This window comes from Loxodonta africana, chromosome X, assembly GCF_030014295.1.
Source record: "Loxodonta africana isolate mLoxAfr1 chromosome X, mLoxAfr1.hap2, whole genome shotgun sequence".
In the NCBI taxonomy this organism is placed as follows: domain Eukaryota; kingdom Metazoa; phylum Chordata; class Mammalia; order Proboscidea; family Elephantidae; genus Loxodonta; species Loxodonta africana.
In genome coordinates, this window is record NC_087369.1 from 53,268,461 (window position 1) to 53,340,549 (window position 72,089).

General features: G+C 39.2%; 1 pseudogene; it reads left to right on the top strand.

Annotated features, from left to right (window-relative positions):
- Positions 1-9,647: 9,647 nt before the first annotated feature.
- On the top strand, positions 9,648-39,845 carry LOC135228937 (uncharacterized; annotated as a pseudogene).
- The last annotated feature ends 32,244 nt before the right edge of the window (positions 39,846-72,089 follow it).

A 72,089-nucleotide genomic window follows, 5' to 3' on the forward strand; every position in this document is an offset into this window, starting at 1 on the left:
CCTGAATGTAAATGGAGTCAATGCACCAATAAAGAGACAGAGCGTAGCAGAATGGATTAAAAAACAAGATCCATCTGTATGCTGCCTACAAGAGACACACCTTAGACTTAGAGACACAAACAAACTAAAACTCAAAGGATGGAAAAAAATATATCAAACAAGCAACAATCAAAAAAGAGCAGGAGTGGCAATATTAATTTCTGACAAAATAGACTTTAAAGTTAAATCCATCAAAAAGGGTAAGGAAGGACACTGTACAAGGATTAAATGGACAATACACCAAGAAGATATAACCATATTAAATATTTATGCACCCAATGACAGGGCTGCAAGATACATAAAACAATCTCTATCAGCATTGAAAAGTGAGATAGACAGCTCCACAATAATAGTAGGAGACTTCAACACACCACTTTCACTGAAAGACAGGACATCCAGAAAGAAGCTGAATAAAGACACAGAAGATCTAAATGCCACAATCAACCAACTTGACCTCGCAGACATATACAGAACACTGCACCCAACAGCAACCAAGTATACTTTCTTTTCTAGTGCACACGGAATATTTTCTAGAATAGACCACATATTAGGTCATAAAGCAAGCCTTGGCAGAATCCAAAACATTGAAATATTACAAAGCATCTTCTCTGACCAGAAGGCTATAAAAGTGGAAACTAATAACAAGAAAAACACAGAAAAAAATCAAACACTTGGAAACTGAACAATACCCTGCTCAAAAAAGACTGGATTATAGAAGACATTAAGTATGGAATAAAGAAGTTCATAGAATCCAATGTGAATGAAAACCCTTCCTATCAGAACCTTTGGGACACAGCAAAAGTGGTGCTCAGAGGCCAATTTTTATCAATAAATGCACACATCCAAAAAGAAGAAAGGGCCAAAATCAAAGAACTATCCCTACAACTTGAACAAATAGACAGAGAGCAACAAAAGAAACCCACAGGCACCAGAAGAAAACAAATAATAAAAATTAGAGCTGAACTAAATGAAATAGAAAACAGAAAAACAATTGAAAGAATTAACAAGACTGAAAGCAGATTTTTTGAAAAACTCAAGAAAATTGATAAATCACTTGCCAAACTGACAAAAGAAAAACAGGAGAGGAAGCAAATAACCTGAATAAGAAATGAGATGGGCGATATTACAACAGACCCAACTGAACTTAAAAGAATCATATCAGATTACTATGAAAAACTATACTTAAACAAATTTGAAAACCTAGAAGAAATAGGTGAATTCCTAGAAACACACTACCTACCTAAACTAACACAAACAGAGGTAGAACAACTTAATAGACCCATAACAAAAGAAGAGATTGAAAAGGTAATCAAAAAACTCCTAACAAAAAAAGGCCTGGTCCAGAGAGCTTCACTGCAGAGTTCTACCAAACTTTCAGAGAAGAGTTAACACCACTACTACTAAAGCTATCTCAGAGCATAGAAAAGGATGGAATACTACCAAATTCATTCTATGAAGCCACCATATCCCTGATACCAAAACCAGGTAAAGACACCACAAGAAAAGAAAATTATAGATCTATATCCCTTAGATGAAAAAATCCTCAGCAAAATTCTAGCCAATAGAATTCAAGAACATATCGAAAAAATAATTCACCATGACCAAGTGGGATTCATACCAGGTATGCAGGGGTGGTTCAACATTAGAAAAACAATTAATGTAATCCACCACATAAATAAAACAAAAGATAAGAATCTCATGATTTTATCAGTTGATGCAGAAAAGGGATTTGACAAAGTTCAACACTCATTCATGATAAAAACTCTCAACAAATTAGGAATAGAAGGAAAATTTCTCAACATGACAAAGGGCATTTATACAAGCCCAACAGCCAACATCACCCTAAATGGAGAGAGCCTGAAAACATTCCCATTGCGATCGGGAACCAGACAAGATTGCCCTTTATCACCACTCTTATTCAACATTGTGCTGGAAGTCCTAGCTACAGCAATCAGGCTAGATAAAGAAATAAAGGGCATCCAGATAGGCAAGGAAGAAGTCAAATTGTCTATTTGCAGATGACATGATCTTATACACAGAAAACCCTAAGGAATCCTCCAGAAAACTACTGAAACTAATAGAAGAGTTCAGCAGAGTATCAGGATACAAGAAAAACATACAAAAATCAGTTGGATTCCTCTACACCAACGAAAAGAACATCGAAGAGGGAATCACCAAATCAATGCCATTTACAGTAGCCCCCAAGAAGATAAAATACTTAGGAATAAATCTTACAAGAGATGTAAAAGACTTATATAAAGAAAACTACAGTACACTTCTGCAAGAAACCAAAAGACACTTACATAAGTGGAAGAACATACCTTGTTCGTGGATAGGAAGACTTAACATTATAAAAATGTCTATTCTACCAAAAGTGATCTATACATTTAATGCAATTCCGATCAAAATTCCAAGGACATTCTTCAATGAGATGGAGAAACAAATCACCAAATTCATATGGAAGGGAAAGAGGCCCTGGATAAATAAGGCATTACTGAAAAAGAAGAACAAAGTGGGAGGCCTTACTTTACCTGATTTTAGAACCTATTATACCGCCACTGTAGTCAAAACAGCCTGGTACTGGTACAACCACAGATACATGGACCAATGGAACAGAATTGAGAATCCAGACATAAATCCATCCACATATGAGCGGTTGATATTTGACAAAGGCCCCAAAACAGTTAAATGGGGAAAAGACAGTCTTTTTAACAAATGGTGCTGGCATAACTGGATATCCATCTACAAAAAAATGAAACTAGACCCATACCTCACTCCATGCACAAAAACTAACTCAAAATGGATCAAAGACCTAAATATAAAATCTAAAACAATAAAGATCATCGAAGAAAAAATAGGGGGCCCTAATGCATGGCATAAACAATATACAAAACATTATAAAGAATGTAGGAGAAAAACTAGATAACTGGGAGCTCCTAAAAATCAAACACCTATGTTCATCCAAAGACCACCAAAAGAGTAAAAAGACTACCTACAGACTGGGAAAAAGTTTTTAGCTATGACATTTCTGATCAGCGCCTGATCTCTAAAATCTACACGATACTGCAAAAACTCAACTGCAAAAAGACAAATAACCCAATTAAAAAATGAGCAAAAGATATGAATAGACACTTTTCTAAAGAAGACATTCAGGTAGCTAACAGATATATGAGGAAATGGTCACCATCATTAGCCATTAGAGAAATGCAGATCAAAACTACAATGAGATTTCATCTCACTCCAACAAGGCTGGCATTAATCCAAAACACACAAAATAATAAATGTTGGAGAGGCTGTGGAGAGATTGGAACACTTCTACACTGCTGGTGGGAATGTAAAATGGTACAACCACTTTGGAAATCAATGTGGCGCTTCCTTGAAAAGCTAGAAATAGAACTACCATAGGATACAGCATTTCCACTCCTTGGAATATATCCTAGAGAAAAAAGAGCCTTTACACGAACAGATATATGCACACCCATGTTTATTGCAAAAAGATGGAAGCAACCAAGGTGCCCATCAATGGATGAATGGATAAATAAATTATGGTATATTCACACAATGGAATACTATGCGTCAATAAAGAACAGTGAGGAATCTGTGAAACATTTCATAACATGGAGGAACCTGGAAGGCATTATGCTGAGTGAAATGAGTTGCAAAAGGACAAATATTGTATAAGACCACTAGTATAAGAACTTGAGAAATAGTTTATACTTAGAAGAAAACATTCTTTTGTGGTTATGAGGGGGGCAGGGAGGGAGGGTGGGAGAGGGGCATTCACTAATTAGTAGATAAGAACTACTTTAGGTGAAGGGAAAGACAGCACACAATACAGGGGAGGTCAGCACAATTGGAGTAAACCAAAAGCAAAGAAGTTTCCTGAATAAACTGAATGCTTCAAAGGCAAGCATGGCAGGGGCATGGGTCTGCGGACCATGGTTTCAGGGGACATCTAAGTCAGTTGGCTTAATAAAATCTATTAGGAGAACATTCTGCATCCCACTTTGAAGAGTGGCATCTGAGGTCTTAAACGCTAGCAAGCAGCCATCTAAGATGCATCAATTGGTCTCAACCCACCTGGATCAAAAGAGAATGAAAAACACCAAGGACACAAGGTGATTATGCGCCCAAGAGACAGAAGGGGCCACATGAGCCAGCGACTACATCATCCGGAGACCAGAAGAACTAGATGGTGCCTGGCTACAACCGATGACTGCCCTGACAGGGAACACAACAGAGAACCCCTGAGGGAGCAGGAGAACAGTGGGATGCAGACCCCAAATTCTCATAAGACCAGACTTAATGGTCTGACTGAGACTGGAAGACCCCAGTGGTCATGGCCCCCAGACCTTCTGTTAGCCCAGGACAGGACCCATTCCCGAAGCCAACTCTTCAGACATGGATTGGACTGGACAATGGTTTGGAGAGGGATGCTTGTGAGGAGTAAGCTTCTTGGATCAGGTGGACACTTGAGACTACGTTGGCATCTCCTGCCTGGAGGGGAGATGAGAGGGTGGAGGGGGTTAGAAGCTGGAGAAGTGGACATGAAAAGAGAGAGTGGAGGGAGAGAGCAGGCTGTCTCATTAGGGGGAAAGTAATTGGGAGTGTGTAGCAAGGTGTATATGGGTTTTTGTGTGAGAGACCGACTTGATTTGTAAACTTTCGCATAAAGCACAATAAAAATTATTTAAAAAAAAAGATTCAGCAGAATAAAAATTTTGTGTTAAATGGATTCTACTAATACACTTAATTCATCTTGTATCAGTTGGGATTGTGGCAAGTAACCATATTCAACAAGATAGATCAAATAAATTAATGACTCAGTACAGAGATATGGAATTGGTTAAGAAAACCAACAAAGGATGCTGAGGCACTCAGATAGATGTCAGTGGAAAATTATTACCATCCATAGGCCTAAAGGGGCAATCAGAGGAAACCATGTTACTGGAGCCATGGAATGGGACAGTGGGAACAGCTTTCCAGCATGAGTTGTAGTTACATAGGGACATTGCTGCTGGCAGAAATGTGGCACTGATGTATGGAGAAAGCAGGAGAAGAAATACCCCATCCCCTCTCCCCTTCTACACTTCGATCCCCCACGAATGCCTCCATAGACATAACCTAACCAGAAGTCAGATGGCAAGGAGACTTGTGTAATGCAATCTGTAGGGTCCTCCTAGGACACAGAGAAGAGCAAGAAAGGACAGAGGATGTGCATGATGGGGGTGAAAATGGAGAATAACCAGTCCATAGCCTTTGCCCTCTTCTAAATCTAAGCTGCTGTGTTAGTTAATTACTTAATTATTGTAAGTAACCAACTACAGTAAATAAGAATAATAATTGAACCAAGTTATCATTATGCTATGTTTTATCTTTATTATCCACAGAGACTAAAAAAAAACAATATTTTTTGATGAATCCACGAAACATTTCATAACATGGAGGAATCTGGAAAGCATTATGCTGAGTGAAATTAGTTAGTTGCAAAAGGACAAATATTGTATAAGACCACTATTAAAAGAACTTGAGAAATAGTTTAAACAGAGAAGAAAATAGTCTTTGATGGTTACGAGAGCGGGGAGGGAGGGAGAGGAGTTTTCACTAATTAGATAGTAGATAAGAACTATTTTAGGTGAAGGGAAAGACAACACAAGATACGGGAGATGTGAGCACAACTGGCCTAAACAAAAAGCAGTGAAGTTTCCTGAATAAACTGAACACTTCAAAGACCAGCATAGCAGGGGCAGGGGTTTGGGGACCATGGTTTCAGGGGACATCTAAGTCAATTGACATAATAAAATCTATTAAGAAAACATTCTGCATCCCACTTTGGAGAGCAGCATCTGGTCTTAAACGCTAGCAAGCAGCCATCTAAGATGCATCAATTGGTCTCAACCCACCTGGAGCAAAGGAGAATGAAGAACACCAAAGACACAAGGTAATTATGAGCCCAAGAGACAGGAAGGGCCACATAAACCAGAGACTACATCAACCTGAAACCAGAAGAGGTTGATGGCGCACAGCTACAACCGATGACTGCCCTGACAGGGAACACAGCAGAGAACCCCTGACGGAGCAGGAGAGCAGTTGGATGCAGACCCCAAATTCTTGTAAAAGGACCAGACTTAAAGGTCTGAGACTAGAAGGACCCCGGTGGTCATGGTCCCCAGACCTTCTGTTAGCCCAAGACAGGAAGCATTCCTAAAGCCAGCTCTTCAGACAGGGATTGGACTGGACAATGGGTAGAAAATGATACTGGTGAAGAGTGAGCTTCTTGGATCAAGTAGACTCATGAGACTATGTTGGCATCTCCTTTCTCTTGGGGAGATGGGAGGGCAGAGGGGCTCAGAAGCTGGCCGAGTGGACACATAAAGAGAGAGTAGAGGGAAGGAGTGTGCTGTCTCATTAGGGGGAGAGCAATTAGGAATATATAGCAAGGTGTGTATAAATTTTTGTATAAGAGACTGACTTGATTTGTAAACTTTCACTTAAAACACAATAAAAATTAAAAAAAAAATTTAAACACCAACTAAGTTGTTTGGGATGCTGTTTTAAAACTCTTATTGGATTGTTCAAGGTTTTAATTGGCACTGATATAAAAGAGTTTTCCAATGAATTCTGTGAGACACACATATCTCTATTTTAAAAGGGTCAATGTGGTGGTGTGGAATGAGTCAAAACTGACTGATCACTGGAATTTTAACTTTTTTTAATGCTCAGAAAACAAGATTTCTGAGTACTCTTGTTGGTCGGGGCTGTGTTTTTTAAAATACTTCCTCAGAGCACCACAGTTATGTGTAGGATGTATCATACGGTCTGCTGCTGGCTTAAGAAAATTTGAAGGAGGCAATCCAAGAGGGCACATAGCCAGAAGCCTCATAACGTCCCTTTTACAACAAAGACCCAAGAAAACAAGTTAATTGGATATAAATGATAACTTTGGAACCCTGAGCATCAAAGGCAAGGCTGAAGAATCAGACTGAGTGCCAAGTGAAGGAGAGACACAGAGAATTATGGCTTGTTTTATGACCTAATATGTGGTGTATTCTGGAGAATGTTCCACGTGCGTTGGAAAATAAAAGTATACTTGGCTGCTGTTGGGTGGAGTATTCTGTATATGTCTATGAGGTCAAATTGGCTGATTGTGGCATTTAGATCTTCCATGTCTTTATTGAGCTTCTTTCTGGATGTTCTGTCCTTCACCAAAAGTGGCGTCTTGAAGTCTCCTACTATTGTGGAGCTGTCTGTCTCTCTCTTCAATATTGTTAGAGTTTGTTTTATGTATTTTGGAGCCCTGTCATTGGGTGCATAAACATTTATTATTGTTATATCCTGGTATATTGACCATTTAATCATTATATAGTGTCCTTCCTTATCCTTTATGATGGATTTAACTTTAAAGCCTGTTTTGTCAGAAATTAATATTGCCACTCCTGCTCTTTTTTGGTTGTTGTTTTCTTGATATATTTTTTCCATTCTTTGAGTTTTAGTTTGTTTGTGTCTTGAAGTCTAAGGTGTGTCACTTGTTGGCAGCATATAAATGGATCATGTTTTTTTTATCCATTCTGCCACTCTGTCTCTTTATTGCTGCATTTAGTCCATTTACATTCAGCAAAATTATTGATAGGTGTGAGTTTAGTGCTGTCATTTTGATGTATTTTTTTGAGTGTTGTTGACAGTTTCTTTTTTCCACTTAATTTTATGTGCTGAGTAGTTTTTCTTTATATATTGTCTTTTCTACTTTTTCATTGTTGTTGCTTTTGTATCTGCTGAGTCTTTTTTTCCTTGTTTTTTATTTTGATGTGTAGGATTGTTAGTTTCCTTTGTAGTTACCTTAATATTTACCCCTATTTTTCTAAGTTTAAACCAAATTTTTATTTCTTTATGTTGCCTTGACTTCCTCTCCATATGAAAGGTATATGACTACATTTTTTAGTCCCTCTTTTTTTATTTAGTGTTGTCATCTTTTACATAATGATGTCTCTGTTTCCCTGTTTTGAGCATTTTATCTTTGATTTATTTTTGTGATTTCCCTACCTGGGTTGATATCTGCTTGCTCTCTCCTGTATTCTAGTCTTGGATTGATATCTGATATTATTGATTTTCTAACCAGAGGACTCCCTTTAGTACTTCTTGTAATTTTGGTTTTGTTTTTGCAAATTCCCTAAACTTCTGTTTATCTGGAAATGCCCTAATTTTACCTTCATATTTAAGTTTTGCTGGGTATATAATTCTTGGCTGGCAATTTATCTCCTTCAAGGCTTTCTATGTGCCATCCCATTGCCTTCTTGCCTGCGTGGTTTCTGCTGAGTAGTCCAAGTTAGCCTTATTGACTGTCCTTAGTAAGTGACTTTTCATTTATCCCTAAAGCTGGTCCTAAAATTCTCTCTTTATCTTTGGTTTTGGCAAGTTTGATTATAATATATCTTGGTGACTTTCTTTTGGGATCTACCTTTTGTGAGGTTCAGTGAGCATCTTGCATAGATATCTTCTCATGTTTCACAATATCAGGAAAGTTTTCTGCCAACAAATCTTCAACAGTTCCCTCTGTATTTTCTCTTATCCCCCTCCCCACCCCATTCTTGTACCCCAGTCACTTGTAGGCTATTTCTCTTGATAGAATCCCACATGATTCTTAGAGTTTCTTCATTTTTCTATTCTTTTATCTAATTTCTCTTCAAATATGTTGGTGTCAAGTGCCTTATCTTCAATCTCACTAATTCTGACTTTCATTGCCTCAATTCTGCTCCTATGACTTTCTACTGAGTTGTCTGATTTTGAAATTTTATGATTAATCTTCTGAATTTCTGTTTGCTGTCTCTCTATGGAGTCTTGCAGCCTATTAAATTTATCATTATGCTCTTCTCTAATCTTTGTAAGTTCCTCTAATGCTATGTCTGTGTGTTCCTTGGCTTGTTCTGCATTTTGCATGATCTCTTGAAGAGTTCTGTATATTAATTTTTTGTATTCTACCTCCAGTTGTTCCAGAAAGTTCTCTTCTTCCAGAAGATTTCTTGTTTCTTTGGTTTGAGAGCTTGCTGAAGCCATCATGGTCTGCCTCTTTATGGGATTTGATATTGACCGTTGTCTCTGAGCCATCAATAAGTTATTATATTTATTTATTTTATGTTTGCCACTGTGTCCTAGTTTCTTGTTTTGACATGCCTAAATAGGCTGCTCGAGTGAGCTAGTTTGATTATTGGCACCTTTGAAGCTCTAATGTCCTGTCACCAGGTGGTTAGAGCTGTTACTAGGTATGCGAGTCCAGGAGTCCACTTACTTTTCTTGTATGGATTCAGCTCAGGTGTCCAGGTTTTCAGTCATCAAGTGTGTGGTGCAGGTTCTCACCTACAAGACACAGAGAGTTATGGATCATCAGCACCCTTCCAGCCAAACCTGCACAGCATGGCCATATTGAGACAAAGCAAGCAGTATGCCCAGTCAAAGCCCCCATCACTTGGTGCAGCCAAGAAGGAGTGACTCTGCATCCATCTCTGGAGCCAGGCAGGAGTGCTCCCTGCCCTGAAAAAGTTAAGTGTGCTCAACTCACCCACTGAGCCCTCCCAACCCCCTGTGCCAGAGGCCCACAAACTTGTGCTGCCCCCATGCCTCTCATCCATCCGTTCCTGCACACGATCATGGTCTGGCAGCACCCATCACCACCCCACCCTCTGAACCAGGGGCCCATGGACCAGCGGGGCCCACCCCTTCCCTCAACCACTTGTACCAGAGTCCTGTGGACTAGTGGTACCTGCCTGCACCTGGCAACCAGCAGCAGGGCCCCATCAACTAGTGGCACCCCCTCTTCCACCCACCCACACACATTGTTCCTAAGCCCAGCCACCCAAACCAGGGCCCACAGACTGCTGGTGTCCACTTCCCAACCTGGCTGCCATCACAGGGGCCCTGGGACCTGCGGCGCCCAATCTTCCACCAAGCCAACTGCAGCAGGGGTCAAAGTATCAGCAGTGCCCACTTCTGGGCCAGCTGCCCACACTGGTGCCCCATGGTCTGGTGACACATGCTGCTCAGTCCAGCCATCAGTGCTGGGAGCCCATGAACTGGAGGCACTTGCTTCTATACCCCACACATGCCAGGGGCCCACAAACCAGTAGCATCTCCTACTCCCTTCAGCCATCTGCTCTGGGGCCTGATGACCAGCAGCACACCCTCTCCTGTGTCACACTGTAGCAGACAGGGAAACACCTTCCTAGCAGGTAACAATGGACTGGCAGTATCCACCCTTTCTCTCCTCCCACACCCCCCTGCAAATAGAGGCTTGTGCCTGCTCTGACTACCCCTGTGCAGTTCTGCCCACCTGGGACCTTCAGTGAGAGTTTCAGTTTCTGTACCCACCCACTCAGTGACCAATGACCTGGGCACCCTCCTCCCACCACGTGGAAACCAGCATTGTGTACATACAACACTCAACCCAGTGGTCAGTGAGAATGATCCACATACCCATGCTCAGATGACCTCACCAGCAACGCCAGCTACATCCTCAGCCACCCCGCAAGACCAGTGAGCAGAAGCCCACACTCACACACCCAGCCACTGCCCCACCCACCTGAAACAGGAAATGAGAGTTTCAATGTAGCCAGACTAGTGAGTAGAATAGCAGCACAGCCCACATACTCAGATATATCAAAACAAACAATCAGGGCATAGCAAACATACAATAAATAAATATAATAAAACCTTAATGCCATGGAGACAACAAACAATATGAAATCACAAAAAGAAGCAGGACAAGAGGGCTCCAGCATGTGACCAAAAGAAAAAACCAGAAAACCTTCTAGAGGAAGAAATGGTAATGGAAATACTTGATCAGAAACTCAAAAGACTAATACATAGGATTCTCCAAAAGATCAAGGAAAACACCAGGCAAAACCAAGAAAAACACAGGAGAAAAGGAAAATACAGACAAAGAAATAGAAGAATTCAAACAATACAATAACAAAAGGACCAAATAAATAGACAATCGTAAACCATATAAAAACCAACTAGAAATCCAAAAGATTAACAATAAAATTTCAGAAATAGACAACTCACTAGAAGGACATAGGAGCAGAATTAAATCAATGGAAGACAGAATCAAGGAAATAGAGGACAAATCCCTTGACACCAGTTTGTTTGAGGAGAAATCAAGAGGAAAAATTTACACATAGTTGGAATTCCAGAACAGGAGGAGGCAAAAAAAAAAAGAAAATTGTTGAAGATTTGCTGGCAGAAAACTTCCCTAACGTCATGATAGATGAAAAGCTGACCATCCAAAAAGCTCAATGAAACCCACACAGGGTAAATCCCAAAAGAAAGTCACCAAGACATATCATAATCACACTCACCAAAACCAAAGACAAAGAATCCTGAGAGCAGCTTGGAAAAAATGAAAAGTCATTTACAAAGGGGAACCAATAAGACTAAGGTCTGATTACTTGGTAGAAACCATGCAGGCAAGAAGGCAATGAAATACCATATATAAAGCCTTGAAAGAAAAAAAAAATTGCCAACCAAGAATTATATATCCAGTAAAATTGTCTCTCAAATACAATGGTGAAATTAGGACATTTCTGATTAACAGAAATTAAGGCAATTTTAATAACCAGACCAACTTTACAAGATATATTAAAGGGAGTCTTTCAGACAGAGAAGCAACAATGTTAGACAACAACCTGAGATTAGGACACAGGATAGCATCAGCCAGATACCAAGACAGATAAATAATTCTCAAAAATAAAACAAAGCTAAAAGACTGAAAACAGGGAACCAGAGATGTCAATCTGTAAATGAAAACAATGTCAAAACAAAAAGCGGGAATAAATGATGTACTTATAGAACTTTCATATGGAGAGGAAGTCAAGGTGATATCAAGAAAAAAAAGACTGCTTTAAACTTAGGCAGATAAAGGCAAATTTCAAGGTAACCACAATGAAAGTTACCAAACCTATTCATCAAAAGAAAAAAGAAAAACATAAAGAGCAACCACAAAATCAACAACAATGAAAGAAGTATAAAGAAAATCCATAAACAAAAAGAACTCAGCACAGAAAATTTTAAGTGGAACAAAGAAACCATCAACACCACAGAAAAAAGCACAAGAAAATGACAGCAATAAACTCATATGAATCAATAATCACATTAAATGTAAATGACTTAAATGCACCAGTAAAGAGAGAGTGGAAGAATGGATAAAAAAAAAAAAAACATAACCCATCTTATGCTGTCTACAAGAGACACACTTTAGACACAAAGACATACACAAACTAAATTAAAAAAAAAAAAACTCAAAGGATGGGGGAAAAAAAGCATATCAAGCAAGCAGTAACCAAAAAAGAGCAGGAGTGGCAGTATTAATCTCTGATATTATAGACTTTAAGGGAAAATCAACCATAAAAGAAAAGGAAAGACATTATGTAATGGTTAAAAGATCAATCCACCAAGAGGACACAACCATAATAAATATATATGCACCCAATGAAAAGGCTCAAAAATGCATAAAATAAATTCTAACAGCATTGAAAAGAGAAATAAGTTCCACAATAATAGTAGGAGATTTCAACACACCACTTTCGGTGAAGGACAGAACTAGAAAAAACTCAGCAAGGATACAGAAGAACTAAATGCCACAATCAACCAACTCAACCTCATAGACGTATGCAGAACACTCCATGCAACAGCAACAAAGTATACCTTCTTTTCCAATGCTCATAGATCATTCTCCAGAATTGACCACATTTTAGGCCACAAAGCTAGCCTCAATAAAATTCAAAACATTGAAATAATATACAAAGCATTTTCTCTGATCACAATGCCATAAAAGTAGAAATCAGTAACAGGAAGATGAAGGGAGAAAAAAAATACATGGAAACTGAAAAATGCTTTGCTTAAAAACCACTGAGTAATAGAAGAAATCAAAGATAAAATAAAAACAAAAATCTAGAATCAAAGGAGAATGAAAACACAACATAAAAAAACCTTTGGAACACAGCAAAAGCAGTGCTTGGAGGGCAATTTATAGCAATAAATGCATACACCAAAAAAGAAGAAAGGACCAAAATAAAAACATTAGCCGTGCACTCAAACAAATAGAAAGAGAGCACAAAGTCACCAGAAGAAAGAAAATAATAAAGATTAGGCAGAAATAAATGAAACAGAGAGCAGAAAAACAATACAAAGAATCAACAAGACCAGAAGTTGGTTCTTTGAAAAGATCTATAAAATCAACAAACCACTGGCCAAGATGACAAAAGAAAAGCAAGAGAAGCAGCAAATAAATTAACACAAACACTGGGATCAAGCAGACTAACAATTATGAGGATGGTGCAGGACCGGTCAGTGTTTCATTCTGTTAAAGGTGGGGTCTCTATGGGTCGGAACCAAATCGATGGCACCTAACCACCACAACAACAATGGTAATTACTGTAAACCAAAACCAGTTGCCATGGAATGGATTCTGGGTCATAGTGACCTTATAGGACAGAGTAAAACTGTCCCATAGGGTTCCAAAGAGCTCCTGGTAGATTCAAACTGCAGACCTTTTGGTTAGCCACGGAGCTCTTAACCAAAGTGCCACCAGGGTAATTGCTATAACACAGACACTCCTGCAACAATAGTATTAATGAACAATTATATACAAATGGATACATAGGTATGCTAAAGAGGTGCAGGAGGGTGTAAGGTAGCACACCCACCTGAATATACAGGTTTGGTTGTGGATATTTCAACGTATGTAATTGTAGATGCTACATGTATATTAATATAGACAATTGAGCACACATGGGGCACAATCATGGAAACTTCTTAGACATAATAAAACACCTGGCAGGACAAAATTCGTAGATTTGAAGGCAAAGTACTATAGATTGGGGGACATCTATGTCAGTTGGTGCAACGTAGTACATAAAGACAATGTTGTGCATCCTACTTTAGTGAGTTGCACCTGAAGTCTTAAAAGCTTGTAAGTGGCCATCTGAGATACAACTATTGGTCCCTTCCTGTCTGGAACAAAAGAGAATGAAGAAACCAAAGACTCTAGAGAGGAATTAGTCTAAAGGACTAGTGGACCACATGAACCACAGCCTACACGACCCTGAGACCAGAAGAACCAGATGGTGCTGGCTACCACTACTGACCACTCTGACTGGGATCACACCAGAGGTCCCAGACACAGCGGGAGAAAAATGTAGAACAAAAAAATCAAATTCACGCAAAAAGACCAGACTTACTGGTCTGACAGAGACTGGAGGAACCCCTGAGACTATGGCTCTGAGACAGTCTTCTGACCTGGAAATGAAGCCATTCCCAGAGATCACCTTCCGGTCAAACAGACAGGCCCATAAAATAAAAAAATAACACCTGAGAGAAATGTGTTCCTTAGAACAATCAATTATATGAGATCAAAAGGACAACATTTGCCCAAAAGCAAAGATGAGAAGGCAGGAAGGGGTAGAAAATACGGACAAAAGGAAACAGGAAACCCAGGGCAGAAATGGGGAGAGTGCTGACACATTGTGGGTAATCTCACCAATGTCATGGAATACTTTATGTACAAACTATCAAAGGGAAACTAATTTGCACTGTAAACTTTCACCTAAAGCACAATAAAAATTAAAAATAAATATGAGATGGAGGACATTCGGTTACCTTTTTTAACTTATTTTTTCAATTTTAGAAATAACTGCATGACAAGAGGAGCTTTGATTCTGTAAGCTGAGAGCCTGTGTACAAGTTGAAAACTTTTGAACTTTAAGTATCCTCTATGACTCTGGAGTGAGTGGTTGTATGTGCTGAAATGGAACCCCAGACAGACTGGCAGCCTCAGCAGTATGTGTAATGCTGTGACCCACCTGGCCCTTAGCCCCAACTGTAAGAACTTCTGAGTAGGTTAATACTTGCCTTGTACTACTGCAGTTCAGATGCATTCAACATTGATGAATTGAGCCACCACAATGTGGCAGGCACTGTGTCTGATGCTGGAAGGTCAAACAAGATGTGAAGTCAACACGAGAGAAAAAGGCATATAAGCAGGTTCTTCTGATATCACGTGGTACGTGCAGTGACAGAGGTAGGTATGGGGTATTTATCCCACCTGAATCACAAGAAAGCTTCTTGATGACTAATAGAGTTTTGAAGGTTTCTGAGTTTTACATCCAGTGGGGAAATGAAGGTGGAAAGGGTGGTCCAGGCAGAGGGAACAGCATGATTAAAGGCACAGAGGTATGAATCAGCATGGTGAGTGCTGGGAACTATACCAACCATAAATGACAAAGCATAGAGTGGTAAGGGATTAGGGAAGTTAAGAAGACAGTCGATGTTGAGGGGAATATGAGTTGCTCAAAAGCTGGGATAGTGTTTGTATAAGGATTTGTCAAGGCTTCATTCCATTTATTCACAAAATGAACACATCCGTGGAAGTACCACCCATATCAGGAAATAAAACATTACCAGCAACACAGAAGTGCCCCTTCATTGCCCCCCCTCAATTCACCACCTCCTCTTCCTCTCGCTATCCTAACTTCTACCATCATGTATTGGTTTTGCTTATTTTTGATGTTTATATAAAAGGAAATGTACAAAAAGATGCTCTTATGTTCTGGATTCTTTCCTTGACATTATGTTTGGATGATTCACTCAGTTGTGTGTAGCAGTAGTTCATTCATTTTCATTGCAATATAGTATTCCATTGTATAAATTTAATTATCCATTCTGAAGTTGATGGTTTTCTGTTGATATAAGAGCCCAGTTCTGGATTATTACAATTAATGCATCTGTGAACATGTACAAGTATTTTGAGACCCATATGCATCTTTGTTGAGTATATACAAAAAAAATAGTGGAATTGCTGGCTCATAAGACGTGTATATGAAGACTTTGTAGGTACCTCCAAGTAATTTTCCAAAGTGGTTGTACACATTTGTACTCCAACCAGCAGTGTATGAGGGTTCCAGTTGCTCTGCATCTCTTTCATGCCCCAGACTTTCCTTTTAAGTTTTTTTTTCTTGGTTACTCCCTTGTTTACCTCAATTGCTATCACTGCCTCTGGCATACAGTAGATGGCCCCTGATTGCTTTTGTCAAATGCCCTGGGCAAAGGGCTTTCCTCACTGAGTGAGCTCAGATTCAGGTGAAGTAAAGACAAACCCTGTAAATGGAGTTTTTCCAGGGAGCTGCCAAACAGGTCAAATAGTGTCAATTCTGTGGAGATGGGTCTTTTTGTGGATTTCTAAACCTCTTCTGCCCACTTTAGCTACTGTTAGACTTTTGGTTTTCACAGATTCTGTGCTTCTGAGGCTGCTGGTTTTCAAAGACTATGACAGAGCTGAGGAGATGGGATATGATTTAGGAGGTAATATTGGAGCCATTATTCCCTGTCCTACAATGTGACCCAGCTGGAGCGAAGACTCACAAGGACACATTAACTGGGCCCCGAGGCATAAAAACAATAGTTAGGATAATCTTGGAAAACATCTTTTAGGGAATATTTCACATAAACTAATCAAACAGAGCACAAAAGACCCTCATATTTTCCACTCGTATCTTTTTCTATTAGCATTTAGTGAATACCAAGATTTATTGGCCCAATGAAGACCCTCCTGATTGTCCTTACTGAAACCTGTACCAATGATTATTAAGAAAGATGATTCAAAATGTACAATCAAAGTGATTTGGCAGTTTTTAGCCAATCTGTGAAAAGGTGAAGCTTTCAATGATTTACCCATTTCAATGTTAATATATACTGATGCTTCTGTAATATTCCTTGGACTTGGGCAGATACGGCTCTGGCAGCATGCTTGTCCATTTCCCACTTTTGTCTCTTTGAATATATGCTGAATAAAACCTTTGTTTTTGCTTTACTATAACTTTGTGATGATTTCACCCTAGAACAGATAAGAATCACAACCCGTTGCGGTGGAGGTGATTCTGACTCATAGCTACCGTATAGGACAGAGTAGAACTGCCCCTATAGAGTTTCCAAGGAGCGCCTGGTAGATTCGAACTGCCAACCTTTTGGTTAGCAGCCATAGCACTTACCCACCACGCCAATAGATAAGAATAAGGCAAGTTAAAATACCACAAAGCTCACTATTCTTCCTGAGATTCAGCCATTTTTCTTAAATAAATGCTCCTTAAATTGTTGTAAGCCTTGGGTTAATCAGGAGTACTGAAATAACTGATTTTAACAGTTTTTGCCAGTGTTCTCATTGCTTTTATGGAGGTGCAGATTTTCAGAGATCCTTGACCATTCCAGAAATGCTTTTTTAGGTGCAGATTTCAGGAGAAAAGACAATGGAGTCAATTCTGGGCTAATTGAGTGGAAGTTGCCTTTGAGAAACCCAAGAGGATATGTCTAGTAGATAGTTAAATATATGCATCATTTAACTGATGCAATTATTAATGTTCCTTTTTGAACTTCAGATAAACAAGGGTGAGTTAATCATATTTCCTTTTTCATTAACATCATTGGTTCATGCAAGTCCCTTTTCTGGTGTATGTGTGTGTGTGTGTGTGTGTATACACACATGTATATATACATACATTTTGGGGGAACATTTAATGAAATAAAAGATGTATATCAAAAGTATTAGAATAATTGACTATGGAAGGGGAGGAGGATGGAAATGGATACACACACACTCCCCTGAAGTGTTCTAAAACTTGTCAACACATTGGAATCACCTGTGGAGTTTTAATCTGATGCCCAAGTTGTTGTTGCCCATACCAATTAAAACAATCTGTGGGGGTGGGACCCAGCACTATGTGTTTAAGATCTGACCATGTTTTTACGTATGTATCTAGTCCATTTGTTGGAAAACTTTTTCTATAAAAGGTCAGATATTAAATAATGTTGGCTTTGCAGGCCATATAGTCTCTGTTGCAACCCTCGGCTGTGCTATTTTAGTGCGAAAATAGCCATAGGCAATATGTAAACAAATGGATGTGGCCATGGTTAACTAAAATTATATTTACAAAACTAGGAGGCAGGTTGAATTTGGCCCATGGGCCATAATTTGCTGACCCTGATTTAGTCCTTTCCTTCCAACTACTGAGCGTCTCTATGGAGTGCATCTATGGCACTTTACCTATCCTCTCTTCCATTTAGAGCTTAGTTTGCCTCTAACTCTTCACTACAAGTGATATTGCAATTAATGTGCAGCCATATCCTTGTGACTCCAAATGACTATTTATTTAGGAATTGTTGGACCATAGGGTATAAAAGTACAGTTGATTTGATTATATATACTTCTAGATCTCTGCAGAATGGCTGGACCAGTTTATACTCCCAACAACTGGGCATAATAACTTTTAGGGTCCTCATATCCACACCAACACTTGGCATTATCAAGTTGTCTAAATTTTGCCAGTTCAATAGTTTAATTTGCATTTCTGGTTGTAATATTTTGTTTGTGTGATTATCTGGTTAATATCTTTGTCTCATAAAACTCTTTGCTCCATGAGGACAAGGATCTTGTCTAGTTTTGCTTACTGTTTCCAGCACCTGTAATAAACCTAGCACATAGTAGGTGTTCCATAAGTATTTGTGGAACAAATAGATATGTGAGCACCTATGTGTTAGACATACAAAAATGCTTATTTCTCTATTGATAGATTTGAACTGGTGACCTGAGGTTAGGCAAGAAAACCTGTTTAGAGTAACTGGATTCCTAATCTCAAGGGTGTGTGTATACACATATACATTTTGGGAGAACATTTAAAGAAGGGACTTATATTCTGGGAAAGAAGAGAAAAATATTTATTCAACTTAGTCACAAAATATTTTGAGAACTTACCATGCTATATGCCACACATTATGCACAATGGTGAGCAAGACAGATACAGCCCACCCACAGGGAGCCCACAATGTGATGGATATGTCAGCAGGCTGAGCAAAGAATTGTCATATCGTGAGAGGAATGCTATGACTAGGGAAGCATCAGATACTATGGGCACCTATCAGGCGTCCCCTAACCTAGTCTAGTGGGGGTCAAGCAAGAGAAGTTATCATAGAAGATTCCTTCTTGTAAATGCCCAGAGAGTTTCCCTAGCAAAGGACTGTTGCAGGAATTCAGAGATTCAGAAGAAGGGACAGTAATATTCTAGCACCATTATACAAACAAGCTTGAATGTGCCTTTAAGATATTCTTCGAGTAATGGAATAATTTAAAGGAATTTAAGATATTATGCTTAAATCCCACCTTTCTCTGGTTATTGTATCTTTGACTCCTAGAGAAGGATTGCTGGAGTGGTTCTCTTTCACTTTATTGGTTGTAGCATAAACAAATCTCCAGGATCTCCAAAATGCAGAAGCTACCTTGCTTCTTTGCCCAATGGTTGATAAGACCAGTCATTAAAAAAAAAAATCTTCATTAAATCATAACTGATCTCATGCAATTTTGAATGTTTAGCTATTTTAGGTCTTTTCTTTCTTTCCTATATTTTTAATGACTTTTTGCTTTCTTCATGTATTATGTCCTCCCATAGCTCATCTGGTCTTTGGTTATTAATGTTCAATGCATCAAATCTATTCTTCACATGGTCTCTAAACTCAAATGGATTATACCAAGGTCATACTTTGGCTCTCATGGACTTGTTTCAATTTTCTTCAGCTTCACTCATACAGAACCTGTACATAAACCAAGAGGTAGTTGTTCAAACAGAACAAGCAGATACTGAGAAGTTAAAAATCAGAAAAGTTATGTGTCAGGGTTATAACCCTTCACTATACTTGTTCAATCTGTATGCTGTGCAAATAATCTAAGAAGCTGAACTATATGAAGAAAAATGTGGCATCAGGATTGGAGGAAGCCTCATTAACAACCTGCAATATGCAAATGATACAACGTTGCTTGCTGAAAGTGAAGAGAACTTGAAGCATTTACTGACGAAGGTCAAACTTCAGCCTTCAGTGTGAATTAACACCTCAGCATAAAGAAAACAAAAATCCTCACGAGTGGACCAATAAACATGTCATGGATTGAATTATGTCCCCCCAAAAATGTGTATCAACTTGGTTAGACCACAATTCCCAGTATTCTGTGGTTGTCCTCTAATTTGTGATTGTAATTTTATGTTAGAGAGGATTAGGGTGGGATTGTAACACCCTTACCAGGCCACAGTCCTGATCCAATGTAAAGGGAGTTTCCCTGGGATGTGGCCTGTACCACCTTTTATCTCTCAAGAGATAAAAGGAAAGGGAAGCAAGCAGAGAGTTGGGGACCTCATAACACCAAGAAAGCAGCACCGGGAGCAGAGGACGTCCTTTGGACCTAGGGTCCCTGTGCCTGAGAAGCTCTTTGTCCAGGTGAAGACTGATGACAAGGAATCTTCCTCCAGAGCCAACAGAGAAAGTCTTCCCCTGGAGCTGACACCCTGAATTTGGACTTGTAACCTACTAGACTGTGAGAGAATAAATTTATTTTTGTTAAAGCCATCCACTTGTGGTATTTCTGTTATAGCAGCAATGGATAACTAAGACAAGCAACATCACGATAAATAGAGAGAAGATTGAAGTTGCCAAGAATTTCCTTTTATTTGGATCCACAATCAATGCCCATAGAAACAGCAGTCAAGAAATCAAGACATATTGTCAATAGGCTCATATGCATATGAAAGCTGGACAATGAATAAGGAAGACCGAAGAAGAATTGATGCCTTTGAATTATGGTGTTGGCAAAGAGTATTGAATATACCACCGACTGACAGAAGGATGAACAAACCCGTCTTGGAAGAGGTACAGCCAGAATGCTTCCTAGAAGCAAGGATGGCGAGACTTCCTCTCATGTACTTTGAATGTGTTATATGGAGGGACCAGTTCCTGGAGAAGGACATCATGCTTGTAAAGTAGAGGGTCAGTGAAAAAGAGGAAGACCCTCAACAAGACGGATAGACACAGTGGCTGCCACAGTGTGCTTAAACATAGCAAAGATTGTGAGGATGGTACAGGACCAGGTAGTGTTTCGTTCTGTTGTACATAGGGTTGCTATGATTTGGAACCAACTCAATGGTGCCTAACAATTACAAACTGTTTTAGAAGAAATTCTGGGTTCCTTGGATAAGTAGAGTCAACAGTTAATGGCTTGTATTTGCTTAATGAGCATTCCTCCCCATACACATACACACCCTGAAGAGCTTCACTGAGTGTTACCATAGATTTTAAAAGCTCTATATAAACCACAATTTCCAATGTTTTTGATTATCCTCCCTTCCCTTTCAACATCATTCATTTTTATTTCTCCCTCTCCATTTTATCATTTTCTTTCCGTTAACAATCTGAGGAAGCAAGGATGGTGATCTTTTTTTAATTAATAAACTTTGTTTTACAGCAATTTTAAGTTTACAGAAAAAGTGAGCAGAAAATACAGAGTTCCTATATGCCCCCCCAAACCCTGGTTTCCCCTATTATTAACATCTTGCATCCCTTTTGCATATTTGTTATAATTGTTGAATCAATATGTATACATTATTATTAACTGAAGTTCATAGTTTACATTAGGAGTCACACCTTGTGTTGTACAGCTCTACAGGTTTTAACAAATGGATAATGTCATATATCCACCATTACAATATCATACTAAGTAGTTTCACTGCTCTAAAAATCTCCTGTGCTCCACCTAGTCATTCATCTCCCCCTATCCCCCACCAGCCCCCGGCAAACACTGATCTTTTTACTGTCTCTGTGATTTTGGCTTTTTCAAAATGTCATATAGTTAGAATCATACAGAATGTAGCCTCTTTTGACTGGCTCCTTTCACTTAACAATATGCATTTAAGGTTCCTCCATGTCTTTTCATGGCTTGATAGCTCATTTCTTTTTTATTGCTGAAGAACAATCCATTACATAGTTGTACCAGCTTATTCATTTACCTATTGAAGGACATCTTGGCTTCTTCCAATTTTTGGCAGTTTATGAATATGGTATAAACATTTGTGTGCAGGTTTTTGTGTGAACGTAAGTTTTTGATTCATTTGGGTAAATGCCTATGATATGATTATTGTACCATATGGTAAGAGTATGTTCAACTTTGTAAGAAACTGCAGAACTGTCTTCCAAAGTAAATGTACAATCTTAAATACCCACCAGCAATGAATGAGGGTTCCTGTTGCTTTCACATCCTTACCAACATTTGTTTTGGTTTTAGCCATTTTAATGAGTGTGTAGTGATATCTTGTTGTTTTAATTAGCAGTTCCCTAATGATGCCATTATTTGCTTATTTGTCATCTGTATATCTTTGGTGAGGAGTCTGTTCAGATTTTTTCCCCATTTTGTAATTGGGTTGTTTGTTTTCTTTTTGTTGAATTTTAAGGGCTCTTTGTATATTTTGGATGCAAGTCCATTATCAGATATGCATTTTGCATTTTTTTCTCCCAATCTGCAGCTTATTTTTCATTTTCTTAACAGTGCCTTTTGCAGAACAGAATTTTTTAATTTTATTGAAGTCCAACTTAATTTTTTTCTTTCAGGGATCATGCTTTTCGTGTTGTATATAAAAAATGCACTGTCAAACACAAAGTCACCTAGATTTTCTCCTATGTTATCTTCTAGAAGTTTTATAGTTTTCTGTTTTACATTTAGGTCTGAGGTACATTTTGGATTAATTTTTGTGAAAGGTATAAGGTCTATGTCTAGATTCTTTTTTTTTTTTTTTGCATGTGGGTGTCCAGTTGTTTCAGCATTATTTGTTGGAAAGACTATCCTTTATCCATTGAATAGCCTTTGTTCCTTTGTCAAAGATCTGTTGACTCTATTTCTATATTTGAATTGGTCTATTTCTGGATTTTCTATCTTGTTCCATAGATCTATTTGTCTATTCTTTTGACAATATTACACTGTCATGATTACTTGATAGTAAGTCTTGATTTCTTTTTCTTTCTTTCTTCTGTTTTTTGTGCTTTAGATGAAAGTTTACAGAGTAAATTAGTTTCTCATTAAACAGTTAATTCATGAATTGCTTTGTGACATTGGTTGTCAACCCCATGATGTGTCACCACTCTCCCCTTCTCTACTCCGGGTTCCCTATTTCCATTCATCCAGTTTCCCTGTTCTTTCTCGTCTTTGCTTTTGGCTTGGTGTGCCCATTATTCTCATATACATGATTGAAGCATGTTCCTCATGTGTGTTATTGTTGGCTTTATTGACCAGTCTAATCTTTGGCTAAAGGAAAAACTCAGAAGTGACTTCAATACTGAGTTAAAAAGGTATCTGGAGGCCATAATCTCAGGGTTTATCTAGGCTCTGTCAGACCAGCAAGGCTTTGTGTGTGTGTGTGTGTGTGTGTGCGCGCACACACGCGTGTGCGAATTTGAATTTTGTTCTACATTTTTCTCCCACTCTTTCTGGGTCCCTTTATTCTGATCCCTGCCAGAGTAGTCCGTGGTGGTAACTGGGCACCATCTAGTTACTCTGAGCTCAGTCTAGTAGACTTTGTGGTAGTTGAAGTACATTAGTCCTTTGGACTAATCTTTCCTTTATGTCTTTGGTTTTCTTCATTCTCCTTTGCTCCAGCTGGGATGCGACCAGTATATGTACCTTAGATAGCCACTCCCAGACAATTAAGACTCCAGGTACTACTCACCAAAGTAGGATGTAGAACACTTTCCTTATAGACTACCTTATGCCAATTGAGATAGATGTTCTCTGAGACCATGATGCCCAGCCCTCAGCCTAGTAGCTTGGTCCCTCAGGACATTTGGATGTGTCTGTGAAGCTTCTATGACTTTCCCCTTGTAAAGTTGTGATGACTTCCCCAGTATTGTGTACTCTTACCCTTCACCAGAGTTACCACTCATCTAATATCTAGTTACTGTTCTTCCTTCCCCACCCCTCTTCTCACACATAACCATCAAAGATTATTTCTTTCTATGTAAAACATTTCATGAGTTGCTATAATAGTGGTCTCATGCAGTATTTGTTCCTTTGTGATTGACTTATTTCACTCAGATTCTGCCCTGAAGACCACAGCCTTCAGTATGGCTTACACCTCAACGTAAAGAAAACAAAAATTCTCACAACTGGACAAATAAGCAACATCATGATAAATGGAGAAAAGATTGAAGCTGACAAGGATTTCATTTTACTTGGATCCACAATCAATGCCCATGGAAGCAATAGTCAAGAAATTGAACAGCACATTATGCTGGGCAAAACTGCTGCAAAAGACCTCTTTAAAGTGTTGAAAAGCAAAGATGTCACCTTGAAGACTAAAGTGCACCTGCCCGAAGTCATGGTGTTTTCAATCACCTCATATGCATGCAAGAGCTGAACAATGAATAGAGAAAACCAAGGAAGAATTGACGCCTTTGAGTTGTGGTGTTGGCAAAGAATATTGAATATACCATGGATTGCCAAAAGAATGAACAGATCTGTCTTGGAGGAAGTAGAGCCAGAATGCTCCTTAGAAGCAAGGATGGCAAGACTACATCTCACACACCTTAGATATGTTATCAGTAGGGACCAGTACCTGGAGAAGGATGTCGTGCTTGGTAAAGTAGAGGGTCAGCAAAAAAGAGGAAGACCCTAAATGAGATGAATTGACACAGTGGCTGCACAATGGGCTCAAGCATAACAACAATTGTGAGGATGGTGCAGGACCAGGCACTGTTTCATTCTGTTGTACATAGGGTCTCTATCAGCCGTAACTCACTTGATGGCACCTAACAACAATGCACTCCAGATTCATTCATGTTGTGAGATGTTTTGAAGATTCATCATAGTTCTTTACCATTGCATAGTATTCCATTGTGTGAATGTACCATAGTTTGTTGATCCATTCATCTGTTGATGGGCACTTTGGTAGTTTCCATCTTTCTGCTTTTGCGAATCATGCTGCAGTGAACATGGGTGTGTGTATGTCTATTCATGTGATGGATCTTATTCCTCTAGGATATAGTCCTAGAAGTGGGATTGCTTGGATCGTATGGTATTTCAATCTCTAGGTTTTTAAGGAAGCAGCATATAATTTTGCAAAATGGTTGTACCATTTTGCATTCCTTTCAACAGTGCATAAGAGTTCCAATCTCGAGGCGGGGCCAAGATGACGGAGTAGTCAGACACTTTTGCTAAACCCTCTTACAACAAAGACCCGAAAAAAACAAGTGAAACAATTATATTTATGAAAAGCTAGGAGCCCTGAACATCAAAGACAAAGTTAGAAAATGGACTGAGAAGCAGGAGCAGGGAGAGACGGTTCAGAAGCAGAGAGGAGTTGCCAGACCTGAACCACCAGGAAGCCTCAGGTGGGCTAGTGGTGGTGTTCAGTCTCAGTTTCCTCAGGGAGAAACAGCCAGCCACACAGCCTACTCACACCTCCGGAAACAGAGAAGAATGGTGCTCTCAGCAAAAGCTAAGTACTTCCATATAATTTACTGCACCCCCAACCCCCAAGCTGGCTTCAGGGGCTGTCAATTTTCCTGGGCCTGAGATAGGCCCTGCTGTGTGCCCTGAGCCATTCTTCCACCCTTGGAGAAAGAATAAGTTCACAATGGGGTAAAAGATAATCTGCCAGCTCCACTAACATGGGGAGCTCAGGACAGAAGCAGCTCCTGTCCAGCATAAATGGTCCTTGGACTTTGAATACCTTTCCCCCCTGCATGGACCTGTGTGGGCCTATTTCAGGAGAATGGGCCCTTGTTGGAAGACTGCAACTGTTTCAGCTGTGTGGTGGAGAGGTGGATGTTAGATGTTTGACACCACTTGGCCTGTTAAGCATGGTCCTCAACTACCCACATCAGGAGCATAAGGACTGGTGGCTCCACTCAGGTCACCCAGCCATCCATGACAGGAGTCCAAGAATAACTGGTACCTCCCACTCCTTTGCATACAAAAAAAAGCATTGGGTTCCCATGATCCATCTGCAGAATCCACCCACCTGTGTGCTCTAGAGAACAGGGATGCACTTTCCTCACAGACACCCAAGGGACAGTTGTCAGCCCCTGCCTTGTTCAGAGTGTGACCCCCTGCTGCAAACAGATACTGGGACCTGCACCAATCATCCCTGCCCCTCTAAGACTGTAGGACAGAGCCTGTACCACACACTTGATAACCAACTACCTGGACACCTGAGCTGAATCCACACAAGAAAAGTGAGTGGACTCCTAGGCTCATATACCTGATAACAGCTCTAGCCATCTGGTGACAGGATGTTAGCGCTTCAAAGGCAAAAAATAATTGAGCTACCTCACTCAAGCAACCTATTTGGGCTAGGTTACAGAAAAACTTAACCATAAAATAAACTAATACACGAAGCTATAGATGCCTTGGAGACAACAGTCGATACTGAATCACATAAAGAAGCAGAACATGATCGCTTGAACAAGCTCTCAAAACAAAGAATCAAGGGATCTTCTAGATGAAGGTGCATTCCTGGAATTACTGGATGCAGAATACAAAAGATTAATACACAGAATTCTTCAAGACATCAGAAACAAGATCAGGAAGGAGATCAGGCAATATGTAGAACAAGCCAAGGAACACAAAGATAAAGCAGTTGAGGAAACTGAAAATGTTCTTCGAGAACATAAAGAAAAATTTAATAAGCTACAAGAATCCATAAAGAGACAGCAATCAGAAATTCAGAAGATTAACAATAAAATTACACAATTAGACAACTCAATAGAAAGTCACAGGTGCAGAATTGAGCCAGTGGAAGGCAGAGTTGGTGAGACTGAAGATAAAGCACATGGCGCCAATACTTTTAAAGAAAAACCAGATAAAAGAATGGAAAAAAGGAAACCCTAAGAATCATGTGAGACTATATCAAGAGAAATAACCTACGAGTGATTGGAGTACCAGAACAGGGAGGAATAACAGAAAATACAGAGAGAATTGTTGAAGATTTGTTGGCAGAAAACTTCCCTGATATCGTGAAAGATGAAAAGATATCTATCCCAGATGCTTATCGAACTCCATGTAAGGTAGAGCTTAAAAGAAAGTCACCAAGACATATTATAATCAAACTTGCCAAAACTAAAAGAGAGAATTTAAAGAGCAGCTAGGGATAAACAAAAAGTCACCTACAAAGGAGAGCCGATAAGAATAAGCTCGGACTACTCACCAGAAACCATGTATGCAAGAAGCTAATGGGATGACTTATATAAGGAATTGAAGGAAGAAAATTGCCAGCCAAGAATCATATACCCAGCAAAACCGTCTCTCAAATATGAAGGTGAAATTAGGACATCTCTAGATAAAAGTTGAGGGAATTTGTAAAAACCAAACCAAAGCTACAAGAAATGCTAAAGGGAGTTCTCTGGTTAGAAAATCAATAATATCAGATTTCAACTGAAGACTACAACACTGGACAGAGCAATCAGATGTGACCTCAGAAAGGGAAATTGCAAAAATAAATCAAAATAAAAAAATTCTCAGAACAAAGAAACAGCAATGTCATTATGTAAAAGAAGACAACGTCAAAACAATAAAGAGGGACTAAGAAATGTAGTCACACATCTTTCATATGGAGAGGAAGACAAGGCGATATAAGGAAATAAAAGTTAGGTTTAAACTCCAAAAAATAGGGGTAAATACCAAGGTAACCACAAAGGACACTAATAATCCTACACATCAAAATAAAATACAAGAAAAAAATAGAGACTCAGCAGAAACAAAATCAACAACAACAAGTCAGAGGAAAAGACAATATATAAAGATAAACTACTCAGAACAAAAAATTAAGTGGGAAAAAGAAACTGTCAGCAACACACAAAAAAGTACATCAAAATGACAGCACTAAACTCATAAACTCATACCTATCCGTAATTACTCTGAATGTAAATGGACTAAATGCACCAATAAAGACACAGAGAGTGGCAGAATGGATAAAAAAACATGATCCGTCTAAATGCTGCCTAAAAGAGACACACCTTAGACTTAGAGACACAAACAAACTAAAACTCAAAGGATGGAAAAAAAGGTATCAAGCAAACAACAATCAAAAAAGAGCAGGAGTGGCTATACTAATTTCAGACAAAATAGACTTTAAAGTTAAATCCACCACAAAGGATAAGGAAGGACACTATAAAATGATTTAAGGGGCAATATACCAAGAGGATATAACTATATTAATTATTTATGAACCCAATGACACAGCTTCAAAATACATAAAACAAACCCTAATAGCATTGAAAAGTGAGATAGACTGTGCCACAATTATAGTAGGAGACTTCAACACACCACTTTCGGTGTAGGACAGAACATCCAGAAAGAAGTTCGGTAAAACACCAAGGGTCTAAATGCCACAATCAACGAACTTGACCTCATAGACACATACAGAACACTCCACCCAACAGCAGCCAAGTATACTTTCTTTTCGAACACACAGGGAACATTCTCTAGAATAGACCATATATTAGGTCATAAAGCAAGCCTTAGCAGAATCCAAAACATCGAAATATTACAAAGTGTGTTTTCTGACCATAAAGCCATAAAAGTAGAAATCAATAACAGAAAAAGCAGGGAAAAAAATAAAACACTTGGAAACTGAACAATACCCTGCTCAAAAACGACTGGGTTATAGAAGACATCAAGGATGGAATAAAGAAATTCATAGAATCCAATGAGAATGAAAACACTTCCTATCAGAACCTTTGGGACACAGCTAAAGCAGTGCTCATAGGTCAATTTATATCACTAAATACACATGTACAAAAGAAAGAAAGGGCCAAAATCAAAGAATTACCCCTACAACTTGAACAAATAGAAAGAGAGCAACCAAAGAAACCGTCAGGCACCAGAAGATAGCAAATAATAAAAATTAGAGCAGAATTAAATGAAATAGAGAACAGAAAAACAACAGAAAGTGTTAACGAGATGAAAAGCTGGTTCTTTGAGAAAAAATTTAAAAAACTGATAAACCATTGGCCAAACTGACAAAAGAAAAACAGGAGAGGAAGCAAATAACCAGAATAAGAAATGTGATGGGCGACATTACAACAGGCCCAACAGAAATTAAAAGAATCATAGCAGATTACTACAAAAAATTATACTCTAACAAATTTGAAAACCTAGAAGAAAAGGGTGAGTTTCTAGAAACACACTACCTACCTCAATTAACACAAACAGAAGTAGAAAAACTAAATAAACCCATGACAAAAGAAGAGATTGACAAAGTAATTAAAAGAATCCCAACAAACAAAGCCTTGGCCCAGACAGCTGCACTGCACGGTTCTACCAAACTTTCAGTGAAGAGGTAACACCACTATTACAAAGGATATTTCAAAGCATAGAAAAGGACGGAGTACTCCCAAGCTCGTTCTATGAAACCAGCATATCCCTGATACCAAAAGCAGGTAAAGACACCACGACAACAACAAAAAAAGAAAATTACAAACCTATATCCTTCTTGAACTTAGACACAAAAATCCTCAACAAAATTCTAGCCAATTGAATTCAATAACATATCAAAAAAGTAATTCACGATGACCAAGTGGGATTCATACCAGGTAAGCAGGGATGGTTCAACATTAGAAAAACAATTAAGATAATCCATCATATAAATAAAAAAAAAAGACAAGGACCACATGATTTTATCAATTGATGCAGAAAAAGCATTTGACAAATTTCAACACCCATTCATGATAAAAAGTCTCGACAAAATAGGGATAGAAGGAAAATTCCTCAACATAATAAAGGGCATTTATACAAAGCCAACATCATCCTGAATGGAGAGAGTCTGAAAGCATTCCCCTTGAGATCGGGAAGCAGACAAGGATGCCCTTTATCACCACTCTTATTTAACATTGTGCTGGAGGTTCTAGCCAGAGCAATTAGGCTAGATAAAGAAATAAAGGGCATCCAGATTAGTAAGGAAGAAGTAAAAGTATCTGTATTTGCAGATGACATGATCTTATACACGGAAAACCCTAAAGAATCCTCAAGAAAAATTTGAAACTAATAGAAGAGTTCAGCAGAGTATCAGGATACAAGATAAACACACAAAAATCAGTTGGACTCCTCTACACCAACAATAAGAACATCAAAAAGGAAATTACCAAATCAGTGCCATTTATAGTAGCCCCTAAGAAGATAAAATACTTCGGAATAAATCTTACCAGAGATGTAAAAGATCTATACAAATAAAACTACAAGACACTACTGCCAGTAGCCAAAAGAGACCTACATAAATGAAAAAACATACCTTGCTCATGGATAGGAAGACTCAATGTTGTAAAAATCTCTGTTCTACCAAAAGCCATCTATTGATACATGCAATTCCAATCCAAATCCAAGCACATTTTTTAAGGAGATGGAGAAACAAATCACCAACTTCATATGGAAGGGAAACAGGCCCTGGATAAGTAAAGCATTACCGAAAAAGAAGAACAAAGTGGGAGGCCTCACTCTACCTGATTTTAGACCCTATTATACCACCACAGTAGTCAAAACAGCCTGGTACTGGTACAACAACAGATACATAGACCAATGGAACAAAACTGAGAATCCAGACATAAATAAATTCACTTATGAGCAGCTGATATTTAACAAAGGCCCAGTGTCAGTTAAATGGGGAAAAGACAGTCTTTTTAACAAGTTGTGCTGGCATAACTGGATATCCATCTGCAAAAAAAAAGAAAAAGAAACAAGACCCATACATCACACTTTGCACAAAACTGAGCTCAAAATGGATCAAAGACGTAAATATAAAATCTAAAATGATAAAGATCACAGAAAAAAAATAGGGACTACATTAGGAGCCATAATACGTGGCATAAAGAGTATGCAAAACATTACTAACAATGCTGAAGAGAACCTAGATAACTGGGAGCTCATAAAAATCAAACACCTATGCTCATCTAAAGAATTCACCAAAAGAGTAAAAAGATTAGCTACAGACTAGGAAAAAGTTTTAGCTATGACATTTTTGAAAAGCGTCTGATTTCTAAAATCTACATGATACTGCAAAAACAACTACAAAAAGACAAAATTCCCAATTAAAAAATGGGCAAAGGATATGAACAGGCACTTCAATAATGAAGACAGTCAGGTAGATAACACATACTTGAGGCAATGCTCACGATCATTAGCCATTAGAGAAATGCAAATCAAAACTTCAATGAGATTCCATCTCACTCCAACAAGGCTGGCATTAATGAAAAAAACAAAAAGAATAAATGTTGGAGAGTTTGTGGAGAGACTGGAACACTTATACACTGCTGGTGGGAATGTAAAATGGTACAACCACTTTGGAAATCAATTTGGTGCTTCCTTAGAAAGCTAGAAATAGAGCTACCATATGATCCAGCAATCCCACTCCTTGGAATATATCCTAGAGAAATGATAGCCTTTACATGAATAGATATATGCACACCCATGTTCATTGCAGCATTGTTTACAATAGCAAGAACATGGAAGCAACCAAGGTGCTCACCAACAGATGAATGGATAAATTCTGATTTATTAACACAATGGAATAGTATGCATTGATGAAGAACAATGATGAATCTGTGAAACATTTCATAACATGGAGGAATCTGGAAGGCATTATGCTGAGTGAAATTCGTTGCAAAATGACAAATATTGTATGAAACCACTATTATAAGAACTTGAGAAATAGTTTAAACAGAGAAGAAAATATTCTTTGATGGTTACGAGAGGGGGGAGGGAGGGAGGGAGAGGGGTTTTCACTAATTAGTAGATAACAGGTGAAGGGAAAGACAACACACAATACAGAATCTTCAGCACAACTGGACTAAACCAAAAGCAAAGAAGTTTCCTGAATAAACTGAATGCTTCAAAGGCTAGTGTAGCAGGGGCAGAAGTTTGGAGAACATGGTTTCAGGGGACATCTAAGTCAACTGGCATAATAAAATCTATTAAGAAAACATTCTGCATCCCACTTTGGTGAGTGGCGTCTGGGGTCTTAAACGCTACCATGCAGCCATCTAAAATGTATCAGTTGGTCTCAACCCACCTGGATCAAAGGAGAAAGAAGAACACCAAAGGCACAAGGAAATTATGAGCCCAAGATAGAAAGTCCACATAAACCAGAGACTCCATCAGCCTGAGACCAGAAGAACTAGATGGCTCCCACCTACAACTGATGACTGCCCTGACAGAAAACACAACAGAGAACCCCTCAGGGACCAGAACAGTGGGATGCAGACCTCAAATTCTCATAAAAAGACTGGACTTAATGGTCTGACTGAGACTAGAAGGACCTCAGAGGCCATAGTCTCCAGACTTTCTGTTAGCCCAAGATAAGAACTTTTCCCAAAGCCAACTCTTCAGATAGGGATTGGACTGGACTGTGGGACAGAAAATGATATTTGTGAAGAGTGAGCTTCTTGGATCAAGTAGACACATGAGACTATGTGGGCAGCTTCTGTCTGGAGAGGAGATGAGAGGGCAGAGGGGGTCAGAAGCTGGCCAAATGGACACGAAAATAGATAGTGGAGAGAAGAAGTGTGCTGTCTCATTAGGGGGAGAGCAACTAAGAGTAATAAAAAAAACAAACAAACCCGTTGCCGTCGAGTCAATTCCAACTCATAGCGACCCTTTAGGAAAGAGTAGAGCTGCCCCATAGAGCTTCCAATGAATGCCTGGTGGATTTGAACTCCCGACCTTTTGGTTAGCAGCCGTAGCACTTACCCACTATGCCACCAGGGTTTCCAGGAGTAAACAAACTGACAGACAGGTGGGGGCTAGCAAGGTGTATATAAGTTTTTGTCTGAGAAACTGATTTGGTTTGTAAACTTTCACTTGAAGCACAATAAAAATTAAAAAAAAAAGTTGCAATCTCCCTGCAGCCTCTCCAACATTTGTTATTTTCTGTTTTTTGGTTTTGTGCCAATAATGTTGGGATGAGATGGTGTGATGGTTAGATTGTGTGTCAACTTGGCTGGGCCATGAATCTCATTGTTTATATATGATCACTCTCATTGTCTTAGTTATCTAGTGCTGCCATAACAGAAATACCACAAGTGGATGGCTTTAACAAAGTGAAATTTATTTTCTCACAGCCTAGTAGGTTACAAGTCCAAATTCGCAGCATCAGCTCCAGGGGGAGGCTTTCTCCCTCTTTCGGCTCTCATCAAGGGGCTTCTCAGGCGCAGGGACCCTGGGTCCAAAGGAGGTACTCTGCTCCTGGTGCTGCTCTCTTGATGGTATGCGGTCCTCAACTGTCTGCTTGCTTCCTTTTTCTTTTAGCTCTTGAGAGATAAAAGGTGGTGCAGGCCCCACTCCAGGGAAACTCCCTTTACCTTGGATCAGGGAGATGACCTGACTAAGGGTGGTGTTACAATCCCAACCTAATCCTCTCAACATAAAATTACAATCACAAAATGGAGGACAATGACACAATACTGTAAATCATGGCCTAACCAAATTGATACACACATTTTTGGGTGGACATAATTCAATCCATGACACCCATGATGGAATCTGCTGTGAGTAGCCAAATCAGGTGAAAGGAAGTTTCTTTGGGAGTGTAACCTGCGTCTGAATATAAGCAGACGTTCTGGCTTTTTTGCTTGCTCTGGATTTTTTTTTTTTTTTTTACTGGATCCTGCAGTTGCCTCCTTTCATCTGACCTCCAGCTCTTGGGACTTGAGTGAGATATCAGCTTATCTGCTGATCTTGGGTTTCGTCAATCTTCCCAGCCTGAGAGTGGTAGTCCTGCTATCCACCTGCCTATCTTGGGTTCACCAGCCCTTGCGGCTATGTGAATCGAGAGAAGTCCCTATCCTGATCCATAGACTTGGGACATTCCAGCCTCTACAATTGCATGAGCTATTTCCTTGATATAAATCTCTCTCCGTATATATATTTATACACTTCACTGGTTTTGCTTGTCTAGAGAACCCAGCCTAAGACGTTTGGTACCGAGAGTGGTCCTAGAGAAACAAAGTTGTAAGAATGGGTTTTCTAAATTGGTTCTCAGGTCTGGTTAGTCTTAAAGACGTTGATGACTCTGCTTCCGGCAGTAAAGAGGGCACTGATAATCCATGGCATGAGGTGGCAATACACATGCGCAAAATATCACCACCAATAGATTAGGTATTGGTGAAAGGCAAGGCTCTGGATGAACTCGTGTGATTCCTTTATACAGGTTTGTCAGAATGAGAAGTATAAGGAAGCTGGTTGGTTGGTCCTACTTTCGCTACACAAACTGGAGAAAGAAAGAGATGTGCTCAGGACTTCAGAGTCAAAGCTCGATTGCCACATAAACGACTTCAAGGCTTCCACTTGTGCTTCGAAAGAAAGCCCTATTTCTTTTAGTAACAGAGCTGAAATTGCCAAAAAACAGACCCAGAGTCTTATTGTAATAGTGGCTAAATTATAATGCCAGCTCAATTGCCAACCTCGAGAGGTGTCTGATGTTAAAGTAAGGGCATTTATTGGGAAGAAATGGAATCATGAAACTTGGGGTGGGGATATACAGGCAGATAATCAGGAAGCTGGAGACACTGAGCCCCTAAATTCCGTTGAATCATTCCTGCCAACAGAATCACTCCCATCTGAAGACATTATTTCATGTTTGTCTGCTAAACCACTCTGCCCAGAAAGACCATTAGCCCCTCCATTACCATCTAATGAGATTAGCCATATCCCAGCTGCCACTAAAGAGCCCTTTCCAGAGTCATTGCCTGGGGCATCGCCTGAGGCTGCTGAATGTTCTCAAAACACTTCGCCACTACTGATTTTGACTCCTAGACCTGTAACTTAAGTCCCAGTGAGCCCCAAAAGGTGAAGTACGAAGTGTGACCCAGGAAGAGGTATGCTACACTCCAAAAGAACTGCTTGACTTTTCTAATATGTACAAACACAAACCTGGGGAATATGTGCGGGAATGGCTATTAAGGGTGTGAGATAATGGTGCAGGGAACATAAAGATGGATCAGTCTGAGTTTATTAATATGGGTCCACTAAGCACAGATTCTTCATTCAATGTTTCAGCTCAAGAACTCAGGAGAGGGTCTAATAGTTTATTTGGTTGTGTTGCTGAAGCATGGATTACGGGGTGGCCTACACTAAACCAAGTTGAAGTACCAGATCTGCCTTTGTATACTGTAGAAGAAGATATCCAAAGGCTTAGGGAAATTGGCATCCTAGAGTGAATTTATCAGGTTATACCCACAGACCCACACATGCAGTACCCAGAAGACACACCTTTTACCACAACTGTGAGGAACAAACTTGTGACGGGAGCTCCAGCATCCTTGAAGACTGCTGTGATTGTTATTTTATGTAAATCAGATTTGACAGTGGGAACTGCCCTAACTAAATTAAGACACCTAACTACAATGGGTATGATTGGACCCTGTGGTAGTAAAGGCCAAGTGGCTGCACTAAATTGACAAAGACAATGTGGGCGTGGTTACAGTAAGGATGGCAGAGTCGAAGCAGTAATCAGAAGAGTCTGACTCATATGGACTTATGGCATTGGCTACTTAGTCGTGGAGTCCCTAGGAGTGAAATAGATAGGAAATCTACTAAATATTTACTTGATCAGTACAAACAGGTGAATTCTAGTTCATGTGAACAGCAGTCTAACTCAAATCGCCAGAAGAGAGAGCCATGGTCCTTCAATCAATTTCCAGATTTGAGCAAGTTTAAAGACCTACAACCCCTTGAATGAAGGGTAGGCCAGGCCACCTTGAGGAAGGACTCCAATACACTGCCAAAAATGTTTATTGTTAACCTTTCTCCCAGTCTTCCCTAAAGTGATCTATGCCCTTTTACGAGAATGCTTGTTCATTGGGGAAAAGGAAATAATCAGACTTCGGGAATTACTGGATACTGGCTCTAAACTGACATTAATTCCAGAAGAACCAAAACTTCACTGTGGCCCACCAGTCAGAGTAGGGGCATATGGAGGTCAGGTTATCAATGAAGTCTTGGCTCATGTCCACCTCACAATAAGTTCAGTGTGTCTCTGAACACACCCTGTAGTGATCTCCCCAGTTCCAGAATGCATAATTGGAATAGATATACTCAGCAACTGGCAGAACCCCTACACTGGATCTCTGACAAATAGAGTAAGGGCTATTATGGTAGGAAAAGCCAAGTGGAAGCTGTTAGAACTGCCCCTTCCTAGGAACATAGTAAACCAAAAGCAATGCCGCATTCCTAGAGGGACTGCAGAGACTACTGCCACCATCAAGGACTTGAAGGATGCAGGAGTGGTGATTCCCACCACATCCCCATTCAACCCACCTATTTGGCCTGTGCAAAAAACAGATGGAGCTTGGAGAACTACAGTAGATTATCAAAAACCTAACCAGGTGGTGACTCCAATTGCAGCTGTTGTTTCATTTCTCGAGTAAATTAATACACCTCCAGGTATCTGGTGTGTAGCTATCAACCTGGCTAATGCCTTTTTCTCCATACCTGTCTCAAAGGACCGTCTGAAGCAGTTTGCCTTCAGCTGGCAAGGTCAGCAGCACACCTTCACTTGCCTACCTTGACGCTACATCAATTCTCCAGCCCTATGTAACAATTTAGTCCGAGGGGATCTTGATCGCCTTTCCCTTCTGCCAGACATCGCACTGGTCCATTACATTGATGACATCATGATGAATGACCCTAGTAAGAAAGAAGTGGCAATGACTCTGGACTTACTGGTAAAACATTTGTTTGATAGAGGCTGAGAAATTAGTCCCACAAAAATTCAGGCACTTTCCACCTCAGTGAAATTTCTAGGGGTCTGTTTGTGTGGGACATGTCAAGATATTCCTTCTAAAGTGAAGGATAAGTTATTGCACAAGGCCTAGTGGGCCTCTTTGGATTTTGGAGGCAAAACATTCCTCATTTGGGTGTGCTACTCCAGTCTATTTATCAAACAACGCTAAAAGCTGCTAATTTTGAGTGGGGCCCAAGACAAAAGAAGGCTCTGCAACAGCTTCAGGCTGCTGTGCAAGCTATTCTGCCACTTGGACCATATGATCCAGCTGATCCAATGGTGTTTGAAGTGTCAGTGGCAGAAAGAGATGCTGTTTGGAGTCTTTGGCAGGCCCCTATTGGTGAATTACAGCGCAGACCCTTAGGATTTTGGAGCAAAGCCCTGCCACCCTCTGCAGATAACTACTCTCCTTTTGAGAAACAACTTTTGGCTTGTTACTGGGCCTTAGTAGAGACTGAATGCTTAACCAATGGACACCAAGTCATCATGTGGCCTGAACTGCCCATCATGAACTGAGCATTGTCTGACTCACAGAGTCATAAAGTTGGACGTGCACAGCAGCATTCCATCATTAAATGGAAGTGTTATATACGAGATCAGGCCCGAGCAGGACCTGAAGGCATAAGTAAGTTGCATGAGGAAGTGACCCAAATGCCCCTGGCCTCTACTCTTGTCACATTATCGTCCATCTCCCAGTCTGAACCTATGGCCTCAAGGGGAGTTCTTTATGATCAGTTGACTGAAGAAGAGAAAACTAGCGCCTGGTTTACAGATGGTTCTGCTCAATATGCAGGCACCTCTCGAAAGTGGACAGCAGCAGCACTACAGCCCCTTCCTGGGACCTCCCTGAATGATGTGGTGAAGGAAAATCCTCTCAATTGGGCAGAACTTCAAGCAGTTTACCTGGTTTTTCACTTTGCTTGGAAGGAGAAATGGCCAGATGTGCAATTGTATACTGATTCATGGGCTGTGGCCAATGGTTTGGTTGGATGTTCAGGGACATGGAAGGAACGTGATTGGAAAATTGGAGACAAGGATTTATGAGGAAGAGGTATGTGGATAGACCTTTCTGAACGGGCCAAAGAAGTGAAGATATCTGTGTCCTGTGTGAATGCTCACCAAAGGGTGACCTCAGCAGAGGATGGTTTTTTAGTAATCAAGTGGATAGGATGGCACGTTCTGTGAACACCAGTCATCCTCTTTCCCCTGCTATTCCTATCATTGCTCAATGAACTCATAAACAAAGTGGCCATGGTGGCAGGGATGGAGGTTAGACATGGGCCCAGTAACATGGACTTCCACTCGCCAAGGCTTACTTGGCTACAGCCACTGCTGAGTGTCCAATCTGCCATCAACAGAAACCAACACTTAGTCCCTGATATGGCACCATCCCCCGAAGTGATCAGCCAGCAACCTGGTGGCAAGCTGATTACATTGGACCATTTCCATCATGGAAAGGGCAATGTTTTGTTCTTACTGGAATAGACACTTACTCTAGATGTGGATTTGCCTTCCCTGCATGAAATGCTTCTGCCAAAACTACCATCTGTGTACTTATCCACCATCATGGTATTCCACACAGCATTGCCTCAGCTCAAGGGATTCACTTCACAGCAAATGCTCATGGAATTCACTGGTCTTACCATGTTCCCCAATATCCTGAAGCAACTGCTTGATAGAACAATGAAATGGCCTTCTAAAACACAATTACAGTGCCAGCTAGGTGGCAATACCTTGCAGAGTTGAGGCAGTGTTCCCCAGGAGGCTGTATGTGCTCTAAACCAGCATCCAATATATGGTGCTGTTTCTCCCATAGCCAGGATTCATGGGTCCAGGAATCAAGGTGTGGAAATGGAGTGCCACCACTCACTATTACTCCTAGTGACCCACTTGCAAGATTTTTGCCTCCTGTCCCTTCGACCTTATGCTCTGCAGGTCTAGAGGTCTTAGTTCCAAACTGGAAGCCAAGAATGCCGCCTGGCCACTTTGGGCTCCTTATGCCTCTGGATCAACAGGCAAAGAAGGGAGTTACCATACTGGCTTGTGTGATTGATCCTGAATACCAAGAGGAAATTGGATTCATATTACAAAATGGAGGTAAAGAAGAATATGTCTGGAATGCAGGAGATCCCTTAGGGCATCTCAGTACTACCATGCCCTATGATTAAAGTCAAAGGAAAACTACAACAACCCAGTTCTGACCTGACTACTAATTGCCCAGACCCTTCAGGAATGAAGGTTTGGGTCATCCCAGAAGGCAAAGAACCACTACCAGCCGAGGTGTTTGCTGAGGGCAAAGGGAATACAAAATGGGAGGTGGAAGAAGGTAGTTCTAAATACCAGTTATGGCCATGTGACCAGTTGCAGAAATGAGGACTGTAATTGTTATGATTATTTCTGCTTTGTATGTTTGCATCAAATATTTTTGTTTTCTTATAAAATATAAGTGTAAACAGGGCTAGTGTGTTTTCGGTTGTACTTGTGTTAGTTGTATCATGTTAGGAGAAAATACGACTTTATAATTTTCTTTATTCAGAGATTATATATGGTTTAAGGAGATACGTACTTGTGCCAAGTTGACAAGGAGTGGGCTGTGATGGTTAAGATTGTTTGTCAGCTTGGCTGGGCCATGATTCTCAGTGTTTATGTGTGATCACTCCCATGATGGAATCTGCTGTGACTAGCCAGTCAGGTGAAAGGGAGTTTCCTTGGGAGTGTGGCCTGCATCTGAATATAAGCAGATGTTCTGGCTTTTTTGCTTGCTCTGGATCCTTCGGCTGCCTCCTGTTCGTCTGACCTCTGGCTTTTGGGTAGAGATGACATTTTCAGAATGTTGATTCTACCAATCCATGAGCATGGTATGTTTTTCCATTTATGTAGTTCTCTTTTGGTTTCTTGCAGTAATGTTTTGTAGTTTTCTTTGTATAGGTCTTTTACATCCCTGGTTAGATTTATTCCCAAGTATTTTATTTTTTTAGGGGCTATTTAAAAAAATTTTTTTTTTTTTATAAATGGTATTGCTTTTGTGATTTTCTTCTCACAGCTCTCTTTATTGGTGTATAGGAATCCAACTGATTTTTGTATGTTTATCTTGTATCTTGCCCCTCTAATGAATCTTTGTATTAGTTCCAGTAGCTTTCTTGTGGAGTCTTTTGGGCTCTTTCTGTATAGTATCGTATCATCTGCAAATAGGGATGGTTTTAATTCTTCCTTACCAGTTTGGATGCCGTTTATTTCTTTTTCTTGTGTTTTTGCTCTAGCCAGGACTTCCAGCACAATGTTAAATAGGAGTGGTGATAAAGGGCATCCTTGTCTTATTCCTATTCTCAGGGGGAAAGCCTTCAGCCTCTCCTCATTGATGAATGGTGTTGGCTGTTGCTTTTGTATACATGCCCTTTATTTTGGTAAGGAGTTTCCCTTCTTCTCCTATTTTACTGAGAATTTTTATCCAGAATGGGGGTCAAACTTCATTGAATGAGTTTTCTGCATTGATTGAAATGATCATGTGGTTCTTTCCTTTTTATTTATTTATGTGGTGAATTACATTGATTGAGTTTCTAATGTTGAACCGTCCTTGCATACCTCGTATCAATCCCAATTGCTCATGGTGTATTTTTTTATAGGGTGCTGAATTCTATTGGCTAGAATTTTGTTGAGAATTTTTGCATCTATATTCATGACAGATGTTGTTAGATGCCTTTGATTCAGTTCTGACTCATAGCGACCCTATGTACAATAGAAAGAAACACTGCCCAGTCCTGCATCATCCTCACAATCATTGTTATTCTTGTGCCCATTGTTGCAGCCACTGTGTCAATCAATCTCCTTGAGGGTTTTCTTCTTTTTCACCGACCCTCTACTTTACCAAACATGATGTCCTTCTCCAGGAACTGGTCCCTTCTGATAACATGTAAAAAGTATATGAGATGGAGTCTCTCCACCCTCACATCTAAGGAGCATTCTGGCTATACTTCTTCCAAGACAAATTTGTTCGTTCTTCTGGCAGTGCATGATATATTTAATATTTTTCTCCAGCACCATAATTCAAAGGGATCAATTCTTCTTCAGTCTTCTTTATTCATTTTCCTGTTTTCACATGCATGTGAGATGATTGAAAGCATCATGGCATGGATCAGGCACACCTTAGTCGTTAAAGTGAGATTTTTGCTTTTTAACACTTTAAAGAAGTCTTTTCCAGCAGTTTGTGTCAGTTGATTTCTTGACTGCTGCTTCCATGGGCATTGATTGTGGATCCAAATAAATTGAAATCCTTGTCAACTTCAATCTTTTTCCATTTATCATGATGTTGCTGAACTGGTCCAGTTGTGAGGATTTTTGTTTTCTTTATGTTAAGGTGTAATCCAACTGAAGGCTGTGGTCTTTGATCTTAATCAGTAAGTGCTTCAAGTCATCTTCACATTCGGCAAGCAAAGTTGTGTCATCTGCATATCACAGGTGGTTTGAATCTTCCCCCAGTTCTGATGCTATGCTCTCCTTCATATAGTCCAGTTTCTCTGATTATTTGCTCAAGGTACAATTGAATAAATATGGTGAAAAGATACAACCCTGATGCACACCTTTCCTGATTTTAAACCACATCAGATCCACTTGTTCTGTTTGAAACTGCCTCTTGGTCTATGTATAGGTTCTTCATGAGCACAATTAATTGTTATGGAATTCTCATTCTTCGTAATGTTATCCATAATGTGTTATGATCCACACAGTTGAATGCCTTTGTATAGTCAATAACACACAGGTAAACATCTTTCTGGTATTCTCTGCTTTCAGCCAAGATTCATATGACATAAGTAATGATATACCTTGTTCCACGCCCTCTTCTGAATCCAGCCTGAATTTCTGGAAGTTCCCTGTTGATGTACTGCTGCAACCGCTTTTGAATGGTCTTTGACAAATTTTACTTGTGTGTGATATTAATGATATTGTTCAATATTTTCCACATTCTGTTGGATCAGTTTTCTTTAGAATGGGCACAAATATGGATCCCTTCCAGTTGCTTGGCCAGGTAGTTCTCTTCCAAATTTCTTCGCATAGATGAGTGAGCACATCTAGTACTGCATCTGTTTGTTGAAATGTTTCAATTTGTATTCTGTCAGTTCCTGGAGCCTGGTTTTCTGCCAATGCCTTCAGTGGCACTTGGAGTTCTTCTTTCAGTACCATCAGTTCTTGATCGTATGCTACCTCTTGAATGGTTGAATGTCAACCAATACTTTTTGGTACAGTGACTCTGTGTATTCCTTCCATCTTCTTTTGTTGCTTCCTGAGTCATTAATAGTTTCCCCATAGAATCTTTCAATATTGCAACTTGAGGCTTGAATTTTCTCTTCAAATCTCTCAGCTTGAGAAATGCGGAGCATATTCTTCTTTTTTGGTTTTCTAATTCTAGGTCTTTGCACATTTCATTATAATGCTTTACTTTGTCTTCTGGAGCCATCCTTTGAAATCATATGTTAAGCTGTTTTACTTCATCATTTCTTCCTTTCACTTCAACTACTCTACATCAAGAGCAAGCTTCAGAGTCTCTTGTGACATCCATTTTGGTCTTTCTTTCCTGTCTTTTTAATGACCTCTTGCTTTCTTCATGAATGATTTCCTTGATGTCGTTCCATAACTCATCTGGTCTTTGGTCATTAGTATTCAGTGCATCAAATCTATTCTTGAGATGGTCTTTAAATTCAGGTGGGATATACTCATGGTCGTACTTTGGCTCTTGTGGACTTGTTTTATTTTTCTTCAAGTTCAGTTTGAACCTGCATATGAATAATTAATGGTCTGTTTCACAGTTAGCCCCTGGCCTTGTTCTGACTGTTGATATTGAGCTTTTCCACCATTTCTTTCCAGAGATGTCATCAATTTGATTCCTGTATATTTCATCTGGTGAGGTTCACGTGTATAATTGCCATTTATGTTGTTGAGAAATGTAATTTCCAACTACTGTTCCTTCTTTGTTTCCTTCCATCTTTCGCATTCCAATCACCAGTGATTATCAAAGCATCTTGATTGCATATTTTGTCAATTTCAGGCTGAAGAAATTGGTAAAAATCTTCAGTATCTTTATCTTTGGCCGTAGTGGTTAGTGCATAAATTTGAATAATATTCCTATCAACTGGTCTTTCTTGTAGGCTTATGAATATTATCCTATCACTGACAACATTGTACTTCAGGGTAGATTTTGAAATGTTCTTTTTGATAATGAATGAAACATTCCTCTTTAATTTGTCATTCCCGGTGTCATGGATTGAATTGTGTCCCCGCAAAATGTGTATCAACTTGGCTAGGTCATGATTCCCAGTATTGTGTGATTGTCTACCATTTTGTCATCTGATGTGATTTTCCTATGTGTTGTAAATCATACCTCTATGATGTTACTGAGGTGGGATTAGAAGCAGTTATGTTAATGAGGCAGGGCTCACTCTACAAGATTAGGTTGTATTCTAAGCCAATATCTTTTGAGATATAAAAATAAGAAGCAAGCAGAGAGACAGGGGGGCCTCATACCACCAAGAAACAAGAGTTAGGAGAATAGCATGTCCTTTGGACCTAGGGTCCCTGTGCTAAGAATCTCCTTGACTGCGGAAGATTGACGACAAGGATCTTCCTCCAGAGCCAACAGAGAGCGAAAGCCTTCCCTGGAGTTGGCACCCTGAGTTCGGACTTCTAGCCTTCTAGACTTTGAGAGAATAAATTTCTTTTTGTTAAAGCCATCCACTCGTGATATTTCTGTTATAGCAGCACTGGATGACTAAGACAGAATTTGGTACCGAGAGAGTGTGGTGCTGCTCTGACTGATACCTAAAATGTGGAAGCTGTTTTGAAACTCCAAATGGGTAGAGGCTGGAAGAGCTTTAAGATTTCCTTGAAGAGACTCTTGGTGGAATTATGGACATCAAAGAGAATTCTGGTGAAGACTAAGAAGGATGTGAGGAGAGTTGTTACACTGGAGATGGTGCAGATGGTGAGAAGCAGCAGCAGAGAAATGGCAGCAGCAGAACCAGGAGACCAGCATGAGACAGCACTGGAGCCAACCCATGGAGTGCAAGAGCTTAGTACCTTTGCACAGGCTTCCTGGTGGAGTGTGTTGCCCCTGAGCATTTATCGGTGGAGCTGAGCTTGTCGACCCATGGTGTAAGAGAACTGAGTGCTTTCTGGCCGAAGTTTACTGGTGGAGTGCAGTGCCTCCAGGCACTTATCAGTGGAGCTAAAGAGCTTTGGAACACTTGCCCCAGCAGGGCAGACACAGTTGGTGAGGCCAAGGGGCTGACAGGCCAAGGAACAAGGAGCAGAAGCTGAAAAGACAAGGAACACAGGAAGCAGATCTGCCTCAGTCTCAAATGGTAGAACCATGTCCTCTGGGTTCTCAAAGGGTCGAGTTGCCACTCAGATGGAGAGGAGAATGGGGCCGCCCACAACTGAGCGAGCAGAGTTGCCTTTCCAGTGGTCCTGGAAGACAGAGGTGAAGCCCAGGGCTGAAGGGCCTCCACTCAAAATCTAGAGAGTGTGTTCAATACCTAGAATTTAGAGGCCAGGGCCATTGTCTAAATGGTCTCAGAGAGCAGAGGATTACTTTCAAGCCTTAAGGGCTAATGTAATGTGTTCTCCTGACTTGCTTGGTGCCTGTTATCCCTTCTTTCTCTCCAATTCCTCCCATTTGTAATGGAAATGTATACCTTGTGGTTGTTCCACCATTCTACTTTGGAAGCAGATAATTTGTATTCTCAATCTCACAAATGAAGAGGAATTTTTGGATTTTGGACCTGGAGTTGATTTAAGATGTTTACTATGATATGATGAGGTGAATGTGTTTTACATGTGACAAGGAAATGAATTTTGGGGGGTGAAGGGTAGAATGTCATGGATTGAATTGTGTCCCCCAAAAATGTGTGTCAACTTGTCTGGGCCATGATTCCCAGTATTGTGTGATTGTCTACCATTTTGTCATCTGATGCAATTTTCCTATATGTTGTAAACCATACCTCTGTGATGTTAATGAGGCAGGATTAGAGGCAGTTATGTTAATGAGGAATGACTCAATCTACAAGATTAGGTTGTGTCTTAAGTCAATCTCATTTTTAGATATAAAAGAGAGAAGCAAGCAGAGAGACAAGGGGACCTCATACCACCAAGAAACAAGAGCCAGGAGAATAGTGCATCCTTTGGACCTGGGGTCCCTGTGCTGAGAAGCTCCTTGACTGGAAAGATTGCTGACAAGGACCTTCCCCCTAAGCCTACAGAGAGAGAAGGTCTTTCCCTGGAGCTGGCTCCCTGCTTTCAGGCTTCTAGCCTCCTAGACTGTGAGAGAATAAATTTCTCTTTGTTAAAGCCATCCACTTGTGGTGTTTCTGTTATTGCAGCACTAGATATTTGAGATAGTTCTCTAACCAAAGGACTCCCTTTAATAATTCTTGTAAGTTTGGTTTGGTTTGTACAAATTCCCTTAATTTCTGTTTATCTGGAAATGTTGTTTATCTGTTTATCTAGAAATTTGCCTATCATATTCGAGCATATTGTAAGATTCTTGGCTAGCAATTTCGTTCTTTCAAGGTTTTATATATATCATCCCATTGCCTTCTTGCCTGCATGGTTTCTGCCCAGTAATCTGTGCTTAGCCTTATTGTTTCTCCTTTGTATGTGACTCTTTGTTTTTCTCGAGCTTTTCTCAAGATTCTTTCTTTGTCTTTGGTTTTGTCAAATGAGATTATAATGTCTTTGTGACCTTCTTTTGGGTCTATCCTATATGGGGTTCATTGAGATTCTTGGATGGTCAGCTTTTCGTCTTTCATGATATTAGGAAAGTTTTCTGTCAGCAAATCTTTAGTGATCCTCTCTGTGTTTTCCATTTTCTCCCCCATTCTGGAACTCTGGTCATATGCAAATTTTTGCTCTTGATTTTATCCCACATATTTCTTAGTTTTTATTAATTTTTATTCATTCTTTTCTCTGATTTTTCCTCAAAAAGTGACACCCATAGATTTGTCTTCAATTTTGCTGATTCTGTATTCCATTGCTTCAAATTTGCTCCGAAAGCTTTCTGTAGTGTTGTGGATTTCTGAAATTTTGTTGTTTATCTCTTAGATTTCTAATTGCTATTTTTGTATGATTTCTAATAGTTTATTTATTTTGACATTTTGTTCTTGTATTATTTTCCTGAATTCTTCTATTGCTTTGTCTGTGTTTTCCTTGAATTTGGCTGTTTTTTTCTATTTTTTCCATGATTTTTCTGCATTTTACTTGATCTCTTTCATAATCTCTTGGACAGCCCTGAGTATTAGACTTTTGAGTTCCCTATCAGGTAGTTTTCATCACCTGTCTGTCAGTTTGCCATAGTGTGGTGGTGTGATCATTAAAGTTGTGTGTTAATGTGGCTGGGCCATGATTCTCAGTAGTTTGGCAGTTATGATGTAGTTTGGCAGTCATATGGTGATGTGATCACTTCCATGGTAAGCTTCCATGCAATGTGATCACCTCCATGATAGCAATATGCTTTGAGTAGCCGATCAGTTGAAAGGGAGTTTACTTGGGGTTGTGGGCTGCATCGAATATAAGTAGACTCTCTGGCAAGGCTCGTGGGCTTTTGCTTACTCTGGATCCTGCAGCTGGCTCCTGTTTATCTGACCTCCAGTTCTTGGAACTTGAGCTAGCAACTTACCTGCAGTCTTGCCTGCCAAACTTGGGATTCATCAGTCTTCACAGCCTGTGAGCAAGAGCCCTGCTGTCTGACCTGCCAAACCTGGATTCACCAGCCCCTGTGGCTACGTGAATCAGGAGAAGCCTCCAGCCTGACCTACAGATTTCATACGTTCTAACCTCTACAACTGCTTGAGCCATTTTCTTGATATAAATCTCTTTATATAGATATTTATATGCTTTACTGGTTTTGCTTCTCTAGAGAACCCAGCCTAAAACAGGTGGCATTTTCATTTTCAGCAAGCAAGGTTATGTCATCTGCATATCACAAGTTTTTAACGAGTCTTCTACCAATCTTGATGCCATGTTCTTCTTCATATAGTCCAGCTTCTCAGATTATTTGCTCAGCATAAAGATTGAATAAGTATACACCTTCCCTGATTTTAAACTACACAGTATCCTATCGTTGTGCTTGAACAACTGAGCACAATTAAGTGTCCTGGAATTCCCATTCTTCGCAATGTTATCCATAATTTGTTATGATCCACACAGTTGAATGCCTTTGCATAGTCAATAAAACACAGGTAAACATCTTCCTGGTATTCTCTGCTTTCAACCAAGATTCATCTGAAGTCAGCAATGTTATCCTTCATTCCACATTCTCTTTTGAGTCTGGCTTGAATTTCTGGCAGTTCCCTGTGGATGTAGTGCTGCAACCATTTTTTAATTATCTTCAGCAAAATTTTACTTGTGTGTGGTATTAATGATGTTGTTCAGTAATTTCCACATTCTGTTGGATCACCTTTCTTTGGAATGTGCACAAATATGGATCTCTTCCATTTGGTTGGCCAGGTAGCTCTCTTCCAAATTTCTTGGCATAGATGAGTGAGCACCTCCAGCACTGCATCCGTTTGTTGAAACATCTCACTTGGTATTCCATCAATTCCTGAAGCCTTGTTTTTCACCAATGCCTTCAGTGCAGCTTGGGCTTCTTCCTTCAATACCATCAGTTCTTGATTATATGCTACCTCCTGAAATGTGTGAACGTTGAAAAATTCTTTTTGGTACAGTGACTCTGTGTATTCCTTCCATCTTCTGATGCTTCCTGTGTCGATCATTATTTTGCCCATACCAAAAAGCCAAAACCAAACCCGTTGCCATTGAGTCGATTCCAACTCATAGCGACCCTATAGAATCCTTCAAAATTGCAACTCAAGGCTTGAATTTTTTATTCAGTTCTTTCAGCTTGAGAAATTCTGGGAATGTTCTTCCTTTTTGGTTTTCTAACTCCAGGTCTTTGCACATTTCATTAAATACTTTCTCTTCTTGAGCTGCCCTTTGAGATCTTCTGTGTAACTCTTTTACTTCATCTTTTCTTCCATTCACTTTAACTACTTGACTTTCAAGAACAAGTTTCAGAGTCTCTTCTGACATCCATTTTGGTCTTTTTTTTTCCTGTCTTTTTAATGACCTTTTACTTTCTTCATTTATGATGTCCTTGATGTCATCCAGAAACCCTGGTGGCATAGTGGTTAAGTGCTATGGCTGCTAACCAAAGGGTCGGCAGTTCGAATTCGCCAGGCGCTCCTTGGAAACTCTATGGGGGCAGTTCTACTCTGTCCTATAGGGTTGCTATGAGTCGGAATCGACTCAATGGCACTGGGTTTGGTTTGGTTTTTGGTGATGTCATCCCACAAGTCATTTGGTCTTCAGTTGTTAGTGTTCATTGCATCAAACATATTCTTGAAATGGTCTCCAAATTCAGGTGAAATACACGCAAGGTCAAATTTAGTTCTCATGGACTTGTTTTAATTTTCTTCATCTTCCACTTAAACCTGTGTTTAAGCAATTGATTCTCTGTTCTGGAGATGGCTCTTGGCCTTGCTCTGACTGATGATATTGAGCTTTTCTTTTGTCTCTTTCCACAGACATAGTTGATTTGATTCCTGTATATTCCATCTGGCAAGGTCCGCATGTATAGTCACTGTTTACATTGTTGAAAAAATGTATTTGCAATGAATAAGTCATTTGTCTTACAAAATTCTATCATGCAATCACTGGCATCGTTTCTATCGCCAAGGCCATATTTTCCAACTACTGATCCTTCTTTGTTTCCATCTTTCACATTCCAGTCACCAGTAATTATCAACGCATCCTGATTGTATGTTTGATCAGTTGCAGACTGCAGAAATTGGTAAAGATCTTTAATTTCCTTGTCTTTAGCCTTTTCATATAAACTTTAAAATTGGTTTGTTGATATCCTCAAATTACCTTGTTAGGAGTTTAAATGAGATTGCTTTAAATCTGTAGATCTAGTTTGGAAAAACTGGTATCTTAACAATATTGAGTCTTCCTATACATGAACATGAAATATCTATTTGTTTAGATCTATTTTGATTTCTTTCATCGCAGTTTTGTAGTTTTCTTCATAAGGATCTTGTCCATATTTTGTTAGATTTGTGATTATTTCTTTTTTTTTTTGGTGTTAATGTAAATGGTGTTGGGCTTTTTATTTCAAATTCAATTGTTCATTGCTAGTACATACGAAAGCAATTTTCTGTTGTATGTTAACTTCGTGCCTCGCACCTTTGCTAACTAGTTCCAGATTTTTTTTATTGTTGATTCTTTTGGATTTTCTATATAAACTTCCATGTCATCCAAGAACAAAGACTTTTTTTTGTTCTTTCCTAGTGTATGTGCCTTTTTATTTCCTTTTGTTGTCTTATTGAATTATCTAGGTTTTCTAGCGTGTTGAATAAGAGTAGTGAGAGGAGACATCCTTTTCTTGTTCCCAATCTTAGGGAGAAAGCATCTAGTTTCTCACCATTAAGTATGATGCTCCCTTAGGTTTTTCGTAAATGTTCTTCCTTAAATTGAGAAAGGTCCCCTGTTTTCCTAATTGGCTGAGAGTCTTCATCATGAATAAATGTTGAATTTTGTCAAAAGCTTTTCATGCAACTATTGATATGATCATACGGCTTTTCTCCTTTAGCCTGTTGATGTGATGGATACATTAATTGATTTTCAAATGTTAAACCAGCCTTGTATACCTGGAATATAACCCATCATGTCATGGTATATAATTCTTTCTATACATTATTGGGTTTGATTTTCTAATAGTTTGCTGAGGATTTTTGCATCTATGTTCATGAGAGATATTGACCCGTAGTCTTCTCTTCATGTAATGTCTTTGTCTGGGTTTGGTATTAACGCAATGCTGGCCTCACAGAATAAGTTACAAAGTATTCTACTTCTATTTTCTGGACAGGTTGTGGAGAATTTATGTAATTTCTCCCTTAAAATTTTGGTAGAACTAACCAGTAAAATCATCTGGGCTTGATGCTTTCTTTTTTGGAAGGTTATTAACCATTGATACAATTTAATAGATATGGATCTATTCAGATGATCTGTTTCTACCTGTGTGAGTTTTAGTAAGTTGTGTCTTCCAAAGAATTGGTCCATTTTACCTAAGTAATCAAACTTGTGGGCATTGAGTTATTCATATTATTCTTTTAATATCCATGGGACCTCACTTTCATCTTTTTTAAAATTTTATTGTGGTAAATATATATAAGAAAACATTTGCCATATTTTGGCCATTTTTAAGTATATGATTAAGCGACAGTAACTACATTTACCCTGTAGTGCCACCATCACCACTACTCATTTCCAAATGTTTTTCATCACCCCAAATATAAATTCAGTACCCCTTAAACAATAACTACTCCTTTCCCCTCCCCCAACTTCTGATCATCTATAATAAACTTTTGTTTCTATGAATTTGCCTATTCTACATATTTCATATAAATGTAATTATACAATATTTGTGCTTTTGTGTCTGACTTATTTTACTCAGCATAATGTTTTCAAGCTTCATCTGTGTTGTAGCTTGTATCAGAACTTCATTTCTCTTTATGACTGAATAATGTTCCTTTTTGTATGTATATACCACTTTTTGTTTATCCATCCATTTGGTGATGGACACTAGGGTTTTTTCCACCTTTTGGCTATTGTGAATAATGATGCAATGAACATTGGTGTACAGTCTTTTTTTGAGTTCCTGCTTTCAAATTTTGGGGGTATATACTTAAGGGTGGAATTGCTTGGTCATATGGTAATTTTATGCTTTTGAAGAACAGCCAGACTGCTTTCCTCAACAGCTGCACCATTTTACATTCCCACCAGCAATGGACAAGGGTTCCAATTTCTCCACATCCTTGCCAACACTTATTATTTTCCCTTTTTTTTTCTCATATTAGCCATCCTAGTGATTGTGAAGTTGTATCTCATAATGATTTTGATTTGCATTTCCCTAATGACATTGGGGGGCCCTGGTGGTGCAGCGGTTAAGCGTTTGGCTGCTAGCCAAAAGGACGGCAATTCAAGTCCACCAGCCACTCCTTGGAAGCCCTATGGGGCAGTTCTACTCTGTCCTATAGTGTCGCTATGGGTCAGAATCGACTCGACAGCAACTTTTTTTTTTTAATGACATTGGAGCCCTGATGATACAGTGGTTAAGAGCTGTGGCTGCTAACCAAATGGTTGGCAGTTCCAATCCACCAGCTGCACCTTGGAAACCATAAGCAGCAGTTCTACACTGTACTAGAGGGTCACTATGAGTTGGAATCAACTCAATGGCAATGGGTTAATGACATCAAGCAGCTTTTCCTGTGCTTATTGGCCATTTGTATATCTTCTTTAGAAAAATGTCTATTCAAGTCCTTTGACCTTTTTTAATTGGGTTGTTTGTCTTTTTGTTTGTTGACTTGTAGAAATTCCTTATATGTTGTGGATGTTAAACACTTATCAGATATATGGTTCCCAAATATTTTCTCCCATTCTGTACATTCTCTTCACTTTGTTTCTAAAGTCCTTTGATGCAAAAAGTTTTTTAATTTTGATGAAATCCAATTTATCTATTTTGTCTTTTTTTGCTCTTTCATTTTTTGTATTTGTAATATGTGTCTTCTCACCTTTTTGGAGGGATTACCCTAGCTAGAGTTTTACCAATTCTATTGAGCTTTTCAAATAACTGCTTTTAGTTTCATTGATTTCCTGTTTGCAATTTCATTTATTTCTTCTCTAATTTTTATTATTTCTTTTCTTCTGCTAACTCTGGATTTAATTTGCTCTTCTTTATTCTAGTTTCCTAAGGTGCTTTAAGTGAAAGTTTACAAATCAAGTCAGTCTCTCACACAAAAACTTATATAACCTTGCTGCAGCCCCCAATTGCTCTCTCCTTAATAAGACAGCCCACTCCCTCTCTCCACTCTCTTCTTTCAGATCCATTTCACCAGCTTCTAATGCCTTCTACCATCTCATCTCCCCTCCAGGCAGGAGATGCCAACATAGTATCAAGTGTACACCTGATCCAGGAAGCTCACTCCTCACCAGCATCCCTCTCCATCCCATTGTCCAGTCTGATCCCTGTCTGAAGAGTTGGCTTTGGGAATGGTTCCTGTCCTGGGCCAACAGAAGGTCTGGAGGCCATGACCCCTGGGGTTCTTCAAGTCTCAGTCAGACCATTAAGTCGGGCCTTTTTATGAGAATTTAGGGTCTGCATCCCACTGTTCTCCTGCTCCCTCGGGGGTTCTCTGTTGTGTTCCCTGTCAGGGCAGTCATTGGTTGTAGCCAGGCAGCATCTAGCTCTTCTGGTCGCACGCTGATTTAGTCTCTGGTTTATGTGGCCCTTTACATCTCTTGGGCTCGTAATTACCTTGTGTCCTCCGTGTTCTTCATTCTCCTATGCTCCAAGTGGTCTGAGACCAATTGATGCATCTTAGATGGCTGCTTGCTAGCATTTAAGATCCCAGATGCCACTCTCCAAAGTGGGATGCAGAATGTTTTCTTAATAGATTTTATTATGCCAATTGACTTAGATGTCCCCTGAAACCATGGTCCCCAAACCCCTGCCCCTGCTACACTGGTCTTCGAAGCATTCAGTTTATTCAGGAAACTTCTTTGCTTTTGGTTTAGTCTAATTGTGCTGACCTCGCCTATATTGTGTGTTGTCTTTCCCGTCACATAAAGTACTCCTTACCCTCTCCCACCTTCCCTCCCTCCCCATCTTGTAACCATCAAAGAATATTTTCTTTTCTGTTTAAACTATTTCTCGAGTTCTTATAATAGTGGTCTTATACAATATTTGTCCTTTTGCAAGTAATTTCACTCAGCATAATGCCTTCCAGTTTCCTCCAGGTAATGAAATGTTTCACAGATTCATCACTGTTCTTAATCGATGCATAGAATTCCATTGTGTGAATATACCATAATTTATTTATCAAATCATCCATTGATGGGCAAGTTGGTTGCTTCCATCTTTTTGCTGTTTTAAACAGTGCTGCAATAAACATGGATGTGCATATATCTGTTCCTGTAAAGGCTCTTAATTCTCTAGGATATATTCCAAGGAGTGGGATTGCTGAATCGTATGTTAGTTCTCTTTCTAGCTTTTTAAGGAAGTGCCAAATCAATTTCCAAAATGGTTGTGCCATTTTACATTCCCACCAGCAGTGTAGAAGTGTTCCAATCTCTCCACAGCCTCTCCAACATTTATTATTTTGTATTCTTTGGATTAATGCCAGCCTCGTTGGAGTGAGGTGGAATCTCATTGTAGTTTTGATTTTCATTTCTCTAATGATAGAGAGCATTTCCTCATGTATCTGTTAGCTACCTGAATATCTTCTTTAGTGAAGTGTCTATTCATATCTTTTGCCCACTTTTTAATTGGGTTATTTGTCTTTTTGTAGTTGAGTTTTTGCAGAATCATGTAGATTTTAGAGATCATAAATATCACAGCTAAAAAGTTTTTCCCAGTGTGTAGGTAATCTTTTTACTCTTTTGGTGAAGTCTTTGGATGAGCATAGGTGTTTGATTTTTAGGAGCTCCCAGTTATCTAGTTTTCTTCGGCATTGTTAATAATGTTTTGCATACTGTTTATGCCATGTATTAAGGCTCCCTATTTTTTCTTCCATGATCTTTATCGTTTTAGATTTTATATTTAGGTCTTTGATCTATTTTGAGCTCCTTTTTGTGCATGGTGTGAGGTATGGATCTTGTTTCATTTTTTTGCAGATGGATATCCAGTTATGCCAGCACCTTTTGTTAAAAAGACTGTCTTTTCCCCGTTTAATTGCCTTGGGGCCTTTGTCAAATATGAACTGTTCATATGTGGTTGGATTTATCTGGATTTTCAATTCTGTTCCATTGGTCTATGTATCTGTTGTTGTACCAGTACCAGGCTGTTTTGGCTACTGTGGTGGTATAATAGGTTCTAAAGTCAGGTGAAGTATGGCCTGCCACTTTGTTCTTCTTTTTCAGTAATGCTTTACTTATCCAGGGCGTCTTTCCCATCCATATGAAGTTGGTAATTTGTCTGTCCATCTCATTAAAAAATGTCATTGGAATTTGGATTGGAATTGCATTAAATATATGGATCGCTTTTGGTAGAATAGATATTTTTACAATGTTAAGTCTTCCTATCCATGAGCAAGGTGTGTTTTTCCACTTATGGAGGTCTCTTTTGGTTTCTTGCAGAAGCGTTTTTTAGTTTTCTTTGTATAAGTCTTTTACATCTCTGGTAAGATTTATTCCTAAATATTTTATCTTCTTGGGGGCTACTGTAAATAGTATTGATTAGGTGGTTTCCTCTTTGATGTTCTTTTCATTGGTGTAGGGGAATCCAACTGATTTTTGTATGTTTATCTTATATCCTGATACTCTGCTGAACTTTTCTATTCATTTCACTAGTTTTCTTGAGGATTCTATATGGTTTTCTGTGTATAAGATCATATCATCTGCAAATACAGATAGTTTTACTTCTTCCTAACCATCTGGATGCCATTTATTTTATTTTTTTAAATACTTTTTCTTTTGCTTTAAGTGAAAGTTTAAAATCAATTCAGTCTCTCACACAAAAACCCATAATCAAGTTGCTACATACTCCCAATTACTTCCGCCCCCCCCATGAGACAGCCCACTCCCTCCTTCCACTCTGTTTTCGTAACCATTTTGCCAGCTTCTAAGCCCCTCTATCTCGCATCCCCCCTCCAGACAGGAGATGCCAACATTGTCTCAAGTGTCCACCCTAACCAAGTAGCTCACGCCTCACCAGCATCCCTCTCCAACCCACTGTCCAGTCCAATCCAAGTGTGATGAGCTGGATTTGGGGATGGTTCCTGTAGTGGGCCAACATAAGGTCAGGGGCCTTAATCACCGGGGTCCTTCCAGTCTCAGTCAGACCATTAACTCTGGTCTTTTTATGAGAATTTGGGGTCTGTATCCCATTGTTCTCCTGCTCCCTCAGGGGTTCTCTGTTGTGTTCCTCATCAGGGCAGTCATTGGTTGTGGCCAGGCACCATCTAGTTCTTATGGTCTCAGGATGATGTAGCTTCTGGTTCATGTAGCCCTTTCTGTCTCTTGGGCTCGTTATTGTCTTGTGTTCTTGGTGTTCTTCATTATCCTTTGATCCAGGTGGGTTGAGACTCATTGATGTATCTTAAATGGCCACTTGCTAGCATTTAAGACCCCAGAAGCCACATTTCAAAGTGGGATGCAGAATGTTTTCATAATAGATTTTATTATGCCAATTGACTTAGATGTCCCTTGAAATCATGGTCCCCAAGCCCCTGCCCCTGCTTCGCTGACCTTCCAAGCATTCAGTTTATTCAGGAAACTGCTTCGGTTTAGTCCAGTTGTGCTGACCTCCACTGTGTTGTGTTGTCCTTCCCTTCACCCAAAGTAGTTCTTGTCTACTATCTATTTCGTAAGTACCCCTCTCTCACCCTCCCTCCCTCCCCCTCTTGTAACCATCAAAGAATATTTTCTTCTCTGTTTAAACTATTTCTCAAGTTCTTATAATAGTGGTCTTATACAATATTTGTCCTTTTGCAACTGACTAATTTCACTCAGCATTATGCCTTCCAGATTCATCCATGTTATGGAATGTTTCACAGATTCATCGCTGTTCTTTATCGATGCGTAGTATTCCATTGTGTGAATATACCATATTTTATTTATCCATTCTTCCGTTGATGGGCACCTTGGTTGCTTCCATCTTTTTGCTATTGTAAACAGTGCTGCAGTAAACATGGGTGTGAATATATCTGTTTGTGTAAAGGCTCTTATTTCTCTAGGATATATTCGGAGGAGTGAGATTTCTGGGTCATACGGTAGTTCTATTTCTAGCTTTTTAAGGATACGCTAGATTGATTTCCAAAGTGGTTGTACCATTTTGCATCCCCACCAGCAGTGTAGAAGTGTTCCAATCTCTTCACAGCCTCTCCAACATTTATTATTTTGTGTTTTTTTGGATTAATGCCAGCCTTGTTAGAATGAGATGGAATCTCATTGTAGTTTTGATTTTCATTTCTGTAATGGCTAATGATAGCATTTCTTCACGTATGTGTTAGCCGCCTGAATGTCTTCTTTAGTAAAGTGTCTGTTCATATCCTTTGCCCATTTTTTAATTCAGTTGCTTGTCTTTTTGTGGTTGAGTTTTAGCAGAGTCATGTAGATTTTAGAGATCAGATGCTGGTTGGAGATGTCATACCTGAAAATTCCTTCCCAATCTATAGGCGGTCTTTTTACTGTTTTGGTGAAGTCTTTAGATGAGCATAGGTGTTTGACTTTTAGGAGCTCCCAGTTATCTGGTTACTCTTTGGCCTTTTCAGCAATGTTTTTTATGCTGTTTATGCCATGTATTAGGGCTCCTAACATTGTCCCTATTTTTCTTCCATGATCTTTATCGTTTTAGATTTTATGTTTAGGTCTTTGATCCATTTGGAGTTAGTTTTTGTGCATGGTGCGAGGTATGGGTCCTGTTTCATTTTTTTGCAAATGGATATCCAGTTATGCCAGCACCATTTGTTAAAAAGACTATCTTTTCCCCAATTAACTGACACTGGTCCTTTGTCAAATATCACCTGCTCATATGTGGATGGATTTATATCTGGGTTCTCAATTCTGTTCCATTGGTCTATATGCCTGTTGTTGTACCAGTACCAGGCTGTTTTGACTACTGTGGCTGTATAAATAGGTTCTGAAATCAGGTAGAGTGAGGCCTCCCACTTTGTTTTTCTTTTTTAGTAATGCTTTACTTATCCTGGGCTTCTTTCCCTTCAGTATGAAGTTGGTGATTTGTTTCTCCATCTCTTTAAAAAATGTCATTGGAACTTGGATCGGAAGCGCATTGTATATACAGATGGCTTTTGGTAGAATAGACATTTTTACAATGTTAAGTCTTCCTTTACATGAGCAAGGTATTTTTTTTCCACTTACGTAGGTCCATTTTGGTTTTTTGCAGTAGTTCCTTGTAGTTTTCTTTGTATAGGACTTTTACATCTTTGGTAAGATTTATTCCTAAGTATTTTATCTTCTTGGGGGCTACTGTGAATGGTATTGCTTATGTGGTTTCCTCTTCGATGTTCTTTGGTTGGCGTAGTGGAATCCAACTGATTTTTGTATGTTTATCTCGTATCCTGATACTCTGCTGAACTGTTCGTTTCGCTAGTTTTCTTGAGGGTTTTCTGTGTATGAGATCTTGTCATCTGCAAATAGAGATAATTTTACTTCTTCCTTGCCAATCTGGATGCCCTTTATTTCTTTGTCTAACCTATTTGCTCTGGCTAGGACCTCCAGCACAATGCTGAATAAGAGCAGTGATAAAGGGCATCCTTGTCTGGTTCCCGTTCTCAAGGAAAATGCTTTCAGACTCCCTCCATTTGTGATGATGTTGGCTGTTGGCTTTGTATGAATGCCCTTTATTATGTTGAGGAATTTTCCTTCTATTCCTATTTTTCTGAGACTTTTTATCATGAATGTGTGTTGGACTTTGTCAAATGCATTTTCTGCGTCAGTCAATAAAATCGTGTCGTTCTTGTCTTTTGTTTTATTTACATGGTGGATTACATTAATTGTTTTTCTAATGTTGAACCATCCTTGCATACCTGGTGTAAATCCCAATTGGTCATGGTGGATTATTGTTTTGATATGTTGTTGAATTCTATTGGCTACAATTTTGTTGAGGATTTTTGCATCTATGTTCATGAGGGATATAGGTTTGTAGTTTTCTTTTTTTGTCATGTCTCTCCCTGGTTTTGGCATCAGGGTTGTGCTGGCTTCATAGAATGAGTTAGGTACTATTCCGTCCTTTTCTATGCTTTGAAATACCTTGAGTAGTAGTGCGGTTAACTCTTCTCTGAAAATTTGGTAGAACGCTGCAGTGAAGCCGTCAGGGCCAGGGCATTTTTTTGTTGGGAGTTTTTTGATTACCTTTTGAATCTCTTTTTTTGTTTTGGGTCTATTTTGTTGTTCTCCTTCTGTTTGTGTTAGTTTAGGTAGGTACTGTGTTTCTAGAAATTCATCCATTTCTTCTAGGTTCTCAAATTTGTTAGAGTACAATCTTTCATAGGAATCTGATATGATTTTTTTAATTTCAGTTGGGTCTGTTGTGATATGGCCCATCTCATTTCTTATTTGGGTTATTTGTTTATTTTCCTGTATTTCTTTAGTTAGCTTGGCCAATGGTTTATCAATTTTGTTCATTTTTCCATGAACCAGCTTTTGGCCTTGTGAACTCTTTCAATTGTTTTTCTGTTCTCTAATTCATTTAATTCTGCTCTAATTTTTATTATTTGCTTTCTTCTGGTGCCTGATGGTTTCTTTTGTTGCTCTCTTTCTATTTGTTCAAGTTGAAGGGAGAGTTCCTGATTTTGGCTCTATCTTCTTTATGTATGTGTGCATTTATGGATATAAATTGACCTGTGTGCACTGCTTTCATTGTGTCCCAAAGGTTTTGATAGGAAGTGCTCTCAGTCTCGTTGAATTCTATGAATTTCTTTATTCCCTCTTTAATGTCTTCTCTAACCAGTCTTTTTTGAGCAGGGTATTGTTCAGTTTCCAAGTATTTGATTTCTTTTCCCTGGTTTTTCTGTTATTGATTTCTACTTTTATGGCCTTATGGTCTGAGAAGATGCTTTGTAATATTTCAATGTTTTGGATTCTGCAAAGGTTTGTTTTATTACCTAATATGTGATCTATTCTGGAGAATGTTTCAAGTGCACTAGAAAAGAAAGTATACTTTGCAGTTGTTGGGTGGAGTGTTCTGTATAAGTCTATGAGGTCAAGTTGGTTGATTGTAGCAATTAGATCTTCTGTGTCTCTATTGAGCTTCTTACTTGATGTCCTATCCTTCAGCAAAAATGGTGTGTTGAAGTCTCCTACTATAATTGTGGAGGTGTCTATTTCACCTTTCAATTCTGTTAAAGTTTGTTTTATTTATCTTGCAGCCCTGTCATTGGGTGCATAAATATTTAATATGGTTATATCTTCCTGGTAAATTGTCCCTTTAATCATTATGTAGTGTCCTTCTTTATCCTTTGTGGTGGATTTAACTTTAAAATGTATTTTGTCAGAAATCGATATTGCCACTCCTGTTCTTTTTTTTATTGTTGTTTGCTTGATATATTTTTCTCATCCTTTGAGTTTGTTTGTGTCTCTAAGTCTAAGTGTGTCTCTAAGTGTGTCTCTAAGTCTGTCTCTTGTAGGCAGCATATAGACGGATTGTGTTTTTTTATCCAGTCTGCAACTCTCTGTCTTTTTATTGGTGCATTTAGTCCATTTATATTCAGCATAGTTATAGATAAGTATGAGTTTAGTGCTGTCATTTTGATGTCTTTTTTTTTGTGTGTTGTTGACAATTTCATTTTTCCACTTACTTTTTTGTGCTGAGGAGTTTTTGTTTGTAAATTGTGTCTTCCTCATTTCATTGTAGTTGAATATATTTTTACTGAGTCATTACGTTTATCTTGGTTTTTATTTTGAGTTATGGAGTTGTTATACCTCTTTGTGGTTACCTTAATATTTACCCCTATTTGACTAAGTAAAAACCTAACTTGTATCACCCTATATCGCCTTGGTTTCCTCTCCATATGTAAGATCTATGCCTCCTGTATTTAGTCCCTCTTTTTTGACTATTGTAATCTTTTACATACATAATGACATCAATGATGCCCTGTTTTGAGCAATTTTTTTAAAAAGTAATCTTATTTTGTTTTTGTGATTTCCCTATCTGAGTTGATATCAGGTTGTTTTGTTCTGTGACTTGTGTTGTGTTGGTATCTGATGTTATTGATTTTCTGACTAAAGAGTTTCCTTTAGTAATTCTGCCGTTTTGGTTTGGTTCTTGCAAATTCTCTAAGCTTGTGTTTATCTGTAAATGTCCTAATTTCACCTTCATATTTGAGAGAGAGTTTTGCTGGATATATGATTCTTGGCTGAGAGTTTTTCTCTTTCAGTGCTTTGTATATGTCATCCCATTGCCTTCTTGCCTGCATGGTTTCTGCCGAGTAGTCCAAACTTATTCTTATTGATTCTCCTTTGTAGGTGACTTTTCTTTAATCCTTGGCTGCTTTTAAAATTTTCTCTTTACCTTTGGTTTTGGTAAGTTTGATGATAATATGTCTTTGTGATTTTCTTTTGGGCTCTATCTTGTACAGGGTTTGATGAACATCTTGGATAGACATCTTTTCATCTTTCAGGATGCCAGGGAAGTTTTCTGCCGACAGATCTTCAGCCATTCTTTCTATATTTTCTGTTATCCCTCCCTGTTCTGGAACTCCAATCACACACAAGTTATTCTTCTTGATAAAGTCCCACATGGTTCTTAGGGTTTCTTCATTTTTTTTAATTCTTCTATCTGATTTTTTTCAACTATATTGGTGTCAATTGCCTTATCCTTCAGCTCCCCTACTCTGCAATCCAAATCCTCGTTTCTGCTCTTCTGACTTCCTATCGAATTGTCTAATTCTGTAATTTTATTGTTAATCTTTTGGATTTCTGAATGCTGTCTCTCTATGGATTCTTGCAGCTTATTAATTTTTTCACTATGTTCTTGCATAATCTTTTTGATTTCTTCAACTGCTTTATCAGTGTGTTCCTTGGCTTTTTCTGTAGATTGCCTTATTTCATTTCTGAGGTCATCCCTGATGTCTTGAAGCATTCTGTATATTAGTTTTTTATATTCTACATCTGGCAATTCCAGGAACGTATCTATGCCTGGGAATGATTTTGATTCTTTGATTTGGAGATTCGTAGAAGCAATCATGGTCTGCTTCTTTATGTGATTTGATATTGACTGCTGTCTCCGAGCCATCTATAAGATATCGTAATGTTTTCTTTTATATTTGCTCACCAAGTCTTATCTTCTTGTTTTGTTTAGTTACAATACACCCAGATGTGCTACTAGATTGTGCTATCTTGATTGCTGTAGCTTTTGAATCACTTACGTCCTGTTACCAGCTGATCTGAGCTGTTACCAGCTATATAAGCCTATGAGTCCATTCACTATTCTTGAATAGAGTCAGCTCAGGTGTCCTGATAGCGCATCACCTAGTGTGTGGTATAGGCTCTCACCTGTTAACTTAGAGGAGTAGTGGTGATGGTTGTGTGTGCCAGTTCCGAGTAGCAGCAGGGGGTCACACGCCAAGGAGGGCAGGATGCTGACAGCTTTCCCCCAAGTGTCAGTGAGGTAGAAGTGGCTCTATTCTCTATAGTGCTCTGGTGGGAGGGCTCTGCAGCTGTACCTTAGGCACCCAATGCTTGTACCTCTATAGATTGGTAGGCGTCACTATCCTCAGTCCCCTTTAGCAGGTGGCTAGGTGGTGTGGATGGAGCCTCAGCCCTCAGTTCCCTGGTGTGGATCAGTGAGGGCTCTGTTTAATAGGTAGAGAGGTATCTGACCCACAAAACTTGCCTCCCCACTGCTTAGCCAAAACAATTACAGTCAGATCTCTATCAGAATTGCCTTTGTATTATAATAGCCACATGGTTTTATGTAGGTTTGAAAGCCAAAGACTGTGGGTCTCTTATGCCTGCATGGAGCTGGTTCTGTATTGTTATTCCAGTTTAGGGAAGCCAGGGAAGGATTTTTCCTTTGATTGTTAAATGCTGCTTTTCTCCGGCCAGGAGAATGGGTTAGAAAAGAAAGAAGAAAAAAAAAAAAAAAAAACGGCAGTGCACTTCGCTCTCTGGCCCAGGGAATTCCAGTGTTAATGAAGCCAACTGGGGCAGGGAGGGGAGAGATCAGATAGTAGAGAGTAGCGTGGCAAGATAGACAAAGTTACTTATCTTGTTTGGTGAGGACTGTTTTTTCTGAGATTCCAGAGGGGAGTGTACCTTGTGTGTGCTGGTTGGTTCCCCGCTGAGACTGCCCCAGAGGGTTAGGGCTGTATACCGTGCTTGCTTCATCTCAGGAAGCAGCAACCAGCTCCTCCACCTTTACTCCAAAGCCCAGCACCAAGGTTTCCTGTCTGGGATGTTGCGCTCCAGGCTCCAAAACCAGTTGCTTCTTCCCCGTGGTTCTTCGTTTGCCTGTCAGCCACGTCGGTGTGCAGCCTGCGTGTGCTGGCTGGGTCCCCTCAGAGGTTGGTCCCAAGGGTTAGGCCTGCGTCCATTCTTGCCTCGTCTCAGTAAGCCACAATCAGCCCCACCACTCTGGCACCAGGGAACCACGAGGGCTCAAGGCCGTGGTGTGGCACACTGGCTCCGGAAGTGGTCGCTGCTTCAGCATGTGGCTTTTCGCTGCCCTGTCACTCAGGTCAACTTCTTAGTTCTGTGTTTGATGGTCAGGGTTTGTAGATTATCCTGTATGTAATCGATTCACTTTTTTTGAGTCTTTGTTGCAAGAGGGATAAGCAGAACATTCTACCTAGTCAGCCATCTTGGTCCTGCCTGGCCCTTTTTTTTTTTCCTAGCCTAATTTCTCTGCCAAGGACCTCCAGCACAATGTTGAATGAGAGTGGTGATAAAGGGCATCCTTGTCTGGTTCCTGATCTCAAGGGAAATGCTTTCAGACTCTCCATTTAGGATGATGTTGTCTGTTGGCTTTGTGTAAATGCCATTTATTATGCTGAGGAATCTTCCTTCTATTCCTATTTTGCTGAGAGTTTTTATCATGAATGGGTGTTGAACTTTGTCAAATGCCTTTTCTGCATGAATTGATAAAATCATGTGGTTCTTGTCTTTTGTTTTATTTATATTATGGGTTACATTGATTGCTTTTCTAATGTTGAACCATCCCTGCATACTTGGTATGTATCCCACTTTGCCATGATGAATTATTTTTTTGATAAAATGTTGTTGAATTCTATTGGCTAGAATTTTGTTGAGGATTTTTGCATCTAAGTTCATGAGGGATATAGGTCTGTAATTTTCTTTCTTTTTTTTTTTTTGTGGTGTCTTTACCTGGGTTTGGTATCAGAGATATGCTGGCTTCATAGAATGTGTTTGGGAGTATTCTTTCCTTTTCTATGATCTGAAATACCTTTTGTGGTAGTAGTGTTTACTCTGAAACTCTGTTAGAATTCTGCAGTGAAGCTGTCCAGGCCAGGGCTTTTTTTTTCGTTGGGAGTTTTTTGATTACCTTGTCAATCTCTTCTTTTGTCACGGGTCTATTGAGTGGTTCTACCTCTGTTTGTGTTAGTTTAGGTAGGTAGTATGTTTCTAGGAATTCATCCATTTCTTCTAGGTTTGCAAATTTGTTAAAGTACAATTTTTCATAGTAATCTGATATGATTCTTTTAATTTCAGTTTGGTCTGCTGTAATATCACCCATCTCATTTCTTATTCAAGTTATTTGCTCCCTCTCCTGTTTTTCTTTTGTCATTTTGGCCAATGGTTTATCAATTTTGTTGGTTTTTTCAAAGATCCAGCTTTTGATCTTGTTAATTCTTCGAATTGTTTTTCTGTTTTCTATTTCATTTAGTTCAGCTCTAATTTTTATTATTTGTTTTCTTCTGGTGCCTGTGGGTTTCTTTTGTTGCTCTCTTACTATTTGTTCAAGTTGTGGGGATAATTCTTTGATTTTGGCCCTTTCTTCTTTTTGGATGTGTGCATTTATTGATATAAAATGACCTATGAGCACTGCTTTACCTGTGTCCCAAAGGTTCTGATAGGAAGTGTTTTCTTTCTCACTGGATTCTATGAATTTCTTTATTCCATCCTTAATGTCTTCTATAACCCAGTCATTTTTGAGCAGAGTATTGCTCAGTTTCCAGTGTTTGATTTCCTTTCCCTCCTTTTTCTGTTATTGATTTCCACTTTTATGGCCTTCTGGTCAGAGAAGATGCTTTGTAGTATTTCTGTGTTTTGGATTCTGCTAAGGCTTGCTTTATGGCCTAATATGTGGTCTATTCTGGAGAATATTCCATGCACGTTGGAAAAGAAAGTATAGTTGGTTGCTGTTGGGTAGAGTGTTCTGTATATGTCTATGAGGTCAAGTTGGTTGATTGTGGCATTTGGATCTTCCGTGTCTTTATTGAGCTTCTTTCTGGATGTCCTGTCCTTCACCGAAAGTGGTGTGTTGAAGTCTGCTACTATTATTGTGGAGCTGTCTATCTCACTTTTCAATGCTGATAGAGTTTGTTTTATGTATTCTGCAGCCCTGTCATTGGGTGCATAAATATTTAATATGGTTATATCTTCTTGGTACATTGGCCCTTTAATGATTTTATAGTGTCCTTCCTTATCCTTTCTGATGGATTTAACTTTAAAGTCTATTTTGTCTGAAATTAATATTGCCACTCTTTTTTGATCATTGTTTGCTTGATATATTTTTTCCCTCCTTTGAGTTTTAGTTTGTGTCTCTAAGTCTAACATGTGTCTCTTGTAGGCACCATGTAGACGGATCTTGTTTTTTAATCCATTCTGCCACTTCCTGTCTCTTTATTGGTGCATTTAGTCCATTTACATTCACTGTAATTTTGGGGGTGGGTGTAATTATGGGTACCAATCCAAAAAACCAAACCCAGTGCCGTCGACTCGATTCCGACTCATAGCGTAATTATGGGTAGGTATGAATTTAGTACTATCATTTTGATGTCTTTTTTTGTGTGTTGTTCACAGTTTCTTTTTCCCACTTAATTTTATGTGCTGAGTAGATTATCTTTATATGTTGTCCTTTCCTCATATTTGTTGTAGTTGATTTTGTTTCTGGTGAGTCTCTATTATTTTCTCGTATTTTATATTGATGTGTAGGATAGTTTGTCTCCTTTGTGGTTACCTTATTATTTTCCCCATTTTTCTAAATTTAAACCGAACTTTTATTTTTTGTATTGCCTTGTCTTCCTCCCCATATGAAAGATCTATGACTACACTTCTTAGTCCCTCTTTATTGTTTTAATGTTGTCTTCTTTTACATAATAACATCCCTGTTTCCCTGTTTTGAGCATTTTTTTATCTTGATTTATTTTTTTGATTTCCCTGTCTGGATTGACTTCTGGTTGCTCTGCCCAATGTTCAAGTCTTGGGTCGATACCTGATATTATTGATTTTCTAACCAAAGAACTCCTTTTAGTATTTCTTGTAGTTTTGGTTAGGTTTTTACGAATTCCCTAAACTTCTGTTTATCTGGAAATGTCCTAATTTCACCTTCGTATTTGAGAGACAATTTTGCTGGATATAAGATTCTTGGCTGGCAATTTTTTTCCTTCAATTTTTTATATAAGTCATCCCATTGCCTTCTTGACTGCATGGTTTCTGCCGAGTAGTCTGAGCTTATCCTTATTGACTCTCCTTTGTATGTGACTTTTCATTTATCCCTGGCTGCTCTTAACATTCTCTCTTTATCTTGGTTTTGGTTAGTTTGATTATAATATGTCTTGGTGACTTTCTTTTAGAATCTACCTTATGTGGAGTTCGATGTGCATCCTGGATAGATATCTTCTCATTTTTCACGATATCAGGGAAGTTTCTGCCAACAAATCTTGAAGAATTCTCTCTGTATTTTCTGTTATCCCTCCCAGTCTGGTACTCCAATCACTCGAAGTTTATTTCTCTTGATAGAGTCCCACATGATTCTTAAGGTTTCTTCATTTTTTTTAATTTTCGTATCTGATTTTTCTTCAAATATATTAGTGCCACGTAATTTATCTTCAAGTTCAGAAATTTTGCCTTCCACTTGCTCAATTCTGCTCCTCTGACTTTCTGTTGAGTTGTCTACTTCTGTAATTTTATTGTTAATCTACTTTATTTCTGATTGCTCTTTGTCTATGGATTTTTCTAGCTTATTAAATTTTTCATTTTGTTCCTGAATAATGTTTTTAATATCTTCAATTGCTTTATCTGTGTGTTCTTTGGCTTTTTCTGCATATTGCCTCTTTTCCTCCTGATGTCTTGAAGGTTCCTGTGTGTTCATCTTTTGTTTTCTGCCTCCGGTAATTCCAGGAATGCACTTTCATCTAGAAGATCCCTGGATTCTTTGTTTTGAGAGCTGGTTGAGGCGATCATGGTCTGTTTCTTTATGTGACTTGATATTGCCTGTTGTCTCTGAGCCATCTATAGGTTATCGTATTAGTTTATTTTATGTTTTCTTTCTGTGTCGTAGCTTCTTGTTTTGCTTTGTTTTGTTTTGTTTTAATATGCCCATATGGGTTGCTTGAGTGAGCTAGCTTGACTATTTTCACCTTTGGAGCTCTGATGTCCTGTCCCCAGATGGCTAGAGGTATTATCAGGTATATCACTCTAGGAGTCCATTCACTTTTGTTGTATGAATTCAGCTCAGGTGTCCAGGTAGCTGATCATCAGGTGTGTGGTACAGGCTCTGTCCTACAGTCTTAGAAGGGCAGGGGTGTTTGGTGTAGGTACCAGTATCTGGTTACAGCAGGAAGTCGCACTCTGAACAAGGCAGGTGGCTGAGAATCATCCTCCAAGTGTCTCTGAAGAAAGCATTCCCTGTTTTCTAGAGCGTACAGGTGGGAGGTTTCTGCAGACAGACCATGGGCACCCAAAGTTTTTGGTTGTGAGGACTGGGAGGTACCAGTTATCCTTGGACCCATGTAGTGGGTGGCTGGGTGATCTGAGTGGAGCCACCTGTCCTTAGGCCACTAATGCAGGTAGGAGAGGACCCTGTTTAATAGGCAAAGCAATGTCAAACATCAAATACCCACCTCTCCACGGCACAGCTGAAACAGTTGGAGTTTGCCAACAAGCACCTATTGTCCTGAAATAGGCCCTCGGAGGTCCATGCAGAGGGGAAAGTTACTCAAAGTGTACAGACTGTTTATGCCTGGGCAGGAGTTGCTTCTGTTCTGAGCTCCCCTGGTTAGTGGAGCTGGCAAATTATCTTTTTCCCCACTTGCAAATTTACTCCTTCTCCAAGGCCGGGAGGATGGCTTTAGGCACTCAAAAGGGCGTATCTCAGGCCCAGGGAAATCAGCTGCTGAAGACAGCTTTGGATCTTGCGGGGGGGGGGGCGGGTAAAATATATGCAAGTACTTAGCTTTTGCCAAGAGAGCCGTTCTTCTCTGGTTCCAGAGGTGTGAGTAGGCTGTGTGGCTGGCTGCTTCTCCCTGAGGAAAATGTGGCTGGATGCTAGTACCAGCCTGCTGCCATCTGTCCCGGGGATGGTGCCTGAGGGCTCCCCACAATTCAGGTCTGGTAACTCCTCTCCGCTTCAGAACCATCTCTTCGTCCCGCTGCCCCTCAGTTCATTTTCTAAACTTGCCTTTGATGTCCACGGCTCCTAGCTTGTCATAAATATACCCATTTCACTGGTTTTATTAGATCTTTGTTTTAAGAGGGCTCGCCGGAGGTGTCTATTTGCCATCTTGGCTCCACCTACAGATTATTGATTTTAGCTCTTTCTCCTTTTTTAATATATGCATTCAATGTTATAAATTTCCCTCTAAGCACTGATTTTGTTTCTTCCCACAAATTTTGATGTTATGTTTTCATTTTCATTAGTTCAATTTTTTTTTTTAATTTTTGTTACTAATTCTCCTCTGACCCATGTGCAATTTAGATGTGTGTTGTTTAGTCTCCAAATACTTTGGGATTTTTCCAGCTGTCTTTCTGTTATTGATTTATAGTTTAATTCCACTCTGGTCTGAGATCATACCTTGTATAATTTATATTCTTTTAAATTTGTTAAGGTGTGCTTTATGGCCCAGAATGTGGTCTATCTTGTTGAATGTTCCATGTGATCTTGAGGTAAATATTTATTCTGCTGTTCTTGGATGAATTGTTCTATTAATGCCAATTATATCTAGTTGATTTATGGTGCTGTTCAGTTCAACTATATCCTTAATGATTTTCTGCCTTCTGGATCTGTCAGTTACTGATAAAGGGGTGTTGAAATCTCCAACTATATCTGTAGATTTGTCTGTTTCTCCTTGCAGTTCTATCAGTTTTTGCCTCATATATTTCGATGCTCTGTTGTAATGTGCATACACATTCAGGGTTGTTGGAGAATTGAGCCCTTTAAAATTATGTAATTCTTTCCTTTATCCCTGATAATTTTTCTTGCTCTGAATTTACTTTTTCTGAAATTAATTGCTCCAGCCAAAAGAGAAAAATTTTTTTTTTATTTTTTTTCTTTTGATTAGTGTTAGCATGGTATATCTTTGCCCAACCTTTTACTCTAAAAAATATTTTTTATTTATTTTGTTGTTGAGAATATGCACAGCAAAACATACACCAATTCAACAGTTTCCACATGTACTATTCAGTGACATTGATTACATTTTTTGAGTTGTGCAACCATTTTCACCCTCCTTTTCTGAGTTGTTTCTCCCCCATTAACATAAGCTCATTGCCCTCTAAGTTTCCTATGTAATCTTTCAAGTTGTTATCAGTTTGATCCCATGTAGATAGATCTTGAGAAAGCACAATACCCAAGACAGGCCGTCTTTACTAGCTAAGGTAAACTATTGTTTGGCATTAAGAAGATTTCCAGGAATATTTTTGGTTTAAGTTTTTTTAAAGATTATCTCAGGGCAGCACTTTCAGGGGATCATCCAACTTACATGGCTCCAGAAAGTCTAGAGTCCATGAGAATTTGAAGTTGTATTCTGCATTTTCCCCATTTTGATCGGAATTCCTCTATAGAATCTTTGATCAAAATGTTCGGTAATGGGAGCTGGACACCATCGAGTTGTTCTGGTCTCATGGCAATGGAGGCAGCTGTTCATGGACGCAACTAGCCACACATTCCTTTTTTTCCATTCCAGACTTCTTTCTCTGTTGTTCCAGGTGAATAGAAACCAATTGTACCTTGGATTTACTTTTAATCTATCTGTGTCTTTATGCTTAAAGTGAGTTCCTTGTAGGATCTGTTTCATTCCAATAGCACTTCTCTTTTAATTGGTATATTTAGACCATTCACATTTAACATAACTATATAATTGAATTAATATCTGCCATATTTGTAACTGTTTTCTATTCATTGCCCTGTTCTTTGTTCCTTTTTTTTTTTTTTTGTCTTCCCTCTCTTTTTGCCCTCTCTGGTTTTAATTAAACAATTTGTATAATTACATTTTCTCTCCTACCTCAGCATATCAAGCATGCTCCTTTTAAAAATTATTTTAGTGGCCGTCTTTGAGTTTACAATATACATTTTAAACTAATCTAAGTCCACTTTAAAATAGCATTATACCTCTTCATGGATAGGGTAGTTACTTATAACAGAGTATTCCCAATTATTCCCTCTTCCTTATTACATTGCTGTCATACATTTCACTTATTCATAGGCTATAATTATCCAGTATGTTTTTGGTATTATTATTTTAAATAAGCTGTTATTTGTTAGGTCAGTTAAGAATAAAACACATAAAATATCTTATTTTACTTTCATTTATTCCTTCTTGAATGGTTTTCCTTTTTTAGATTTGAGTTCCCGACCTATATCATTTTCCTTCTCTTTGAAGGACTTCTTTCAACATTTTTTGCAAGCAAAGTCTGTTGGTGACACATTTTCTCAATTTTTGTTTGTCTGTAAAATGTCTTCATTTCTCCTTTACTGTTGAAAGATAATTTCGCTGGGTACAAAATTTTAGGTTGGTGTTTTTTTTTTCCTTTTAGCATTTTAAATATTTCACCCACTGTCTTCTTACTTGCATGGTTTCTAAAGAGAAGTTGAATTTCATTCTTATTCTTCTTTCTTTATAGGTAAGGTGTTTTTTTCCATCAGGCTTCTTTTAACATTTTCTCATTGCCTTTGATTTTCTGCAGTTTGAATATGATATGCTTAAAACCAAAACCAAACCTGTTGCCACAGAGTCTATTCCAACTCACAGTGGCCCTATAGGACAGAGACCTGGCCATAGGGTTTTCTAGGCTGTAATCTTTATGGGAGCAGATCCCCAGGCCTTTTCTCTCATGGAGCAACTGGTGGGTTTGAACCACTGGCATTTCAGTTAGCAGCCAAGTGCTTAACCACTGTGCCACCAGGGCTCCTATGATATGCTTAGAGGCGTACCTGTATGTATGTGTGTGTGTGTGTGTGTGCGCGCGCGTGTGTGTGTGTGTATGTGTATGTGTTTTATTCTGTTTAATGTTCTCTGAGCTTCCTGGATATGTAGTTTGGTGCCTGTGAGCCACATTGGAAAATTCTCAGCCATTATTACTTCGCATATTTCTTCTGTTCCTCTATCTCTTTGTTTCTCTTTTTGGTACCTCCATTTCATGTATATTACACCTTTTGTAATTGTCCCATGATTCTTGGCTATTCTGTTTCTTTCTTTTCCTTTTCTTCATTTTTCTCTTTGCTTTCAGTTTGCGAAGTTTCTTCTAACATAACTTCAAACTCACTAAATCTTTCCTCATTTGTGCCCAATCTACTAATGACTCCATCAAAGGCATTCTTCATTTCTTGCATTTCCTTTTGAGTATATTATAGTGTTTCATTCTGTTCTGTTGTGTTGTTCACTTTTTCCATTAGAGCCCTTAGCATGTTAATCATAATTATTTTAAAGTCCTTGTCTAATGATTCTAATATGTCGACCATATCTGAGTCTGTTTCTGATGTTTACCCTATCTCGTGTGACTGTGTTTTTTGCTTTTTAGCATGTTTTGTAGTTTTTGTTGTTGTTGTTGAATGTCAAACATAATGTATTGGGTAAGAGAAACTTAGGTTCTGTTAGTTGTAGATTTCTGTTGATGTTGATGTGGTGGTAAGCTATAGGGGAAGAAGTATTATATATTCCTATGATTAGGTCTCAGTCTTCTAATGAGCTTATGCCCCTTGGTTGTTACCTTCACAAGTGTTTCCCGGTTTTTTTCCCCACCCCTTGAGTGCAATATGAAGGATAGAGGGTTCTGGAGTAGAGTATTTCATTTTCTGCATTTTGAAGGCTAGAAAAGAGCTGGAATTTGGCAATTCTCCTCCCCCATGTGGAAGTCTGGATGGGGCTGGAGCTGGATATTTTCCCTCCTCCAAGTTGGTTAAGCTGTAATAAAACCCACTTTGGCTAGGGTCTGGTAAAACAGATTCCCTTGAGGGCAGCTCATTGTCAAGGAAAACAGAGCACTATTACAAAATGGTTACTTTTCCCCTCCCCATGCTGGAAGCATGAGGGGATTTTTCTCCAAGCTTCACAGTGAAATCCTGCTAGGGCTACTAGAGGTGAAATTTATGAAAGTGTGGGAGGCTACCCAAGGCTGGTTCTTCAGGAGATTTTATCTCTCAAGTTAGTTCACACTCAGTCTCCAGCAATAGGAGCCCTATTGATGTGGTGGTAAGGTATAGGGAGAGGGGAAGCTTTCTATAATCCTATGATTAGGTTTCAGTATTTTAGTGAGCCTGCATTCCTGGGAAGGGACCTTCACAAGTGCTTCTCAGCATTTTTTATCCCCCCTTTAGGTGAGCCAAGGTCCCCGGGTGGCACAAACAGTTTGCTTTTCACTACTAATCTAAAAGTTGGCTCTTTGAACCCACCCAGTGGTGCTGTGAAAGAAAGGCCTGGCAATCTGCTTCTGTAAAGATTACAGCCATGATACCCATATAGAGCAGCAGTTCTACTTTGTAGCACATAAGGTCACCATGAGTCAGAATTGACTCAAAGACAACAGGCTTGGTTTGGTTTCAGGAGAGCCAGGAAGGTTAGAGAGGTTGGAATTGGGTATTTCCTTTTACCCAAGTAAAAACTACAGAAGACTGGAGTTGAGTATTTCCCCTCGTCCAAGTTGGTTGTTTTTGTTGTTAGTTGCCTTAAAGTCATTTCCAACTCATGCCAGGTCAGTTAAAAAAAAAAAAACCTATTGCTATCGAGTCGATTCCGACTCATAGCGACCCTATAGGTCAGTCAGTTAGGCTCTGGTAAAATAATTCTCCTTGAGGGAAGGCAATTGTTAAGAAAAACACAGCACTCTGGGCTTGTTTCAAAATTTTTCCTTTCTCCTCCCCCTTCTGGAATTATATGGGGATTTTTCTCCAATCTCCACTCTGAGAACCTGGTGGGGCTCCTGGAGGTAAAATTCATGAAAGTGTGCCCCGTCCCCCCAAGTCTGAACCTCCAGAAGTTTTTTTGTCTCAAGCTAGCCTGATCTCAGTCTCCAGCAACTAGTCAATTACCTTTTAAATATTTTTACCAGACTCCAACAATGGCTTCTGCTCCTGGTAAATTATGATTCTCTGTATTGTCCTGTCTCTCCAGTTTTGGGGGTGGTGGTTTCCCCTGTGACCTCAATTCTCTGATGGATCTAAGAAGAGTTGTTGGTTTTCAGTTTGTTCAGCTCTTTTCTTGTTGTGAGGACAGAAGTGATGACATTGAAGCTCTTTAGTAGACCACACACCAGAAACCAAAAATCTCTAGATTTTTTTAAATTATTTTACAGTTACAACAAACCTGGGTCCATCTGGTCCACCCCCCCCCCACACATAGTTAGAGACAAAAATGAGACCCAGAAGGTTAACCAACCTGTGCACAGTTTCACTGTCCAGGTTCATTCTCGGAGAAGGTGGGAAGAATATCAGGATAAATATCAAATGAGGATGGAAAAGTTAGGAGAACAAAAATTGGC